The sequence below is a fragment of the Silene latifolia genome, chromosome 7 (genome assembly GCF_048544455.1).
Source record: "Silene latifolia isolate original U9 population chromosome 7, ASM4854445v1, whole genome shotgun sequence".
Classification (NCBI taxonomy): Eukaryota; Viridiplantae; Streptophyta; class Magnoliopsida; order Caryophyllales; family Caryophyllaceae; genus Silene; species Silene latifolia.
The window spans coordinates 6,312,598-6,383,327 of NC_133532.1; the positions used below are offsets into that span (position 1 = coordinate 6,312,598).

Below are 70,730 nucleotides of genomic sequence, written 5' to 3' on the forward strand. Positions count from 1 at the left end.
TCGATATCAGCTTGTTGCTGGTAAAGTCATGAGAACTTGAGTTTGATGTCAATTAGCTAAAAGTTGATAAAGTCATATAAAAGGTACTCCGTAATATTAATGACTTGAGTTCAACGTTAACTTGCTAATTTAGCTGATCGGAATTGTATATGACTCAAATGTAGTATAGCTTTTTATTCCCTTCCAAAATTGAATGGAATATAGTAATTAAATAGAATGTGGCATTGTAGAATGGAATATGATGAAGTTGCAAGGTAGAAGGGAATAAGAAAGCCATGTTTGAATGTGACACATTCTGTTATATTAGGTAGCTCGATGCATGTGAACTTCATGACAAGTTCATGTAAAGCTATAGAAAGACTAGAAACCGCACCGCGTAGATTCACTATCAAGATTCCACTTCCTCTATTACTACTCGGACTCACTCTTTTACTTTTATACCCCTAAATAGGCAAACCCTTTTGTGTAGCGAATTTTTTACATATTGTTTTATACATATAATGCTAATTAAGCTCTTATATTTAAGAATTTTAGGGTAGCAGAATCGATAATCTTAAACGGTTTTTGTGAATTCGGAGTAATGAGTGCTACCCTTTACTACTAGTTAGGTTCCCCTGAAAGTTTTTGCTTAAAAATTAAAAAATTGTTCATCATAACAATATAGGACGACCAAGTAATACAATTATTCAATTATTTGAATGGAACTTTGATTAAGTTTCTTGATTTTCTTTTTATATATATTTTTGCAATGCAAGTACTTTTAAAGAATCAAAGTCTCTTTTCGAGTCATTTTTTATCTACCATCTAGTTTATATACGTAATTTCCTTTTATATAAACATATTATACTAAACCTTTTATTTGTTCGAATTTCATAAATTTAGTATTCACGCCCGTCTTCATCTTTTTAATTAGTAAGTAGATTTAAGGGGTATATATTTTCTAGCTCCTTGAACATAAAATATGCAATTGATAAAAAGCAAGGATATAATTAAAGGAATAAAATGACTTGGAAAAAGGAGGAATAAATGTCATAGAAGTTTTTGACTAATTTTTAGAGGAAAAAAAAGTTGAGAAATTTCCAAGTAGTTTACTATATTGCGAAAAAATTATTTGCTTGCTTGTTAGGTTAGCAAATATCGCAATAATACAGAAATAGTACATTACTCTCCATGCACAATAATGCACATACATCACTTACCTTACTAGTAGTAGTTGAATGAATTTCCAAGAAATTAAACTATTCCTACTTTGTAAGTGCTCGATGCATGGTAAATAATTTGACAATTTGAACTTTTAACTCATTTATTCTTAAATGATCGAATACATTTCAAAATCATGCAAAATCGATTTAAATACGCTAAATTTATATTATAGAATGAGCTTATATACACATATTCGTGCCAAAGGGGAAAAAAATCAATTAAAATTTACACATGCATCTAAGTATAAGAACATATCAAGGGGATGATCATCACTCTAATATATACTTTGCTATTACTCGTTTTATGAGACTTGTATTGTGGACTCTTTTTTCTTTGTTCGGGTGCCGGTCAGGTCCGTTGTTGAATTTAACAACATATATAATATTAATAAAAAAAAACTTTTTTTGTAGTAGATGGTATTCGAATATATGGATATTTAACTACTCTCTCCGTCCCGATCATTTGTTGTCCTATCTCATTTTTGGATGTCTCAATCAATTGTTGTCCTTTTCATTTTAGAATTGTATTTGATGAGCAATTTGCCCATTTACACTCAATTTGGTCCACTTGTCATCTTATAATTGGCCACCTCCTCTTTTCTTGGACTTTGTGCCAAAATCAAAGAACAATAATTGACCGGAACGGAGGGAATACTAAATTAAGCTTCAAAAATTTGAAGTCTTGGTACTTATAATCTGATGAACTTGCTATTAGACAGCCCTGATGAGTGATGATCAACCCAAATCAAATAATTAGATTATATCATTAATTCCCTTAATCAAACATTCACATTTCACACCTTAAATAGTCTCACTATTCACTAATAGTGTAATAAGTACTTTAAATACTTAATAAAGAGATTAGCTTAAACGTGGGGCACAAACTTTGGCACGTAAGTTAAGCAATAAAAAGTGTAAGCATATGACGACACGAAATAGTTGAATTATTAGCAACGAAAAGACATTGGAAGCTAGTAGTAGAAACCGAGTAAAGAGATTGTTTCTGGAAATATTAGTCTTTAACCTAATTAAGACATGTAGCAAGGTGTAATAAAGACTCCACCCTTATTGACTTATTGTTGTTGATATTTTCGGTTTATAATAATACGATATTGTTTGTTTTAAGCTAAGCGCTCTTAGATTTATTTTTGGATTTCTAATTACCAACTTCACAATAGGGAGGGTTAATGTATATTGGAGGTCATGTTCCAAATATCAAAGAAATCGAATTATACTTTTTTTTTAAATCTAATTATAATTATTGTGTAAAATGGTCTGAATTTGTGGTCAATAAACATATAACTCATTTTGAGATGGCTTTTGTGAGAATAACGGCCTTGGAAAAATAAAACTTGTTTAATTTAAGTTTGCTCTTCGTGTCAGTAGGTCCCATTTTTTATCGAGAACCTAATCAAAAGCCTTACAAGTTGCCTATGTCTCACGGTATTAAAATTGGTGTATGCTATAAAAATATTGTTTCATTTATACACTACCGTGGGATATGGGTTTCAGAAAACGTTTGCCTTTAACCTAATTAAGCTAAGGTATATATGTAGCAAGGTGTAATTAAGACTATCCTCGTTTATAATTGGCTTACGCAATTGACTCGTTCACTTGGTTATTGGTCGTCTTACGCCATGTACGTACGGTTTGAATAATAATAACCTAATTCACATGACGTTTGAATGTATGATTTGTGTGTGTAAAGATATGGATGAAATTTGTGGAATTTTGTTTGCAATTAGCAATTTTTGTTGAACTTGCTAAGTACGAGTACATAGTGTAGATGTACAATTGCCGGATTATTTGTACTTTGTAGGTGTACCAACTACCAAGAGCATAACTATATATTTGTATTGTATAAGAGAAACTATGTACTCCCTACTGAATTTACACTTTCTTTATTTCCCCCTCATAAAATAAAATAAGTGTAAAGATATCATTGGAACAGAGGGAGTATATTTCATTATTTCGTGTATTTAATTTAATATTATTAATTTACGATATATTGGATTGCTAGTTCACGTATATATTACCCGGTATTAAATTATCAAAACTCGTACATAGAAGACGTTATAATGTGGGGGTAGTCGCATGAAATAATAGATACGAGGTCCAAATTTACAATTGTATAAACAATTGTTTACGATTATATTTTGCACGCACTATGATGACACCGGATAGAAGAGTAGTGTTTATTTATCTAGATATATTAATATTAATATTTTGAGCTACTTACGCGTAGAAAAGCTAAATGGAATCATCAATCAATTACATGTGTTGTTACTTGTTAGAAGAAAAATAGATGACTACAAATATGCTATCTAATGTAGAAAATACTTGCAAATAAAAAAAAATACTCGGTAGAAATTAGCAAAATTAAATAAGAATAAAGTTATTGATCGATTATATGTAATTAGTTAATATATATATTTCTTTGTAAAAAAAAATGGTCGGGTACATAAATTTTGTAAAAAAAAAGTTTTTAAATAATTTATATAGATCATAATTCATAATTTCCTTGTAAAAAAAATTGTTTAACATAATATTTATATAAAAATTCTTAGACAAACCCTAAACAAGCCCTCGTGGTTGCCGTTTAGTTTTTTGGTGTCCAATAAGACGCAAGGCAAGTATACTGTATAAATATAGGAAACTTTCTCGGACCTAATATTATAATATCTCCTACTAGGTTTAACACCTCTTCGATAATGCTAAACCGTTAGTAATTACTAGTAAAGTACTAATAGCGTGAATATATTCTAAATATTTTTTTCCTAAAAGGATAAGAATTAAAAAAAAAAAAAGTGAGATAAACACATAGAAGTGAATAGTACTCCGCTTACTATAACCGCGTAATGGATAATATCGTAATTATACTTACCAAAATACAACCTTCCTTACGGTTCTTGTTACCTTAGCGCCCAAGTCAATAAGGGCAAATCCGTAATTTCATACACTCCTCCAAGTCACAAAGTCGGTTTATATATTCACCTTCCTACTCTACTCCTCCTTCCTATATATATATAACCACCAAACTTAAACCTTCAATATTATTCATTCATTCACTTCTCTTTCACCAAAAAATAAACAATGAATTCGATAATTAATAATAGCGGAAATAATAAAAGTAACAATAATAACAACGATAGTAGTATGAAGATGAGTAGTAGTACTACTGCCCGTTCGATACAGTTACAAGGCGGAGCGGACGATCTTGAAACGTTCGTTATGGGGAATTGTTTAATGCTACAAGCCGCCGCTGCAGCAGCAGCCGCGTCTGCGGCGTCGGCTGCGGTGGGGCCGGGTGAGGGTGATGACGTGGGAAGGATGTACCCGTGTAAAACGTGTGGAAGGAAATTTAATTCTTTTCAAGCGCTTGGTGGTCACCGTGCGAGTCACCGGAAAGCGAAGCCAGACGGCGGAGTTGACGGCGGGGTTGACGGCGGAGTGTCGGCGGCGGCGAAGGTTAAGAGTCATGCGTGTTCGATTTGTGGCGTTGAGTTTCCAATTGGTCAGGCGTTAGGTGGTCATATGCGGCGTCACCGGCCGCCAGTTGTGGTACCGGCACGTGACGGTAATGGAAGTACGGTTACGTCTGAAGGAAGCGGTGAAAATAGCGAAAAGAAGCGAAAGAATGACGGCGAGGCGGTTTTGGAGGAGGAAGTGGAAAAGGTGGTTAAGAAGGTGAAGAAGGAGGAGGTTTGGTTGGAATTAGGGTTGAATTTTGATGCATGGGCTGAGAATATTAATAAAAATAATAATAATAATAATAATGAGGAAAAAGAAAAAGAAAAGGAAAAAGAAAAAGAAAAGGTAAAAGAAGAGGAAAAAAATGGGGGTGAAGAAATTGAAGAAGGTGAGATTGTTGAAGAAGAAGAAGAAGAAGAAGAAGAAATAAAAGAAGTAGAAGAAGAAGAGATTGAAGATTTTCTTAGGTTGGAATTAAGAACACCATCAATTAGGTTTTTATTAGGGTATAATAATTAAGGAGTAATTGCTATTGCAATTTTTTTGGGTTTAATTCATTTGTTTTGTTAATAGTTTGGATTGATTGGTAATTAGTAGGGTTTAAGATTTTTAGGGTTTTTCTTTTTCTTACATATATGAAGTATGAATTATGATGATATACATTGATACTAGATGAATATTACATAATTAGAGTGAATGATTTGTTAGAAAGTGGTTTCATTTTGTTGTTAATTAGTGATCTAATGTTGTGTGATTTAGATTTATTGATGGGTTCATTGTTTTGATCTTAATTGATTCAACTCTAATCTCACAGAAAGTGTTTTACTTGTTTTTGCTGGAGTATACAAGTTTGCGGGTAGCGTGTCGTTTCTCGATTGATTTTTAAGTGGGCTGTGTTTATTAACGCGTTCTGTATTTGACAGGTTACAAATAATAATAGTAATTATAAATTACAATAGTTGATTAGTATTTAGGTCAAGAGAGTATATGAATATATGATACTTTTGGGTTTTGAGTAGTGTTAGATTTGTTAGAGAGATGCTTGGTATGTAGCTAGTAGAATATTGAGTGAACTGCAATTGCTCATTATTTGATTTAATTGAGTCAACTCTAATCAAATAGAGAATGTTTTTCTTGCTTTAACAAGATAAATTTGCTTATTGCGTGCTGTTTCTGAGATGGTTGATCGTGTGACTTTAAAAATAACTGGATATTCACGTGATTGTGTTCAATTATGCGTGTTAGTGTGTTGCACTTGTGTGATGATATACATTAATTTTTGGGGGTTTGCGGTTCTGTGTTTGACAAGCTACAAATAATACATGTTATAGATTATGACACATGTGTAACTCTTGGCACAAATAGTAGTAGTCCTAAATTGTACCTTGTAGTTGTTTTATTGAATTTTTTGGTTTATTGGTGTTATTTAGCAAAATAATTAGGGAAGTAGTGTTCGTTTGATAGTATTTGGACTTATGGTGTCCACGTCATCACTTGTATTTTTTTTTTTCGTGTTTTAGGTAAAGCCGCTAAGAACCTTAGCGGCTTTACAAAATGTCATCGTCCAAATATTTGTATCTGTTAAAAAAAAAAAAAAAAAAAAAAAAAAAAAAAAAAAATCTAGGAAAGCCGCTAAGGTCCTTAGCGTTTTCCACAAATTTTCACAAATTTTCACAAATTTCCAACAATTTTACATGGGCACACTACAATATGACAGTAGGTAAGCCGCTAAGAATCTTAGCGGTTTTGCCTTTTATATAAAAAAAAAATCTTAAGTGAAACCGCTAAGATTCCTAGCGGTTTCATATAAAAATTGGAAAAAATTAAAAAGTGATGACGTGGACACCATAAACCCAAATACTTTCAAACGAACACTACTTCCCTAATTATTTTGCTAATCAACACCAATAAACCAAAAAATTCTGTTTTATTCGAACAAATATGATATTGTGATGATATTAATAGTGAAAAAATATCAAGAAAATTTATTTCAATTAAGAACATGGATTATTGACAATTTAACATGAATATATCACAAGCATACAATTGCCCGCAAGGGTGGAGTCTAGTGGTTAAAACTTGGGTGAAATTCCCAGCAGACCCAGATTCAAGCCTCCCCAAAAACAAAATCTTATGGAACATTCTTGGCCTGAGTCCATGCCTAATAGACTTCGAGCCTGTCACCCTCGGGTGGTTTACCTGGTAATCTGGTATACGTGGTTTGCAGGCTATCATGTACACCCGCGAGTTTACCCAGTGCGCACCGAAGGTAGCGGCTGCGGGTTCCCTCGTTACCAAAAAAAAAAAAAAAAAAAAAATAATAATAATAATAATAATGAAAATTATATAAATAATATTGTTAGTTACAAGTAATTAAGTTATTCACTAGACGATCATGGTAACTGTAAGTAGAGCTTGTCATAATCTCACAGCATCTCATTCAAGATTCCATGGCATTAACTTTGCACTTCGAAAAATCATGCACTTAAATAAACAATTGCAGATGTCATTTAGCTTAATTACTAAACTTATCAAAGGTTGTGCTCATGACCTCGGTTCAAATCTCGTCAGATATTAAAACCACCTTTTGTGGCTCCCTTTGCACCAAAAAAAATAAAAAATAAAGAGAACGATTTTGGTTTTTCGGCTATATATTTTAATAAAGGTTTTGGGCTTTGTTTTACAAAAAGAGAAAAGAGTTTTGGGCTTTGTAGAGCTTGTAGTCAAGGATTGCCGTGGGTATTGTTTGATCTAGCTTTTGTTTTCCTAAACCCAAGTGACCCTGATGCGAACACGATAGCACTATAGCAGGCAGATCAGAGTATAGCATTAAGTGGCGGACGCAGTGTGGAGCTAGAGGTACTAGCACGGATGAACGACACTTTAAACAATTCCGTCCTCGACAAATCATAGATCCACAATATGGAACCTAAATGCTATACGAAACTTCATCCAGTTTTGAAGGGAGTCGATTACATCATAATTTGGGAATTTTGGCCAAATAATTTGGGAACCCTTAACACTATGATTATGCTTTTTAGCAATCATGATCAAATAACGTCATTTTTTGGCACAAGGAAACACGAAAATAGTTTTGACGAGTCTAGGTTCTAAACCCCGTCACAACCCGTGTAGGCCACTCAACAATTTACGTAGCTGACATGCTCAACAAAGCACTAATAGGGTATTATCCAACCATAATCTTGATAATTCGTCAATCTGATCTGAAAGATGGAAAAAAAAAAAGTCCAGCCATCGGGAACAAATTTCAGTAGTTAACAAGAAACTATCTTTCGCACACTAAAACAAGTTTGAAGAAAAGAATGATGGGAGTCACAAATATTACAAGTAATCCATCAATATTGTCATCACAATCAGAACCTATTGTTCCCGCACACAATTCCATTAGTATTGCCTTCTCTGATGAACCGCACCATTTCCTTAAGAACAGCAAGCTGATTTAGAAGCTGCTGCATTACCGGACTGTTGGTCTATTGGTTTAATTGTTATTGGTCCTTGAGCCTGTAACCAAAATTAATTCTTAGCAAACGATAATAACACGACCTAAACTTGTATGTAACAGTCTTATACTCCAATGTAAGACCAATCCATCAACCCAGCAATTATAAAAGTACGGTGTGTCATTTTTTGCAGGTAAATGGGGCCACAAGGGGAGTTTGAATACAGAATACCACTTCCCGAAGACTTCATCGGCTAACTTGGCTAATATTGCATTAACCCTTCATTTCAATTGATAGTTTGATACGTATTCCAAGTACCCCTCAAATAAAAAGGCAAATGGAACTGATAAGACTTAAAAATCATACATCATACATGTAATGAGTAATGAGTGATTAATGGATAAATGGACCGGACTCCCTAAAAGTATTGTCTAAGACCGTCTTGTTTAAGATTTTAAGAAACTAATGAGCACTCTGAATTATATAGTATTTACACATGTGAGACAATCTCATACAGATCTTACTGTCAAAACAGAATCTGAAATTGATCACCTACCTCTTGCTTGGTATCAGAATCGGCAAGTCTTTGTTTGATGTCCCTGCCTATGGAAAAGAAAACCTCCTCGACATTTAGATTTGTCTTTGCACTCTGAGGAACAGAAGATCCTCTGATTAGAAACTTCGTAACATAAACCATTTAAATACTATAATAATAACATCTGAGGATATTTACTCACAGTCTCAAAAAATTTAATTCCATACTCATCAGCTAGTGCTTGTCCCTTGGCTGTTGGCACAGCCTGTAAAAATGTAAATCAAAGATCAGCAACACTATGTGCAAGGTTGGTAGGCAGAACAGTTACAATCACAATTCTACAGCAATTAAGTCGGAATATATTACCCTTTTACTCTCGTCCATATCAGCCTTGTTTCCTACCAATATCTTGTTGACGTTGTCAGAAGCATGCTGCTCAATGTTGCGAATCCAGTTTCGGATATCTGAACAGAGCAAAAACAAATAAGTCACATGGTATACAGCATCATCTATAACCCAACCAACCCCTAATTAATTGCAGAAATAACTCAGTCCCCGTCAACTGAGATAAAAACATATAAACGTGAAAAGTACAATGATATTAAGAGTTTGAAAAGGAACAATGTGGTATTGAGTTGCACTAACACTACTAAAAGCATTTAATAAGGAGAGGCTTACTGTTGAATGATGATTCATCAGTGACATCGTACACTAGAAGAATACCCATAGCTCCGCGGTAGTAAGCTGAAACGAAGATAATGAATGGTCAAATACAGAGGCTTAGCTCATCAACAAGTCTGGACCCTCGTTCACTGAGATCGATGGAACTATGTAAATGATAAAGAGTTATAAAGACAGAGAGGCTCAAAAGCAACCAGACTTCTACAAATCGTTTTTTTTTTGGGAAAACAATATTTCAATCATAGTATGATGATGAAAAGAATATACCACTTGGTGTAAAACACCTGCAACATAAAGATAGGTAACAAAAGAAAATCTACCACAAAATTCAAAATAATGATAGCATAGAATTCAGAAGAATTACCGGTTGTGATGGTCCTAAACCTTTCCTGACCAGCAGTGTCCCAGATTTGAAGCTTAATCCGCTTTCCATCAAGCTCAATGGTTCGGATCTTAAAGTCAATACTGCAAAAGGAGTGGATTATCACAAAATGAGGAAAATGACCATCTTCATAAATGGTATGAAAAGTAGTTCAAGCATGAAACTCGCCCTATGGTGGTGATAAAACTTGTTGTGAACGAACCATCAGAGAAACGCAGGAGGAGGCAACTCTTACCCACACCTGTAATTCCATATGACAAGTGCATATTGAGTCAAAGCTCGCATAAAAGATCAACAATCTTTGAGGAAACCGACAATACAGGCAAGGGGAAACAAAAGTACACAAAGGCAACTTCTCTGATACTGACTTATTATTCAGGCTCAAAAAATGAACACAATAGCTTCAGAAAGAAATATACTTCAGCTCGAATGTTTACCATGATGATAAAAAATTGAGTATGACGTCATGAATGACAATGAAGAAACCTGTTTGAGCTCCTCTTCCCTACTGAGTCAAGCCATAATGACCTTGATTACAGATAAGATCCCCCACGAGACAACCCCCACCATGATAGTGAGATAAGGGCGTGACATTAAAGAAATTCACAAGACTCTTTCATTGCTATGTTATTCATTTTATTTCATTATTAATTGACCTTTTGTGAGGAGGTGCGTTTTTTAATCTACTGAAGGTAAACCATAAAACTAGTGTGCATGGAAGAGTTGTAACAAAGCATGGGAGATCCCAACCCCAAAATGAAAAAGGCATCTCGCTATCTCATTAAAAGGGTCAATCATGTTACTGGATAAGAACCATATCTCCAATCTATGTCTTCATATTCTCATAATGTACCGCCTTACAAGTTACAACACTACATGCCAAAGGTCATATAAAAAAAAAAAAAAAAAAAAAAAAAAAAAAAAAAAAAAAAAAGTGGCCGATCTAAACAAGCAAATCTAACAAATAACCAACTAACCAACCAATATATATTCACTCCTTAAACACCAACGATAGTTAGAGCAATGATGGTCTCTAATCTCAAATTTTTCCAGCAGCAATAGTAACACCAATACAAACATTACAAATCCCCCTTTGTTCAGATTGTCTTTCACTGGTCGAGCAAAAAGACCAAAGCTGAATCAAAAGGTTGGTAACAGAAGATAGACTACAATATCCTTCAGCTAACACAACAAAAAAAATAGTTCAATTCTTCAGAATAGCCTCAAAAGGTTATTAACAAATACTCACGTGAGTCACATGCATGATTGCTAGTCCCACAGACCGCAATCCAACATGCATGTCTTCGACGCTCAAAAAAAGAAATAAAACACGACAAATTCAAAGTTAGACACTCACTACAAACCAATATGCTCCAACTCCCTCACTGAAGTCACTGTGATCAAACAAGTGTACCACTTCAATCCAGGGTTACCGGATTCGCAATTCGTTCAATTCGCCTTCTTAATTCTAATTCGCGAATCGCTCAATTTAACGAATTCAATTCGCTGACGAATTACATTATTTTAAAATTCGGTAATTCGTCGAATGCAATTCTCAAAAGGATTATCCTTTTATATCAACAAAGCTAAAAAAAATCATAATCTTGTCAAAAATCAAAATCAAATTAAATCTAAATCTACAAATCTACAATAGTGAATCAAATCATTGTGCTTGGCTTCAAAGTTCCAACTTCAAAATAACGAGGTAGCTTGTCTATACTTCAATTTTTCCTGATTTTTTTTGTTTTTAGCATAATCATATAATTCACTCATCTCAGCGAATAATTCGCGAATTGGGACGAATTAAGATGAAAATGAATTGCGAATTAATTCGTTCGAATTAATTCGCAATTCGGAGGGGGGACGAGCGAATTAGGTAACCCTGCTTCAATCAGTTCTCAGTTCACCGATTGGAGAGCTCTTTGAAACCACTCTAACCCAAAGACGCATGTTTATACAGAATAAAGAACTGCTCCATTATTCATCATCTCAACAGCATTCCCAAAATCCAAAATACCTACACCTTGTCAACAATCGACTCACAAATAACGCCCTACCAATCAAGTCCACATTCCATAGCATTCATTCTCGCAGACTTGTATATCTATTTCATAACCAACAAGATAAAGAGCGTGACATTAAAGCAATTCACCGGACTTCTTGATTGCTATGTTATTCATTTTATTTCATTATTACTTGCCTGTTTTTAGGGAGGATATGCATTCTTTTTAAACTAAGGTAAACAATAAAATGGGTATGCAGAGAGGATATGATCCAAACAAGAGGGAAATCCCAACCGCATAATCAAAAAGGCGTCTCGCTACCTCACTAAAAGAGTCATTTAAGTTACCTGATAAGAATCCTGACTCCTTTCCATCTCTTCAAATTCTCACAATGTACTGTCTTATAACACTACCACTACCAGCCCAAGGTCATATGCAAAAAAGATTGGCCGAACCAAATACGCAAATCTAAAAAGTGAAAGTAGAAACAAATAACCAAACTCAAAAAATATATTCTCTAGTCACCTAACCAAAATGTATTCACTCATTGAACCCAGAATAGTTAAAGCAGTGGCGTTCTCTAATCTCTATTTTTTCCAACAGCAATAATAAGATCAAAAATATTCCGAATCCCCCTTCTAGTTAGCTAGCATTCACTAGTCACGATGGAAAATTAAAGCAAACTCACTAAATAAGAGATGCAAAAGGAATTGAGAAATGTATTTAGGCGTTCGCGGTTTGAATGTAGAGTGGGGGCCAAAGCAGAATCCGTTGGCCAACAAAATAAAAACATCCTTTCATTCTTCATAATAGCCTCAAAAGTTCATTAACAAGTACTCAAGGTCTCAAGTGCATGGTCGCAACTCGCAAGTCCTGCATCCCGCAACCCAACATGCATGTCTTGGAGGCTAAAAAACCACCTGATAAATCCAAAGTTAGACGCTCACGTCGCTCACTATAAGTCAATAGGCTCCCACTCCCTCATACCGATCCAACAAGTGTTCCACTTCAATCAGTTCACACCTCAGCGATTGGAAAGCTCTTCGGAACCATTATATCACAAAATCGTGTGTCACGGAATCAAAAACTACTCAATCGCTTCTTGTCTCAACATCATTCGAAAAATCCAAAATAACCTACACCATGTCAACAACTGACTCACAAATATCACCCTACCAACGAAGTCCACATTCCATATCATTCAGCCTCGCAGACTTATATATCTACTTCACAACCAATTGACCATCCTACAGAGAGATCAATCAACATCACCACAATCAAATTGCTACTCTTCAAGGTGGCATTAACATAAATCTGCAAACCTCACATTATCACACGACATTATCACACAAAATTGATACAAAGCCGAAACCTCACATTATAACACAACATTATCACACAAGATCGTTAGAAAAGCGGAACCTCGCATTATCACATGACATTATCACACAAGATCGTTCGAAAAGCGGAACCTCACAATATCATACGAGATTGTTAGAAAATCACAACCTAATATTAATTACAGGAGATCGTTCGAAAGCGAGTAAGGCACTGAAATCATGAATGAATCAAAGATCTACAAAAAAAACAGACACAAAAACAAACACATTACCGCTATCGCCGATCAACAGAAGCTTGATTAGATAATCATAATCAGCTCTCGCCCTCGTCGGTTGAGCAGCCATTAATATAATCAATAAATCACCTCCGAATAACCCTAATTATTCAAATTACAACGTTTTCCTGAAAATTAACAACAAAATTACAATAAGTCAAACAAAAATCGAACAAAACAACGCAAAACCAAACCAGATCAACAATTTCGATTAACAAATCGAACAAAATTGCGAGATCATGCACAATATACGAAAATAATATATGTAAATGTATATGAATTTTTACCGAAATTTAGAAATATGAAGATTTGATAAAATTAAGAAATTTGCAAAGTAATTGTTTCGCACAAATCTCAAACAAATTGACGATCTCGCTTACGCTTTCGATTTCTCTCTCTCTTTTTTTTTCCGAATAAACAGTTAAAATTTGGCTGTTTTTTTGGATTTCGTCGATATTCTTCGGAGAGAGGAGAGAGGAGAGAGAACAAAAATTGAAAGGAAGACAACCTTCTAGTAGTAGAACCAGCCCCTTGTTATCAGGATTTTCTTTTTCTTTTCCCTTTTTTTATGGAAATTTTTTCTGTTTTTTTTAATGTTTATTTAATGCAGAAAATTAAGTCGTAAATGAAATATTTAATTTTTTTTTTTTTTTTGTCTAAACCATCCGGTAATCCGAATCATATTGAACCGATTACGGTATTTAAACCCCTCCCAATCGCAGTTGTGGGGGATCGATCCGCAGACCTCCCTACCAAGCGCAACCCCATGCTACCACTGCGTCAACCAACGATTGGTAAATGAAATATTTAATTTAAATGTTATGATATTCACGCTTGAAAGAAAGTGAAGGCGAACCGTCATCGTGGAGAATAGGGTCTTACCGTCTTTAAAAGCGAATTACGAGTATAAGGGATTAAAATGAGTTAAAACTCGTAATCGAGGGTTAAAAATGAAATATTTGATTTATGTTTTATATCTGTAATTGGTAATACTCGTAATAATCGAGGGTTAAAATAAGTTAAATGAGTTAGCAGTTGAGTTTGGTTTGGTTTCTAAGTTTGCGAATCATAAGGGAGTTGTTAAGAGGGCACGGACGGTCATAGTCAAGAGGCTGACAGAATAACTGGACGTGAGGGAATGAATGTGTGCGAGAATTGAGAAATTGGATCTATCGGCGTCGACCAACGATCGGTGATCGGAAGACAGCCTGACAAGTTATGTTGGTCAAAGTTCACGTGATTTGACCTCGGTATAGTGTTATAAATTGTGTTTAAGATTAAGTAAATCTTAATTTTTGTAAAACATAAGCTTCTCATTCCTATTATGCGTAATATTTTTGCCCTATAAAGCTAATCGTCGTTAGTTATTTAAATCTAATGGTGATTACATTGTGCACTAATGTAATTAGGGAGTAAGGGGGGATTTGGTTCGCGCGTAGGTATGAGTTTGGAATCAAAAATTATATCCCGGTGGTATGGGTTTAGAACTTGATTCCACATACCTTGTGTTTGTTTCAATTTTGGGTGGGATGAGGTTGAATTTCAGTTAAAAAAATTTATAATACAACATTTCAAATAATTATTTTTGATATTGAAAAATCATTAAAATAAAGATTTGATCAAATAAATGTAAAAAAATCATCTAAAATGTTTTATATAAGTTTTTTTCATAGTTTTTGGTTTTATTATTTGATACTCATGGATATAATCTCATATCCATAACCCACCTCCCTCTTGGGTATAAAAAATCCATACCTTATGGGTTTTGCCGTTTTGGGTATGAGTATCAAACCTCTATAACAAATACCTAATATTGGTTTGGCTCATTCCAAACTCATATCTCATACATTTGTGAGTTGAAACAAACACCCCCTAATTGAGATTAGTTAGGGTTTTTCTTACTAATCATTGTAGAATCGGTTTCGGGTAGGGTAGTTTTAATAATAAAGTTCGTCAGGCCTTGTAGTAATTATGCGGTTAATTGTTATTGTATATTTCGGATTGGTATAGTATCGATTAGCTATACTTGATGATTAAGATTATTGCTAGTCAAGTAAGGGTGGATATTTACAACTATGAAAACATTGATTGTTTTTATGAATTGCGTGGTTGTGCTGTTTGATCATAAAGTTAGTTTCGTTTCAAGTTAAATCAGTCTTGTTGAGTGATGAGTTGATTTTGAGTTTGGTTGTCTTAAGTTGAGTATGTATGTGGACTTGCTATAATTACGGTGGATATGATGATTGATTCCACAGGGAAAAACCTGATCGATTGATATCGTATTCTCCATATAGTTATCCTTTTAGGGGTTAGCCTTAAAAGAGGTTTGCACTCTCAAAACGGTAAGAAAGGTTGGGAAAAGTATGAGAATATGCAAGTGATTTGTAGTCGATACGACACGAGTCGACAGTCGACAAAGGCGGATCCAGCCTAAAGGTTATATGGGATAGAGCCCAACCTCTTTTATAAGGAAGAAACAAATATATAATTTGTAAACTTTGGTTGTTTGTATTGTACTCTCTTATTTTTACAAGTATTTCTTGTTGTAATAGTTGTATCCTTGTATTTCTTGCTACTTAGCCTAGAGACTATACAAATCTGTCTACCCCAAGACCCCATACTAATAGTCTTTCTATTACTATATAAAAAAATTATTTTGGAGTGCACATTTATACTTTTTGGTCTAAACCATCCGGTAATCCGAACCACATTGGGCCGACTAATCCAGATTTCGGGGCGTGTCCAAGGATTACGGTATTTAAACCACTCCCAATCGCAGTTGTGGGGGATCGATCCAGTGCACATTTATACTTTGTGGAGACCTTTTTACCTATAAAATATACTCCCTCCCAGTCGCTATAATGTTCCCTCTTTCCCAAAACGGATTATTCAAGTAATGTTCCCCTTTCTATTTTTAGAAACTTTTACTCTTATTTTATTCATTTCTCTCTCCTATCACCAAACCCCACACAACTCTTTTACTCCTATTTTATTACTTTCCTTTATGTTTTGGCCCCACAATTCCTTATTTAACTACTAATAATTCATTTCTCTCTCCTATCACCAACCCCACACAACTCTTTTACTCCTATTTTAATACTTTTCCTTAAGTATCGTGCCATTATCAAAGGGGACATTATGACGACTGGGAGGGAGTATGACTTTACTCAAATATCACAAAAAAGTGATACATAAAACATATGAGTATTTTTAGCCTTGTTTATCGCCTTTTGTCCTTGCCAATAGTATTACTCGTTGGTTCTTCACCCTCACTAGCGCTATTAATTTTGCAGCGATTATCTCTATCTCTGTCGTACAGGATATTATGAACGTAAACGCGCCTCTACTAAGACCATCTCCAACAATGATCACTTCTCTTCCTTATCTCACTCTCTCTTATCACTTCTTACTCATCCACCTCATTATTTCTCAACTTTTCAATTTTACTCCTCCAACAATAATTTACATTTATTCCTCATCACTCTCTTTCATCTTTTATCTCTACTTTAACATACCCCACTCATTTTTTACATTAAAATCTATTTTCGTAATTTGTTCGGGTTTTCAACTCGATAATTAATCGAAGTCAGTTTTATTATAGAAAAAAAGTTAAAACGTCTATTAAAAAAAAGAATATTTAAGAGAGAGAAGAAAATCAAAGAAAGAAGATAAGAAAAAGTGAGCGGATATATGTCATTACTAATTTACTACTACCTATTTGTAGAGAAAAAAAAATAGAAACTATAGTGTAATTAGTTTTTTTGAAAAATAATAATTACATATTAAATTTTGGTAAAAATAAAAAATAGGTTAAAACTAATTAGTTGGGTAAATGTGTATATAATAAATAATACATTGCACATCTATTTTCTGAGAATTATAAAATTGAAAAAGTAACAAAAGAGATGATATGGACAATGTTTCGCGTAGTGTTTCAATCCTTGAGTAACCGCGCAGTGTTTCAATCCTCATCCCAAATTTGACTCCACCTGACACTTTTTTGTACGGCATAGACAAACGCGGAGAGTGAAAAGCGTTGTTGGAGATGCTCTAAGTCATCTACAAAATCCGAGGAGGAGAGGAGCAACTCTCATGCTTGGTTCAACCGATTCAAGTTAAAGTAGAGCCTCTGTGACCCCAATCAAGTGGTTTTAGTTGTAATGAACCTACTCGGTTGTCAATTCTAAGACCATCCCCAAGCAAGGTCAGTTGGTAGCATAGTAGGTCATGACTCATGACCTTGCTTGGGTCAAGTTAATTACAAATTAAGAGGAGGATTAGGATGACCCAAGGTAGAGAAGGTCAATTTGTGACCAAAGGTATAGTAAATTGACCCTCTATGTGTCACAATTTTATTAGTTACAACATTTTTAAAAAAAAAAAAAAACTAAATAAAGTGGAAGTAAGAGAGAGGTTTTGGTGGGGTAGTGAATATGGTAAATGATTAAAAATGTTGGAAAGTGGAAAAATGATTGGATTGGTGACCTAGGTCGTGACCTTCTGCTTGGGAGGATGAAAGTGGGTCGAGATGAATAAGGTGTGACTAAAAGAAAAAATTCCAATTGATCCAATTAAGTTGACCTTTTACTTCGGAATGGTCTAAGTCGTAATATTGTCTATGTAATTCGGTGCTTGTTTGTTTTGGTTGGTGAAAGATTGTTAATTATGCTCTTTCGATGACTTATAGGACGATTGACCAAATGTTGAGCGCGAATGCAACCCGTCACTTTGGTCATATCTTGACCCAATTAATAGACCGTCTTGCTTGTAGGTCACAATTTTGTGATATCTTATAGTCTCCTTCGCACTTGTTTGTCCACTTTATCTCCCACTTGCTCCTTTTGTCAAGTCACATGCTTGTGACGGAATAATGTTGTCACAAATGAGAATCTGTGCCCAATTAGTTATAGTTGTGTTATGTCACTTCGTTATTTTAAGTCGTTTGTCATCCTCGTTTGCTTGTAGTTGTGTTGTGTCGAAGACTTGGAGTTACTTGGTTATTGGTCAACCTGTCCGTGGTGCTTTGGTTAAGCTTGATTGGGACAGAGGAAGTATTAATCGGGTTAAATATTCTATTTTAGCAATTAATGCACGTGGTAAATAGGACAAAAGTGTTGACACATGCTTTACTAATCATAAATGAGATGAAATTTTAATATCATAAAGTTAATGATTAATAATCATAAATTATTGTTGTTTCGATCAATTTCGATCAATTTCAATTTATCAAATTTCCATTTTAGCAATTTACGGGATTGCTGTATTGTTGTTTTGTTTGATTTTTTTTTAAAATATTACGTAAATGGTTGTTCTTTTCTAATAATAATAATTTAGTTTTCTTGTTTTTTTATTAATTATCATAATTTATTTATTTTATTTGTTCGAAGTTTGCCGGCGATTCATCGAAGGTGGTGATGGGAGATATGGAAAGAGAGGAAAAAATTAATTGGGTGAAGGAATGAAAATCTGACCAGAGTAATATTGTAAAAGTCGTATGTGAAAAAACACGTTCTAAAAGTAAACTAGATCGAAAAACACCAACCAAAATTCGAAAAACACCAACCAAAGTTGAAAAAACTATTAAAAATTTAGGAAAAATTACAAATTACCACCCCGTATTTGCGTCTTTTTACAAATTACCACCACGTATTTGCATTTTTACAAATAACCCCCGAACTTCAACGTATACTCCCCAATCACCACCGTATTTTAACTCCGAGCATTGTTTTTCTTTTTTTCCGACTTGTTAAATAACGATTTATGCAAAATACCAATATTACCCTTATTGACTTACTCAAACTAATTCATTAACTAAATCACTTGTGGGTTAGTTCAATTACACCGTACCTCTAAATCCCAAATCCCCAATTCATTCATTTGATTTCCATATTCATTCGATTACACTCTCCATTTTCATCCTCCAACCGTCATTAATAGATTCACACCGAACGAGTTTGGGAACTATGGCATCTCATAGTTTACCACCGTTTTACATCACCTGATGTAGAACCCAACAAAATAAATTCCGTTGACCCGAAACTGAGCACATGAATCATTAATTGAGAGCAAGAACTGAAGTGACGAAGTGAAGAAGAGACTGGGTTGAATCTAAACAGGTAATATGCGGCAATGCTAGCGAAAACGACGGATGTTGCATTTCCTAAAGGGAGTAAGTCACCCCAGCAATAGTAGGGGACATTTTGAGAAGGGTTGATAAGTTCTCCAATGAACAACAGAAGTAATCGATATAACCTTTGTAATCAAATAATTCATCACATATTTGTAAATCCTTCAATTTAATAGTAGGGGACATTTTGTGAAGCTTGTATTAATGGTGGTTGGAGGATGAAAAATGGAAGGTGAGAATAGATAAGCTTGTGAGGAAGAATCTGGAAATGGAATGAATGAATTGGGGAATTTTGGGATTTAGGATTAGGGTGTGTAATTGAATGAATTTACAAGTGATTTGGTTAATGAATTAGGTAGTGTAAAATAATCGGGGTAATCTTGGTATTTCGCGTGAATCGTCACTTAATAAGTCGAAAAATAAGAAAAATAATGCTCGGAGTTAAAATACGGTGGTGATTGGGGAGTATACGTTGAAGTTCGGGGGTTATTTGTAAAAATGCAAATACGTGGTGGTAATTTGTAAAAAGACGCAAATACGGGGTGGTTATTTGTAATTTTATTTATTAATTGGTACTATCCATCAACATTCCTAAAATTTCAATTTGCAACCCAAAAGGCACAACTCCAAAATTCGAAAAACACCAACCAAAGTTGAAAAAACTCTTAAATCCCAAACTTTCACATCCCGCCAACTATTCCCGCCTTCATCCACCAATCTTAACCATCCTTCACTACAAAAATTAAATCAACCGTCTAAGACCCAAACACGTCAGCAATCCGTGTAAAACCCCATCAACCAATCACAACTCACCAACCTCATCTATATAAACAAACCCCCCTCTCATTTGGAAACACACAATTCCAACTCAACTTCCCTGAACAAAAAATCTCAAACTTTCAAAAACAAAAAATGGCGCCCAAAGGAGAGAAGAAACCCGCCGAGAAGAAGCCGGCCGAGGCAGAGAAGGCACCAGCGGAGAAAAAGCCGAAAGCCGGAAAGAAACTCCCGAAAGAAGCCGGAACCGCAGCAACCGGAGATAAGAAGAAGAAGAGAAACAAGAAGAGTGTTGAAACCTACAAGATCTACATCTTCAAGGTTCTGAAGCAAGTTCATCCCGATATCGGAATCTCAAGCAAGGCGATGAGTATTATGAACAGTTTCATCAATGACATCTTCGAGAAGCTTGCTCAGGAATCTTCTAAGCTTGCGAGGTACAACAAGAAGCCGACGATTACTTCCAGGGAGATTCAGACTGCTGTGAGATTGGTGTTGCCTGGTGAATTGGCTAAGCATGCTGTTTCTGAAGGGACTAAGGCTGTTACTAAGTTTACTAGCTCTTAATTTGTTTGTTTCGGTTTTGAATTTGAAATGTTAGGGTTTGGTTGGTTATGTAAAGGTGAAATTCATAGGCCTTTTATGGTGTTTTGATGCTCGGTAATTAGTTTCGGTATTCGGTAATGTTTTGGTTGTAATGATTCGAATTCGCTAATTAAGTAATGAAAGTGTTTAGTTCTGGAAAATTGTCTCAAATAATTAATCTTGTTTTATGCTTAATTTGTGTTTAATTTTGAATTATGGGTTGTGTTGTACTGTGAAACTGCATCACTTGCTTTACCGCCTATGCATTACTCAAAATTGTTAGCTTCGACAAGTCGATATATTTGCACTGGTGTGTATGTACTGCGGTAGTGATAGGGCCGGAAAGGTACAGTTTATATATTGTTGTAAAGTGAGCTACACAGACGCGGTGTCCCTATCTAATGATTTTATCGTCTAGAGTCTAGTTGAAGAACAAATCTCATTGAAGACGGACCATATCAGTGCCTTTGCTAGTTGAATGTGGTTCCTGTTTGATAAAACTCTGCTGATAATGCCTATTGTTGCAGATTCAGTTTGTTGCAGATTCAGTGCCTTTGATGCGAACAGCGGATTCTGTGTGTTTAACTTCAATAAAAGAGTTGGTCATCAATCTATGCTTCATTCTCTCAAGATGACTGCTCACATGTATGGTGATCATACTTGTATTGAATCTTATTTCTACACCTAAACTGACGGAGCTTCGGTCATCAAACAATGTATGAATTCAGAACGTAATTCATGTGGTTTGAGTAATGAAGGCTCCAGTGGCGGAGCCAGGATCGTTTAGTTGTGGGGTTCATTGTAATGTAATTGTATTCATTTCTTTTATTACAGGGTTTTAAAGACGTAAAAGTTTCAAATCAAACAAGTTTTTATGATAAAAAACGTCAATTGTCGAAAAGTTGAGCCTATGTGGTTGTTAAAAAATGAGGTATTTAAGAATACCTCTTTTTGTTAGTATTGCTGTTGCTGCTCCTATTAGCGACCACTACACTAGCACTCGAACCCCTGACCTGTAGCACTTGTAAAGCTGTTGAGCCTTCAAGTTTTAACCACCAGGCTACAGGGAGTGCCAGTGAACCTTTGTTATCGTTTCTTTCCTATAAACGTCATGTTCCTTATAAATTGTGGGCCAGTCACTTCCCTAGATTTCTTTAACTAAGTTAGTCTTGTTAATGTGGGATATGTGGTCTTACATTTAAAATTGGTGAAATTATACGTAGTAGGTTATTTAGATAGACAATATAGAGAGTTTTTTTTTATTAGTCTCTAATTATTCATTTTTGTTTAGAATACTCTCTCAATTAACATGCTTTATGTTTAAAACGAATATATCTATTCTAAATTAGAATTTATGTTCTTTGATTGGAATTTTTAAGGATGCAATTGATTTTTATATTTAAAAGTAAAACAATAGTATCTCACAAGCCTTGTGTTTCTGAAATGGAGGTAGATGTTACTTCTTCTAACCCTAACTCGCTAGATTCGACCATGTTAGGATATACTCAAGTCACGGTTGAGTTTGTATCTTTGAAAATTTCTCCATGTCTAAAACACAATACAAAAGAGTATTCAACTAATAGTAGATGATAATCTTTAATCGAGTATTTATAGGCACTTGACTAGGGCAATAAAAGACGGTATTCTTTAGAGTATAATGTTTGTTGATGCTATTGTGTTGATAGATGTAAGGAAGAAATAGATTTAAGGAAGTTGGAATTGTGGAAGGCATATTTGAGAGGAAGGTTTAAGTTGTGTAGAACTAAGATGACTTACCTATTTAGGTTATATTTGGCAAGGTATTTCAGGTTTCATGTACCTTTTTAGTCAGTTTTACCAAACAAAGCTTTAGAATATAGTTTAGTGAAGTGGGAACAAGAGATGCGGGAGTATCACCTTTGATATTTTCCAATATTTACGATCTATTACTCGAAAGACTATGAGTTAAATTAACTTTGTTTTTTTATAACAAAGGAATTCAAGCCCGTTATGTTGGACATTGCCGTTTTCAGTTACATCGTGTTTGTTGGTATCATGACAAAAATAAACTTTTTAGATATCTATATATAATAATTAAAACATAAACTTAACACTTATGCACTTGCCACATCAGCATTTCTAGCCTAGCAAGCCGTGCCATTACCATTTATTATTTAAAAAGAAAAGGAGAGAGTTAATTATATTTGGATTTTAATTTTAAAGTAGTGAAATAAAAATAAACTTAAATTTTTAGTGTTTTATTGCCAAAATTAGTTATACGACAAATAAAAATCATATTATATCACTCTATATTTTACGTTGTTGTAAACGCTAACCTCTTTTATTGTATACCTCCTTAATTATAATAAATTAGATGGATATGGAGAACTTAAAAATTAATGTCTTAACATAATTTTTCATATAACGTCCTAAAATATTATAATAGCGTAATAAAATCAATACTACTATAAGGACAATATAAAATATGTCATGTTACTCTTCTAAATTCGTCTTATGCAACAATTTAAATAAAATGCATTGCGATGAGCAAAACGAATTAAAACTAAAAAAACACGTACTACAACATGCGAGGAAAAAAAAACAGAAACAAATCATCGAACAAAAAAAAAACAATATTGTGGGAAAATAAAAATATATAAAAAAATAGAGAGAATCAAACAAATTGTGCATTGTATAGAGATTTTTTGTTTTTTTTTTTGAAAAATAAACAAAAATGCATTACTCCATTACCAACTCGCTCTTCCCCTCCTCGAAACATGTCAAGTATCAGCTCTCTCACACATTGACTAATTGTTCAACATCACCGTACCCTTTTCATCGACGCGCCTTTTACATCTAACTTCCCAATACAATCACCGTCAATCAAAGAAAACCTTAACAACCTCAATCCCTAAATAAAACGGAAATGAATACTAGAAAACGGAGAAGAAAAACACTAATACAATCAATAGTTTCTAATTAACAAATCAAATACATTTTCTACAATCAAATTAGGTTTTTGGGGATTGAGTTTATTGATGTTTTAAAGGCTAGAATGTGAAAATAAAAAGTGTACTAAATACATAAACATATACATTATGTTAGTTAATAGAAATATTAATCGTAATATTATCAAATTTATGTAATGATAATCCTAAAAGGTGACTCTATAATTGCTTATACAACCACACACTTTTACATTATATTACGGAGTATATAGAAAAACATTTGCTGAATAAGAAAAATAAGTTACACAAGTATCTGACATGGTTAATTTTATATCACAATTCTTAACGTTAAAGCAAGTAGTTCTAGCTAGGTTACATTGTTAGTTATTACATCTACTTGCCCGTTTAATGTTATAATACTGTAAAATTGAAAATAAATATGTTGTTTTACTTATCGCCTAAATACGTGAACAACCATTTATGTGCAATATTTTTGCTTTTCTGTTGAGGCAATAAATATGTTTATATGTAGCAAACAAACCAGGTTACATTATGTGTGTGCTTACACAGTTAATCTCAAACACACCCGTGATTTTCACGGGTACAAAAACTAGTTGATTAGTTCATTGATCGAGCTGTAAGGATGATATTTATGACATGTGTTTAAACTCGGTTAGCACACTTGCTCTTATGACTCCTTTTACACACAAAAAAAAGATAGTTTTTATGATACCCTTTAACTGTGCACTTTTCCCCCAAATGCCCTACTCTTCTCAAATATATTACTTAACTGCTCGTATCGCCTAGTCACGACTTCATAAGCCGCGATTTTTTTGAAAAAAAAAACTTCATTTCTGCATGTGTGATCGAAAATTATAGCCATTCAAAGTTTTTTGAACGAATAAACTTTGACATGTCCCAACTCCCGTCTAAGATATCAGAAAAATGCGATGATGCTTTTGAAACTGAAGATATCATAAAGACGATCAACTTAGGAAAACAATTCACACCTTTTAGATCCCGTGACTAAGATAAATAACCCGTCAAGCTTTTTTTTTTTTTTTTTTTTTTTCTTTCATTACAAAAAGGATGGCGATAGGGCGCCACCGGGTGGTACCGAATTTGAGTGCCACCCTAATTAAAATAATTGTTAAAATTAAAAATATAAATTCCTTATTTTGTTAGAGCCAAAATTAAAAAGGTTAAAGATGTAATTCGACATTGAATTCTCTATGAATATTGAAGATAAATTGTATCAATGACAAGGAACGAATGCATCAACATCGTTTGAAAAATTTGTTCTACGATCTCTACATCTTCTCCTCCATATGCATCTGATTTTAATGAACTTTGGTAAATTATTCGCCTTAAATCTAATTAGAATATGTGTTCTTCGTTTGCCAATTATCATCTGTGTTGCGCCTTGCTCTGGATTGTTATTTGAGTTGAATGATTTTCAAGTAATCTCCGTCTTTAATGATTGATGAATGAAAATAGGTCATTGAATTGAAATCTCACTTCTATCCCATAGTTCTTGGCTATTATGCCATTTATGCGCAAAAGAAAATCATTGTAGGAATTTATATCAAATTGAATTAATATCATAATCATTCAATTCAATTTACGATTCAAGAAAGAATTAATGATTTCTATTATCATATACGGAGTATACTTCAGTAATTAATTAGAAGGCACAATTTCCTATAATACCCTTTATTAAGTTATCATTTTGAGATTCAAAAACATAATAAAATAAATGAAAAAAATTAAGAAAATTACATTTATAACCCCGGTGGCTAGGGCTGAGCATCGGTCCAAGACCGGACCGGACCGGACCAAACCGGACCGGACCGAAGACCAAAAATAAAATTTTTGTGGACCAAAGACCGGACCTAAAACTTTCGGTCTTGGACCGGACCAAACCCGAAATATTCGGTCCGGTCCGGTCTTAGACCGAAATGGACCTAGAACTAATTTTTTTACTATTTCGTGTATGATAATTACATTTAAGTTTCACTAAATTAAATGTCGATGAATAATTAGAAGATTGTTTTTGAGAAAAAAATACTCAATATTAATTTATAATGTCTTGTGAAGATAAAATGGTAATTTAGTTTATAATATTCTAATGATAGTCTTTAGAAACATAAAATTCGGTCCATTTGGTCCGGACCTAAAATATCCGGGTTTGGTCCGGACCGACCAAAGACCGAAAAACTCAAAAAATGAGGACCGAGGACCGGACCTAAAAATTCGGTTCGGGTTTGGTCCAGACATAAATGGTCCGGCCCGGCCCATTTTTCCTGTCCGGACCTAAACTTGCTTCACCCTCACCGTGGCAGACTGAATTTCGATCTTGCCACCGCCATAGCGCTATCTCATTTTCCTTACAAAAATAGGGTATTTGGCGAAAAAGTGCAAATCTTGGAGTTCAAAGTATTATCCATGGGCCATCGCTATTCCTTCATATCCTCATCCAGTCATCCACAACTTTAGGCCCAAATCCAAAACACAATAGTCTATCCACTCCCAAACAACAGGCGCGAAAAAGACGAAACAAAACAGTTTCAAACCACCCAAAAATTACAAATATTGCCATTCATTTACCACGTCACCGATCCGTGTAAAACCCCAACAACCAATCACAACCTTCCTCAACTTCCTATATAAACAAACCTATTCCTTCACTCCAAACATCACCACCAACAACAATTCGAATTCCCCTTCTTCATCACCCAAAAAAAATGGCACCCAAAGGAGAGAAAAAACCCGCAGAGAAAGCCCCAGCAGCCGAAAATGCGCCAGCCGACAAAAAGCCGAAAGCCGGAAAGAAACTCCCGAAGGAAGCCGGATCTGCTGCAGCCGGAGACAAGAAAAAGAAGAGAACGAAGAAAAGCGTCGAAACCTATAAGATATACATCTTCAAGGTTCTTAAGCAAGTTCATCCCGATATCGGAATCTCGAGCAAGGCGATGAGTATTATGAACAGTTTCATCAATGATATCTTCGAGAAGCTTGCTCAGGAATCTTCTAAGTTGGCGAGGTATAACAAGAAGCCGACGATTACTTCAAGGGAGATTCAGACTGCTGTGAGATTGGTGTTGCCTGGTGAATTGGCGAAGCATGCTGTTTCTGAAGGGACTAAGGCTGTTACTAAGTTTACTAGCTCTTAATTTTGTTTAATTAGGGTTTGTGGTTATGTATTGTCGTGTTTAATAAAGTTAGGGTTAGGGTTAGGGTTTGTGTTTTAATTTTGTGTGTCGAGATTGGAATCAGTGTTGTTTGATGCGGAGATATTAAGATATTAATATTATGATCTAGTTTGTTCTTCAGATTGTTGTGTTTCGATTAATTCTGGTTTTCATTTTGATGATTGACAGTTCAATTAATTTTATTCGATTCTGTATGTTTGATTAAAATTAAAACCGATTATTCAACGATTGATTGTTTCTGGTAGATGTTAATTTGTAAAAATTTAACATAATACTCTAGCATATGAACTGTTAATTAGCTTTATTGATTTGTTTAGTTGATTAATTTCATGTCGTGTTTGTTTTTGTGTTCATGTTGATAATGATATTGGCAACTGTTCTGCTATCTTGTTATTTGAAGTAGTAACTCATTAGAATTAGAATTATATAAACTTTGCTGGTGTATATAATGTCGGAGACACCGTCTTGAACTCTTGATGCATTAACAGAATGCTCGAAATGATATATGGTGATGAGCATGTTAGCTGAAAGTTCTGTTTCAGGGGGGTTTGATTGAAATTGGATATTGGATGTGATGCATAAAAAGATTAACTCTCTGGTGAATCTGGAATACTGGCAGAGCCGTAGTTTTCAGGGTGGGTCATATTTTCATGTGTTGTCATTTGTAGAAAGATTAGTTCCTAACCCTCTGATTCAAAGAGCTAATGCTTCGACAAAATCGCTGTAAAAATGTAGAACAAGAGCTATATTTGATGGCATGATTCATTCAAAGAGATGTCGGAATGAGGTTGAAAATGGTTGCTTCCTCTTGTTTCTTAAGTTGAACCTCATAAAGTGTGTACGCCACAAAAAGATTCATTTGTTTTTGTTGTGTGTTTTGAAGTTATAGTTTTCTGAAACCAAGTGAATTTAGCAATTTTAAATCTCATTTGTCCAATATATGTACGTTTACCAAGTGATCTTAAGACCTCATGCACCTCAATTTGCCCACTGCAGCCATCCCAATGTCGTCGTCGTATGTAGATTTGTCTGTGGACCATATGCTGTATTCAGTTTGAATCGAAAGTATACATGAATTCGTTGCTTTGTATCTTTTATCTCATCTGTAATTTTTGCCAGATATTGATGTTGCAGTTTTATACTTTTATCTGAAATCCCAGTTGTAGACATCAACTATATACTATGCAGCAAATTACTGATTGTACAATCAGAAATTCTGAGTCGAATATTTTACATCCTTATGAACATTTGCAAACAAGATTAAAGATGTTGGGAATACTCGTTAAACAAGACACCCATATCCCTTGCCGGAATACTACTGTTCAATGTTCCACTGAGCTTGCCTAGCCTTTCAGCATATTATTTGGTGAGAATATTACTGATATCCTATTTTTTCTTTCCGATTGTCATCTTTTGTTTTCCACTTCATGACCAATTGAGCATTCATATGCATTGCAGGTCTATTTGCTGGTGTATTCTTTACCAGGGCCAAGATGTCTTGAAGCATGGTTTGCACCCAAACATTCTGCATGATCGCAAAAACATCAGTTGGGTTAAAAAGGCATGTTTGACCTCTCTAGATTTTTTAATTTAGGGTTTGTGGTTTTGTATTTTTGAGGTTAATAAAGTTAGGGTTAAGGTTTCAGTTTTTGTGCTTTGAATTCGGAAGCAGAGATATTAAATTAATACCTAGTTTGTTCTTCAGATTGCTGTGTTTTAATTTGTCTTACTTACACTATGATTAATTTGTTTCAACTAATGCTGGTTTTCAATTTGATACGTTCTCTACAATCCGATTCTTTATGTTTGATTGAAAAATGATAACAACTCTGAGCAAGTAGTAGTTTTGAACAGAACTGTTTTATTTTGGAGGTAATTTTTCCGGTAGATGTTGATTTGTAACAATTGAACATAAAACTTTCTGTAGAATAGAAATGGTTGATTTGAGATTTTACTTACACATGGTTTTTTAAGCAACAATTAGTGCGACTGATATGTTGTTCACGTGATTGTGTTTTACAGTTGATTGTTTGGTTGATTGAATTATTGTGCTTCATGATTATGATATGTGTTGTATTTTATTCATGTTGATGATCATATTGATGGTTGTTCTGTTATCTTGCCTTCAGAATGGTTTGTTGGTGTGTTATATTTCACGTGTATATTCAATGTTATACTTTGTATGTAATGTTGGAGCCACTGTCTTGGCGCATGAACAGAATGCTTGAAATTGATAGATGAGCATGTTAGCTGAAAGTTTTGCTTCTGAGGGTTTTGTTGAGATTATTGAAATTGGATATGATGCATTAAAAAGATTAGCTCTTTGCTGGTTCGGGACTAGTGATGGAGCCATAACTTTTTTGAGTGGTTCGATTTTTCACCCCTGCTGTCATTTGCAGAAATATTATGAAGTACCCTTAATTCCTACTCCTCTGAGTCTCTGACTCTCTTAGTCAAGAGCTAATACATCGACATTATTGCTAAGTATTGCTGTAAAAAGGCAAAAGAAGGGCAAGGTGTGCTGTTACGTAAGATTCATTTGATTTGATGTCTGAATAAGGGAGGTTGAATATGTTTGCTTCCTTTTCTTCTTAAGCTGAACCTTAAAATGTACTCTGTAGCCGACACAAGATTTGTTTGTTTTGTTACATGGTTAAATTACAATCCTAGTTTTCCAAAATTAAGTGGATTGAGCAATAAAATTGCTCGTTAGTCCAATATTGTAATATTTAGTATCTCGAGACTTCGTACACCTCAATTTGGCCATTGTGTGTGTACCAGAGTCCTCGTATGTAGACTTCGTACACCTCAATCTTCTTGCTGCATTAAGGAATGCTTGAAACAGCATATGTTGATATGAGCATGTTAGCTGAAAGTTATGTTTCTGGGGGTTTGATTGAAATTATGGAAATTGGATATGATGCATAAAAAGATTACTCCCTGCTGAATCGGGACCAAAGGCAGTGCCATAATCTTCATATTGAGTCATTTTTTACATCTGTTATCATTTGTAGAAAGATTAGTTCCTACACCTCATATTCTAGAGCAAATATTTCGAGTTTCGACATTATGGCAAATTATTGTTGTAAAAAGGTAAAGCAAGGGCTATGTGCCTACGTTTGATGCTATGATCATTAGAAGAGATGTCAGAATGAGTTTGGATACATTTGCTTTCTCTTTTCCTTAAGTTGAACCTCAAAGAGTATGTGTACGCGACACAGGATTCATTTGTTTTGTTATGCGTGGTTAAATTATGGTTTCTGAAACTAAGTGATGTCAGCAATACAAATTCTCATTTGTCCAATAATATGTAGGGTCTTAGACATCATACACCTTAATTTGGCCACTGCCTGCGTCCCAGCATCCTTGACTGTAGATATGTCAGTGGACCATATGCTGTATTCAGTTTAATCTCAAGTATTCATGTAATCTTGCGGTTTGGACAACCTGTTTTGGATATACATCTATATACACCATTTGTCTTTGGTGTGGCTGACATGGGCCATTAGTACAGATGCATACACTGCAATATGTGCGAGCTATATGAGGCACTGGGGTAATATTGTTGTTGTTGTCTTTGTTGTGGCTTTAAGTTGGTGAAGTGCCATAGTGTTTTTGCTGTCAACTTTTGGTGCAGTTTGTCTACAGACATTACTATATCATTCAGGCAGTTTCACAATTGCAAGACTCAATCTTCCCTTGTTATTCATAATCAATATCTGTGAAGTGCTGGATATCTGGGTTTGCGTGGGATTCCACTGGATAACATGAAGTGGTTCCTCGCAGAATGAGTGCTTCTGTTAATTTTACTGGTTTTGGCCTGGCTGATTTTTACTCCCGAATTTTTTTCTCATATGTTTATTTTTGCCAGTTATTGATGTTTCAGCTTTGTATGAAATTGTTTCAGCTTTGTATGAAATCCAAATCATAAACATGAACAATATATTATGCTGCATATTGCTGGTAAATATGTAATTCAGAAATTCTGTGAGTTGAATATTTTACATCCTTGTGAACACATGGCTAATGGCATATTACCGAGCCTTCTGACTCTCTTAGTCAAGAGCTAATACTTCGACATTATGGCCAAGTATTGCTGAAAAAAGGCAAAAGTAGGGCAAGGTGTGCTGGTACATAAGATTCATTAGATGAGATGTCTGAATATGGGAGGTTGAATTTGTTTGCTTCCTTTTCTTCTTTAGTTGAACCTTAAAATGTAAGGTGTAGCGCCAACACAAGAGTTTGTTTGTTTTGTTACATGGTTAAGTTATAATCCTAGTTTCCGATGTGAAATGAGCAATTTAATTTCTCATTAGTCCAATACTGTAATATGTAGGATCTCAAGACTTCATCATACGTCTCAATTTGGCCATTGTGTGTGTCCAGTCCTCGTATGACGTATGTAGATTTGTCAATTGTTGGTGGAGGGATATGCTGCGTTGAGTTTAATCGTAGTACATTTGTCTTAGTTTCAGGTTGTCATATGCTGGTGCATTTTGTCACTATGACATTCAGTCAGTTTCACAATTGGAAGACTCAGTCTTGCCTTCTTACTCAGAAACAATATCTGTGGAGTGTTGACATCTAGATTTGCGAGCAGAGAAGCTCCTCTCAGGTGAATTCCGCTCGAATATCCTGCAAGTTACTAATCAGAAAAGTGAGCACCCTTCTGATATTTGACTTATTTTTGCCTAATTGATTTTGCATTTTTTTTCATTTGTTTATTTCCACCAGTCAATGATGTGGCAGATTTTGGTACATCCCAATCATTGACCGGAGCTATGCTCCATGATGGCATGATATATATTACTGGTAAACAAGTCAGATCAGAAGCTCTGTGAGCTGAATATTTGTCATCCTTATGATCCCTGTGAGATCCTGGCTGCCCGAGACGCTGTAATATTTGTGATTTCCTTCTTCCAATTAAACCTAAATTTGAATCAATTACTTCCTATGAAACAATCGTGCTGAAATGACTGTTTACTGCATACTTGAATTTTATGTGTTGTGCAAGTTGAATTGGTACTCTGTATTGGGTTTCATGATACATATGGAGTATGTAAGTTTTATGGTTTCCGTTCTTCTACCGTGTTGGCTTTAGTTACTAGCAATCTCATCTTCGCGCGTCTGTGGACAGCTTGCATTGGTGGTTGGTAGTGTCTTTTGCATAGGCTCCAAGGGCTACTGGAGCTGAATATTAGGACATTGGGAGCTGGATAACTATTGTCAACATGGGGTCTGATAATTAATGGCATTTGATTTTTCATGCTGGCGTTGCCACGTCAATTCAGTAGTCACGACTGTCACGAGGCCTTGTGATTACGCATGGATTCCGAAAGGTCCCAAAATGTTGAATTGAGTAAAGCAAACCCAGCTTTAGAGACCCAAGAACCAAATTCTTTCTCAGTTAATAGAGTTGAGGGTAACACTCTATGCATGTATTCACCTAGAATTTGGTCTCTGAATCTTTCATTCTACTGCTATTTCCTGACTAGTGGCGGAGCCATAATTTTCAGAGTATTTACTTCTGTTGTCATATGTAGAAAATTTACTGCCCAACCTTCTGAGGCAAGAGCTAATACTTTGAATTATTCAGAGTTAGGTTTGATGTTACATTGGATTCTTCGGTGAGATGTCTGAACTAGGGAGGATGGATATGTAGAATCTTAAGATCCATACACCTCAATTTGGTCACTGCCGGTGTCCCAGTCTCCTTGTATGTAGATTTGTCAGTGGACCATATGCTGTATTCAGTTTAATCTCAAGTACTCATGCAATCATGCGGTTTGGACAATCTGTTTTGGCTCATTTTTTACTCCTGGTCTTTTTTCTCATCTATTTATTTTTGCCTGTTATTGATGTTGCATATTTGTAAGCAATCACAATCATAGACATGAACTATATCCTATGTTGCATATTACTGGTAAATATGTAAGATCTGAAGTTCTGTGAGTTGAATATTTTACATCCTTATGACCACTTACGAACAAAATTAAAGAAGTTGGGAGTACTCGTTAAACAAGATACCCATATCCCTTGCCGGAATAATACTTTCAATGTTCCATTTAGCTTACCCAGCCTTTCAGCATATCATTTGGTGAGAATACTACTGATTCCTATTTTTTCTCTCCGATTGTCATCTATTTGTCTTAGTTTATTGCTCTCGGATGTTGGTGCAGTATGTCTTAAGCAACCACCTTGGCATTTAGCCAGTTTCACAATTGAAAGACTTGGTTTTGCCTGGTTACTCAAAAACAATATAGGTGGAGTGCTGACATTTAGGAGTGCGAGCAGAGAGGTTCCTATTTTGATAATTTTACTTATTATTTTGGCCTAACTGATTTTTGCCCTTTTCTTCATTTGCTTATTTCCGCTAGTCATTGAAGTGGCAGATTTTGTTAAATTCCAATCGTTGACAGGAACTATACACCGTGCTTTATAATTTATATTACTTGTAAATATGTTAGATCAGCAATTCTGTGAGCTAAATATTTGTCATCCATACATCTAGATTGTCCCTGTGAGAGCCTGACTACCCGAGACACTGTAATATTTGTGACTTCCTTCTTCCCATTAAACTTGAATTTGAATCACTTACTTCCTATGAAACAATCATGCTGAGATGACTGTTTACTGCATACCCGAATCTTATGTGTTGTGCAAGTTGAATTGGTACTCTGTATTGGGTTTCATGATACATATGTAGTATGTAAGTTTTATGGTTTCCGTTCTTCTACCCTGTTGCTTTAGTTACTAGCAATCTCATCTTCGCGCGTCTACGGACAGCTTGCATCGGTGGTTGGTAGTGTCCTTTGCGTAGCTCCAAGGGCTAGTGGAGCCGCAATCTTAGGACATTGGGAGCTGGATAACTGTTGTCAACATGGGGTCTGATAAATTAATGGTATTTGATTCTTCATGCTGGTGTTGCCACTTCATTTTCAGTAGTCACGAGGCCTTGCGATTACACATGGATTCCGAAAGGTTCCTAAATGTTGACTTGAGTAGAAGCATACCCAGCTTCAGGGACCCAAGAACCAACTTCCTTCTCAGTTAATAGAGTCCAGGGTAAAACTCCATGCATGTATTATCCTAGAATTTCGGTCCCTGAATCTTTCATTCTACTGCTGATTCCGGAATAGTGAGGGAGCCATAATTTTCAGAGTGGGTCATATTTACTTCTGTTGTCAGTTGTAGAAATTTTTACTGCCCAACCTTCTGAGTCAAGAGCTAATACTGTGACATTATTGCCAAGTATTGCTGTAAATAGGCAAAACCAGAGCTAGGTTTGATGTTACATGGGATTTTTTATGAGATGTCAGAATAAGGAAGGTTGAATATGCTTCCTGTTTTTCTTAAGTTGATCCTCAGTGTATGTGTAAGCCATAATAGATTTGTTTATTTTAGTTATATGGAATTTTAAGTTATAATTCTCTGAAACTAAGTGAACTTAGCAATTTAAAATGTCATTTGTCCAATAATACGTAGAATCTTAAGATCCATACACCTCAATTTGGTCACTGCTGGTGTCCCAGTCTCCTTGTATGTAGATTTGTCAGTGGACCATATGTTGTATTCAGTTTAATCTCAAGTACTCATGCAATCGTGCGGTTTGGACAATCTGTTTTGGATATATACTCCATTTGTCTTTGGTTTGACTAACACGGGTAAATATCAGTACATTCAACCCCCTTTCCCCGCAATTTGCAGATGCTATTTGAGGCATTTGGGTAATGATGGTTGATTTTGATTTTGATGTTGTTGTTGTTGTTGTCGTCATCACCGTCTTCTTCTTAGTCATGGCTTTAAGTTGGTAATAGTTATTCCACCTGGATAGCATGCAAGTTATTCGTCTCAAATTGAATGCTGCTGTTAATTTTACTTGCTTTGGCCTGGCTCATTTTTTATTCCTGATTTTTTTTATCATCTATTTATTTTTACAGTTATTGATGTTGCAGATTTGTATGCAATCACAATCCTATGTTGCATATTACTGGTAACTATGTAAAGATCTGAAGTTCTGTGAGTTGAACATTTTACGTCCTTATGACCACTTACGAACAAAATTAAAGAAGTTGGGAGTACTCGTTAAACAAGATTCCCACATCCGTTGCCGGAATAATACTTTCAATGTTCTACTTAGCTTACCCAGCCTTGCAGCATATCATTTGGTGATAATACTACTGATTCCTATTTTTTCTCCCCGATTGTCATCTATTGTTTACCACTTCATGACCGAATTCATATGCATTGCAGGTCTATTTGCTGGAGTATTCATTGCCAGGCCAAGATGTCTTGAAGCATGGTTTGCACCCAAACATTCTGCAGTATCACAAACACATTAGGAGGGTCCTCTTGTACCATTTACATCAGCTGGATAAACAAAGATGAACAAGCAGACCTACACAACTCCAGCTTTCGGTAATCCTTCCTTTAAATGGTTATCCTTGCTGTATTCTGTTCTGCTGAAAAAGTCGAGTTGATATGCTTCAGTAACGATTCAAAGCTCAAAATTTTTCTAAGATTGTATTCTGATTATTTGCTTATTTTTTATTTTTAATTGTCAAAAATTGTGGTTCTGGCTGTTATTAAGAGGTTTTAGACTTTTAGTTACACTTTGTATTGTATAGAGCTTGAGTTTTTTCTGTCTGAACTCTGAACAAATTGACCTAGTTCGTCTCCTTTTAACATTCGTTTTCACTTCACCAAAGAAAAAATGTATGCAATAGACATAATAAGTCTTTTATCAAATCTCAGATGCTCAATGATGAATGATATCAGATATGCGTAACTGGAATGTATACTTCATAAAAGAATAATAACAAATACGGAGTAATATTTATTGATATAAATAAAAAATAATGGAACTGTAGACTGTGCTACTTCTCCATATGACTAACTTGTATAGCATAATGATATAATTCTAGGTTGTAAACAGTAAAACTATGGACTGCTAATTCTAAGTTGATGAATACTATCAACTATATTTATTCTGAACTATGACATAATATTAACTTGGAAGGGGATGGAGCGCTGCAAGAAGCTTCGACGTTTTGAGGAGCTGAACAGCATTTGGAACTGATTGAAATCTTCCTGAGTCATCAAGAAGGAATGGAAATCATTGGTTGTCGGAAGGGGTAGAAGGGGAAGATGGAGGCTGGCTTGGGAATGGGAACGGGTGTGGAAACAGATGCGGAAAGTGTGGATGTACGGGAAAGTGAGGTGGGAACAGGGGATGATGGTGTTCATGGAACGGGAATCGGTGGAATGGGAATCGGAATTTCTGGTCATTGATATCGGTGTTGATTTGGTCGTCGTCGTTGTTTTCTTGATTGTCGGAAGGGGTAGCAGGGGAAGATGGAGGCTGGCTTGAGAATGGGAATGGGTGTGGGTGTGGAAATCGATGGGGAAAGTGTGGATGTGGTAGGAAATAATGATGTGGGATGAATGGGTGATGATGGTATCCATGGAACGGGATTCCGTGGAATGGGAAGTGGATTTTCTCGTCATTCATATCGGTATTGGTTTGATAATACTCGTCATAGTTGTTTTCTTGGCTGTCGGAAGGGGTAGAAGGGGAAGTTGGAGGCTGGCTTGGAATTGGGAATGGGTGTGGAAATAGATGGGGAAAGTGTGGATGTAGGGGAAAGTGTGGATGCGGGAGGAAGTGATGATGAGGATGGGGAAGGAATGGGTGATGAGGCGGTCCGAAGAACCATCCTGGGTGAATACCAACTTCGGATTGATCTTGGGCGAAAGCAATGGCAAAGAGCACAGGTAAAAAGACGAGAATTCCCTTCATTATTTTGTGATTTGTGAAAGCTAATTCTCAATAAATTGATCCGATGGTTTGAGTTATGAGATATTCAAGGAGGGTTACGAGGTATTTATACTTATGTATCGGAGTTATCTCAGACAACATCAAACTCTTAATAATATAATCTAAGATTTATCTTCTTAAACTAGAGTTCTAACATAATACAATAAGTTTAGAGGGAAAAAGAAGCAGTTTGTGTCCTGATTAAAAACTGTAACTTTGCGGATTTTGCAGGTAGAATTTTGATACCACCCTGATATCAGTAACCTAGTTCTGATGCAGTTGTAATTCATAAAATCAATATTTAATTTTGTCCGATTTATGTCAGGAGAGAGATTAGGTAGGACTGAAGTCCTGTACGGACAAGGACTGGTACTAAGCTAGAATCCTAATCCAATATAAATTATGGTTAAACTAAAGACTCAAGGACTCATGATCTGAGTTCGAAGTTCAGTAGCAATAGAACTGTCCTTGTAACATATTTTACGAGAAAGAAGAACGTAGGGTTTGTCTCGAATAGTAAAAATATCCAAGATTACTGTTTCAGTAGACTCTCGTCTGAGACGGGATAATGATGCATGGAAATGTTTCACTAGGAAAGCAGGAATAGATTCCTTCGCTTTCAGTAAAGTAGCATGTTCAATGGATTTAAACAAAAATTATCTTGCTGTCATGCCTGTCAATGTGTGTTTATGACCCTTCAATCGTCCGTGAACATTATGCTATCAGTGAGACAATCACACATGTGAGACCAAGTAAATACTCGAGTACTGCTCACTTGATAATAAGGTTTGTTGGCTGGTGTCATATATGAGACCATCTCATTTGATAAAATTCCTGTATACCAGGAAAAAGCTTCAAAATTTCGTTTGACTACTGTTTTTATTTTCTCCTGAATTGTTCTTCGTATCTTTGTCTCAGTTATACATCTCCTTGATGGTGTTGTGTACTGGCTTGCAAGTTGGGCTTTCGGTCTACCCAGATGCGCAGTAAGTATCTCAAAATGCTGTGAGATTCGTTTCCTTGGCTTTGGAATATGATGGGATATAGCAAAATGATTTACTAGATTGTCCGTGCTTCTCATAAGACGAAGCATCAATCAGGTAATGCAATTATGCAATTTACAATGCAGTTTTCATTATTTGAATCACCTTGAAACAAATTCTCGAAAACACAGGCCCAAGACTGCGTAAATCTGATCCACCTGTAAGTTGTAACCATAATAATGGTATAAAACTTAAGTTTAAGTTCTAGGTCATGAAATGTTAGTCTAGTTTTCTTTCCGGAGTCCGTATGAAAATATTAAAGCTACTTTCACGTATTTGCCTAAATTTTGGACAAAATACACAAATTGGACCCCGATGCTTACATTTGCATCCGCCATTGCTTGGGCTATCTCAGCTGTGCTCCATTATGGTTGGTACCCCTCAAAATGCTTTCATAGCAACCTGTAAAACTTTTATACAGAGGCCACAATAAAGTGTTCTGCTGCCGAGATATAGTACCATGATTCTAATCCTGTATATGTGACCGTTAATTACTATTCAGACGTGAATTTTATTTTAGTCTGTTCTTTTGGTGAGATGTGAATTTGATTTGACGCCATTGAACTTTTGTTGATTTTAAATTTGATCTTTAGATCCCTTACTCTGCAACCAGTGCCAGAGAGTTGTGGTAGTTGAATTCTTGTGTCTCCCCTTTCTGCAAAAACTCTTTTATTTTTACAAGCCACAAAAACTTGAGTGGCAGATTTCGTGAAATCCCAAACAGACAGTAATTATATTCTTCGAGTTACATTTTGCATGCTTTTTCCTTAAAGCTTGATGGTCATAGTGTCGTCGGAGAATGAGTAATTTTTTTTTGGGACATTCATTCCCAATCAACTTAAATTTCAATCATTGGTTCTCTATTAAGTTTCACTGTCTAAACGAGTGGAATTACCGCAGTTCATAGACTATAATCAACTACGTTTGATCCTTCGCTGCCACTTCATTTTCACCGGTCGTGAGGCTTTAATAAAATGCCTGGGTTCCTAAAGGATAAAAAATGCTGAACTGAGGAGACATAGTGTCGTTGACCCGCAAACCAAATTCTTAAGTTTTGGGAATAATTCATAAGGTTGGTGTGGTCTGATAATTGCATGGTATATTTTGACTCAGACGATTACATAATTGAGAGTCTCAGGATTCTGCTTCATGATCTTATTGACTTTTGCCAATGGTTGGTGCGAACTTGCATCACCTCTGTCTTGCGTCTACAGCTCTTGGCTGTAGAGTACAAAATCCAGGCATTGCACTCAATTCTCGAACGTAGATAGTAACTAATTGTACTGGAGTACATTATTTAGCTAAATCGTGAGTTTAATCCTTCCGTCTCATTCGTTTGTTTGCTTTTTCGTATTTTAATCAAAGATAAACAAATGATTGGGACGGGGGAGTACAACCTTTTCAGACAGAAGTTCAATTAGTACTTTCATTTACCATACGATTAGCTATTAATTGCAGCAGTGCAGGACCGGTCCCATTCCAAGTTAAAGATCCATGAACATTTTTTTTATAAATTTCTGAATTCAGAATTTCAGTACTGTCACTGATCCATTACATGGTGAATTTCGCCTTTTCGAGACAAGTTTCCTGTTGAATTCGCCAGCAATGTGTCGGAAGTTTCAATTTTTTAGCCAATATTGAAGAGAAAGCAACACAATCATAATCCTGTTCCTGTTCCATTGACTGTTTTAGCTGCATATACTGATGATCATGAGATTCATGACCTTAATGATGGGTTAATCGAAAATTTTACTAGTTCTTTAAGTATTAATAATTCAAGTACTTGTAAGTTTAGTGGGTTGTGCTAATAATCTTGTTTTGGTTGCAGAAAAGTTGCTCCATCTAAGAACTTTTCGGAGAGGATTCCTGCTTTGGTTACCGGATTTTTCTTCACGTGGTTTGTTCTTGGTTCACTGAATCCCTTAAAAAGGTAGCATGATAATGTCCTTGGTAGTGTTTTTATGTTATACCTTTGTTTAGAAAAGCTCTTTAATTCATTCTGTCATGCCTGTTAATGTGTGTTTTTTACCCTTCAATTGTCCGTGAACATCATTTGATAATAAGGTTTGTTGGTTGGTGTCATATATGAGACAGTCTCATATGACCCTGGAAAGACCATGATTTGTTTTTGAATAAATCAGCAGTTTAATGTGCAGATTTTACTATCTTTACCTCATAAATTTCTAATATGGTACTTTCTGAATGTCATCTTCAATGTACTTAATAAGTTCCCATATCGAAAGTAAGTTCTTGCCGTGTTTTAAGACATTATTTTCAAAAAAAAAAAAAATCCTGTAGGAGAAGCTTCAAAATTTCATTTTACTGTTTTTTCTTTTCTCATGGCATATTATTCTTTGTAGCTTCGTCTCAGTTATACATCCCCTTGTTGGGGTTGTGTACTGTCTTGCAAGTTGGGCTTTCGGTCTACCCAAATGCGCAGTAAGTATCTCAAAATGCTGTGAGATTCTATTCTTTGACTTTGGAATAGACGGGATATAGCAAAATGACTTGCTAGATTGTCCCTGCTTCTGATAAGTTGAAGCATCAGTCAGTTAATGCAATTTACAATGCAGTTTTCGTTATTTGAATCACCTTGAAACAAATTCTAAAAAACACAGGCGTAAGACTGCGTAAATCTGATGCTGATGCTGGTTACTCCAGTTGCTTTCTGCCTTGCTCTTGGTCATGCCATGTCCAATGTCTCGTTTGCAGCAGTTGCCAACTTGCTTATCTCTTACTCACGCCATAAATGGTAAAATTATAATGAGAGAATATGATCAATGTCGTAAATTCTACTTACTCTTAGTATTATGGTTATGTTATTCTTCTGCATAACTAATTTGCAAAGTTGTGATCTATTTTATCATGCAGCCTTGGAGCCATTATTCAATGCAGCTGCTTTGCAGGTTGTTCTCAGCCATCATATACCCTTACCACTGCGGCTGTCATTAGCGCCTGTTGTTACCGGTACTAAGTTCACGGTGTCTTCTTTTCAGAATAGTTTTTATATAGTTCTGCTATTTTCTAAAGCCATAGTCCTTTCAAAATTGATTGAATTGGTGCAACAATGGCTTCTCTGACTGAAATGTTAGTCTTAGATTCAGCAGTGAATCCAGAAACAAAATTCTTTCCGGAGTCCGTATGAAAATATTAAAGCTACTTTTACGTATTTGCCTAAATTTTGGACAAATTACACAAATTTTGAGTCTTCCTGTGCCTGGAGCCCTGGAACCCCTGGTGCTTACTGCTTACACTTGCATCCGCCAATGTTTGGGCTATCAGCTATGCTCCATTATGGTTGGTACCCCTCAAAATGCTTTCATATCAACCTGTAGAACATATACACAGTGGCCACAGTTTGGTGTTCTGCTGCCGAGATTTAATACCATGATTCTAATCCTGTATATGTGATAAAAACAGACAATGCTAGATTTCGATGATAAATACTTTTGTTTTCTATAATTTTGTTCGATATATGTGGAATGACAGACAGGAATGGATAGCACAAACGTTTACGCTTACAGTTAAAATCCTGTATACAGGTAAGTTTGCAGACCTTAATCGGATTATCTCTCTAACATTAATTTCAAGCACCTCCTGAATTTAAGTTGAGAATTCTAAACTTTTCAGATTGAGGGACCTCAGTTAATGAAATATCGGTGTAAGGATGCAATGCTACAGTTGGTTGACAGAAATGTTTATCCGATTTTTTTTGGATCAGCATGGTTTACCACTTGTACAATCAGGTAATAGTCGAAGGTTCAGTGTATGTTCACATTTACAGTTTTACACCCTTCTCCAACCCGACTCTGAGGAAAAAATAGACTAATCTGTACTACTATCCTGGTTTCTTATCATATGTCTTACTCATTTTTTGCACATTGAACACCTCCTTAAACCGTCGAGGTCTCTTAAAATATACCAGTATAATGTTGTAGTTTCTACAGTTTTTATCAAAAAATAATGTCAGATGTCAATGGTTTCTCTCATATTGTGAAAGTGGAGTGCAATAAAAATCGGATGGAGTAGTTCAGATTGACGAGACTTTCTTAACCCCAAAACATAAGAGAAACGAGTTCTTAATAAGTTTGCATCAAAATTTCTAGCAACACTTCTACAAATACTCCGGAGCGAGTTGCGCCCCTTGCACATTCTGTTGGAAATGTGCAGAAGGGAGTATTCATCACTGGGTTCTCTCCATAGTCTTAATTGCACATGATTTCGGCTAAAGGTGGGATGATTGAGTAGATAAATTGAGGTTAGAGTAACACCAATGAGGTATTAAGGGGTCGGCTGTACTTCTCATATCAATTGATTGAACTTTCTTTTTGGAAATACGTGTGCTACGAACAATGGAGTATGGAAGGAGTAACAACAGGTTGTACTTCTCATATCAACACAGTCTGGTTATACTCTGGACTGGTAACTGATAGAACGGTCAACGATAAACATACTGAGAGTTCACATCTAAAGATGTAATCATCTTGATAAAAAAAAAGGGAAGAATTGAGACGGAAGGAGTACAGGATAAACCAAACAATCAGAAGCAAATGACCATAGTTTTGGCATAGAGCAAACGTCAAATAAGACTTGAATTGGTTAAACACAAATACCAGTCTGAGAAAACAACAAACTAATCGCAGAAACGGAGTTGAAAATTCCGAAATAACTCATGAATCATGATTCCATAACAAAAACCTTCTGTAAGGCAAGCACTGTTCAGCATTACGCTACAATCCTGATGAAACCATAAATTGCCAAGGTATCGATAAAAAGATGAAACAATGAAATTGAGACGGAAGGCGTATCGAATAAATGCAATTTAACAACAATTCCACACAGAAATTACGAAGAAGCATCGGAGAAACTGAAATTCATATATCATCTAACTTGCAATCGAAACACTTGAGCAAATACAGAAGTCGAGAATCGATCAGAAATCGACTCCAAAACCATACACCACTAAACAACCAACGATGCTAACTAATCCCAAACCCTAATTAGCTTACATACACAAATCATAGGAAATCACACTTAAGCAGCAGCTTTCTTTGGCGATTTCGCGGCCTTGGAGGGTGATTTAGGCTCCTTTGGTGACTTCTCAGCAGTCTTCTTAGGCAACAGAATCGGGTTAATGTTCGGCAACACTCCTCCATGTGCAATTGTCACTCCAGCTAACAGCTTTCCGAGCTCTTCATCGTTCCTTATTGCCAGTAGCACGTGCCTTGGGATTATCCTGTTCTTCTTGTTGTCACGTGCCGCATTTCCCGCCAATTCCAACACCTGATTCAAACAATCGTAAATTAATTAATAATTGAGACGGAAAAATCAAAATCAAAGGTAAAGAAATGATTGAGACCGACAAATCAAAATCAAAGTTCAATTGTGTTTATACATTGTGAGCGGAATTTAATTTAATCAAAGTAAACAAATGATTGAGACGGAAAAATCAAAATTAAAGTTGAATTGTATATACCTCAGCAGCAAGGTACTCAAGAACAGCAGCCAAGTAAACCGGAGCACCAGATCCGACCCGCTGAGCATACCGACCTTTCTTCAAGTACCTTCCAATACGACCGACCGGGAACTGAAGACCGGCTTTGATGGACCGGGTAACTGACTTCTTCTTTGGACCGCCGGCTTTCCTTCCAGCTGCTCCCTTCTTCTTTCCTCCGGTTGAATCCATTTTCTTCGGTTGGGTTAGTGTTTTTGGTTTGTTTGGTTTAATTTGTGAGTAGTGAGAGAAATGGGTGTGTTGTGATTTGGAAGGAAATGAGTGTGGGTATATATAGTGGGTTTATTTGGGGTGGTGAGATTTTGGATGGCACGGATCGGTGACGTGGAATGTGAGATTAGATTAATCGACGGTGAGTATTTGTTTTGGGTGGTGAGATGTTGGAAGGCACGGATCGGTGACATGGAATGTGAGATTAAACTAATCGACGGTGAGGATTTGTTAGCAAAAATAAATAAAAAACATTTTACGGTGTACTTTTGAGTGTTTTGGTTTTTATATTGTACCTCTAAATTTTCGAAATTCTATGGTGTAACTCTGAATTTTACACATTAGTCTATATCATGATCTTAATTATTGTCTTTGCTAACTTAGTTTCTTAATTGACCTATTAAATCATCTATTTATCATTTTAATTACTCGATAACCTACTCATTTACTTATTATTTCGCCGAGTTATCCATTAACCTACCAATACAATATGAATCTAACTAAACATTTATCACATCTCCATTATCGTATCATGAATCATAACGGATGTTTTTAATAGTAGCTTGTGTTTATCAAAAGTGATTTGTGATGTTTCTCATATAGGATGGTGCACAACATTAATGAGTCTGAATAAAGGTCAAAGTACGGTTGTTCGATAGTGATAAAGTTAACGGAGAGTTCAACGAGGTCATGATAGAGAGATAAGTAAAAAGTTTAGGGGTATAACATAGAAAGCCAAAAAACTCAGGATACACCGTATAATATCCAAAAAAAACTCTCGTACCCCCAAACCTTTCGCCTGCAAAGCCGACTCAACTCTAACACTTTTCCTTGCAGAAAAAGTTCTTTCCCCAAACCCTAATAAGACGACCCACCCAATACCTGCATTATCCATAGATTTCCAACCTGCATCGACCCGTTAACTGTCTGTTGACTAGACTTAACAATTCCATGTTAAGGCAATCATAGATGGGAAGGAGGTTGAATAGACTTAACCTCAGCAAAACCTTCATTGTTGCTAGCAGAAGAGGAATCAGTGGAGACCTCGATATCCATATCAGTCACTGACACACGAAAGCTCCCAGCTCCAACTGCTTCTTGGCCACCACATATACCCCCACCTGAGCACCTCTTCTTGGCCAACTGACTAAGATAATATCTCGCCTTTTCAATAGAAGTAACAACATCTCCAGGCACAAGACACTCAAAAACTTGAGAACAACACTTCCTCTTCCTAGCAGCAGCAGTAACTTTCTTATTCTTTTCAGCAAAGTTTGACTTGTAATAACAATCAGCCTGTCCCATAAAACCGTCAGAGATGCTTGCTACTTGCCTTCCTTCATCCATCACCGCAACCAATTTAGAAGAAGGAGTCCCAAAAGATGGGAAATCAAAAAAAACTTAAAATTCCCTGCAGCAGGCTCAGCCCCATCAATGCCAGCACCCATAGAAGGTTTCTGCCCATCATCCCCCATCACCATACCAGACCCACCCACCCACCACAGCCTAATTCAGAGGTTTGATTAAGGAAGACCGAGCCTCCAACTCCATTTATTTACGAATGATGGCAACTGGAGTTAGACTCTTCAACAACCACAGACCCCACTGCATTCTGATTAGTGCCACCCACATTCAGGCGGAGTTCAGTATTAACATCAGTACTTCGGTAGCATTAACGTCAGAAGTATCCTCGGAGCTTGAAATCAAATTAATAGCAGAGCTATAGTGAAAAACAGAAGATTCATCAGATTCATTATTACCCACAGCATCTTGATATATCATCCAACTACTTGGGTAGGAGTGAGTATCCCCGGCTCCCTCAGCAATCAGCATGCCCAGATTCAATATCAGAGCTTATAACCGCCACTTTATCAGGGTTATTGTCATCCATTACAGCATCATTCTCCCCTCCTAAACCCACCTCCCCATGACTGTTTAATAACAATGATAGATACTTTGTGTTCCTATTACTGTTTAATACTACAACAATATGTGGAATTAGAGACAGGAATGGATAGCACAAACGTTTACTCTTACATATCAGTCATTGCCCTGCTAGTTTGCCTCCCTCCTGCAACGCCGGTAAGTTCGCAAACCTTAATCAGATAATCTCTCAGACATTAATTTCAAGCACCTCGTGAATTTAAGACGAGTATTCTAAATTTTCCGATTGAGGAACCTCAATTAATAATGCAGCATCGGTGTAAAGATGCAATTGCTACAGTTGGTTTATAGAAATTTTTATCTGATCTTTTTTTTAATCGGCATGTTTTACCACTTGTACAATCAGGTAATAGTCGAAGGTTCAGTGTAAGTTAACACTAACGGCCTTCTCCAGCTCGACATTGAGGAAAAAATAGGCTAATCTGTACTAGTGTACTACAATCCTGGTTTCTTATCACATGTCAGTCAATTTTCGCACATTGAAACTGCCCCTCAGACTGTCGAGGTCTCTTAATATATACCAGTATAATGTTGCAGTTTCTACAGTTTTTGTCAGAAAAATGGCATATAATAAAAAATCGGATGTGGTATTAGAGTATCGCAATGGTGCCTTGATTTACGAAGCCCCCAATGTTCTTCTAAGAGTTGCTCAGATTGACGATGCTTTCTGAACATAAGAGAAACTGATTTCTTAGTAAGTTTTCGTCAAAATTTGTAGCTAATGTCTAAATGCCTCATGCAGGTAGCTAGCTACAAAAACTGAGGAGCTATTTGCCCCGATTACACATGCGGAAGGGAGTAGTCGTCATTGGGTTACTGCACATGATTTTGGCCAAAGGTGGGATGATTGAGAAGATAGATTGAGGTTATAATAGCTCCATTGAGGAGGTCGGTTGTTCTTCTCATATGAATAGAGTGAACTTTCTGTTCTGAAACATGTGTGCTATGAACAATACGCCTGTGAAAGGTTTCCGGAGTGATAACAAAGCATGCATATACTGTGGAACTGATACTGAGAGTTCACATCTAACGATGAAATCGTCTTGATAGAAAAAGGGTAGAAAAAAATTGAGACGGAAGGAGTACAGGATAAACCAAACAGTAGCAAATGACCATAGTTTTGGTATAGAGCAAACGTCAAATAAGTCTTGAATTAGTTAAACACAAATATCAGTCTGAGTAAATAACAAACTACTCGTAATTGCACAAGCGGAGTTGAAATTCCGAATCTCATGAATCATGATTCCATAACAAAAGCCTTCTGTAAGGCATGCACTGTTCAGCGTTATGCTGCAGTTCTCGACTTACAGAATACTTCAACTTCGTAACTTACCAATTTTATCGGATCAGTTTTCAGTTGATAAATCAATGCCAAAGACGACAATTCGACAAAGAAATTAAGATGAAACATTGGAGAACACCTCAGCAAATACAAAAGTCGAGAATCAATTAGATATCGACTCCAGGACCAAATTACCAACGATAATAACTATTCTGAAACCCTAATTTGATCACAGAAAACAGTAACTGTAGAGAAATGACTCGATAAAACCTCCTGTAAGACGAGCATTATGCTACAATCCTCGACTTACAGAATGCCTCACATCCGCAACTTGTTACTGCTAGAACGATATACATTCAATGTAACGAAAGAGAAATGACTCGATAAAACCTTCTGTAATGCGTCTAACCAGTTACTTATAACTGATGAAACAGTAAATAGCCAATGTATTAAAAGAGAAATGAATCGATGAAATTGAGACGGAAGGAGTATCGAATAAATCAGATAAACCAATGCAATTGACAACAATTCAACAAAGAAATTACGATGAAACATTGGAGAAACTGAAATTCATATATCATTAAGTTGCAATTGAAACACTTGAGCAAATACAGAAGTCGACAATCGATCAGAAATCGACTCCAAAACCATACACCACTAAACAACCAACGATACTAACTAATCCCAAACCCTAATTAGCTTACATACACAAATCATAGGAAATCACTCTTTAAGCAGCAGCTTTCTTTGGCGATTTAGCGGCCTTGGAAGGCGATTTAGGCTCCTTGGGTGACTTCTCAGCAGTCTTCTTAGGCAACAGAATCGGGTTTATGTTCGGCAACACTCCTCCATGTGCAATTGTCACTCCTGCCAACAGCTTTCCGAGCTCTTCATCGTTCCTTATTGCCAGTAGCACGTGCCTTGGGATTATCCTGTTCTTCTTGTTGTCACGTGCTGCATTTCCCGCCAATTCCAATACCTAATCAACATTATTCATCTCAATTAACCAGTAATTACAATAAATATCATCAAAAAAATTAAAACTAATTAAGGAGTTTTCGAGCGAAATGAGCTAGGAAAACTTATTAATTCATTAAATTCAGTGGCGGAATTAGAATTTGTAACAAGGAAGATCGAATAATACAAATTAATTAAATTGACATACTTTAATCAAAGATAAATAAATTATCGGGAAAATCAAGTATATTCGTTTTAAGAGAGACGGAAAATTAAAATTAAAGTTGAAGTTGTATATACCTCAGCAGCAAGGTACTCAAGAACAGCAGCCAAGTAAACCGGAGCACCAGATCCGACCCGCCGAGCATACCGACCTTTCTTCAAGTACCTTCCAATACGACCAACCGGGAACTGAAGACCGGCTTTGATGGACCGGGTAACTGACTTCTTCTTTGGACCGCCGGCTTTCCTTCCAGCAGCTCCCTTCTTCTTTCCTCCGGTTGAATCCATTTTCTTCGGTTGAGTTAGTGTTTTTGGTTTGTTCGGTTTATTTTGTGAGTGGTGAGAGCAATGGTTTGTGTGTTGTGATTTGGAAGGAAATGAGTGTGGGTATATATAGTGGGTTTATTTGGGGTGGTGAGATTTTGGAAGGCACGGATCGGTGACGTGGAATGTGAGATTAGATTAATCAACGGTGAGTATTTGTTTTGGGTGGAGATTTGGAGCCCATTTTCTCTCCATCCTCAAAAGAAATGGAGAGTCAATTAATTATTAATGGTCTGGATTACATATTAACAAAATTTAACGATTTTAAATTTACGTATAAAAATAAAGGAAAATGAGGATGTAAGAGAAAATTATTATTTAAAGAGATTGTGAGAGGAAATGGAGATGATCAATTCCCGGAGATTTGGTACTCGTCAAAATGCTTTTATAGCAACCCGTAAAACATTTAGAGATATTCTACGGTGTATCTATGAGTTTTTCGGTTTTTTTTGTAGTGCTCTTTTTTTTTTAATTCTACATTATACCCTAAACTTCTTACTTATTTCTCCATTATAACCTCGTTTAACTCTCCAATAACTATCATTATCAAACGGCCGTACTTTGACCTTTATCTTGACTTATTAATGTTGTATCATCATTCAATATGAGAAACGTTACAAATCACTTTTAATAAGCATCAACTGACAACTACGATTAAAAACATCTGTTATGATTCATGACATGATAATAGAGATTTTTTAAACTTTTAGTTAGTTTCGTATTCTATTTCGTGAGCTAATGAGTAATTCGGCGAACTAATAAGTAATGAGTAGGTTATCGAATAATTGAAATGATAAATAGACGATTTAATAGGTCATTTAAGAAACTAAGTTAGTAAAGACAATAAATAAGGTTATGATATAGACTAATGTATAGAATTTTGGGGTATACATAGAATGTAAAAAAAGGAGGGGTACAACGTAGAAAACTAAAAACCATAAGGGTACACCGTAGAAATATCCCAAACATTTACACAGTGGCCACACTATGATGTTCTGCTGTCGAGATTTAGTACCTGATTCTAATCTTGTATGTGGGACAGTTAATTACTCTTCAAACGGGGTTGTTCAGACTGAAAATCAAAATTGTTCCGGTTGTAATTCCAGAGCAGATATTTGTTACCACTCGTAGCTTGTAGAATGACGTCCTTGCTTGAATCCTCCTTGCGGTCTCCTGAAACGATGAACAAACTGAGGGCTCGGCTTTGGCCGAGCGTACTCACTCCGACGCTCAAGTCAGTAAATTTAGAGAGGTAAGTTGTTGTTACTTGGCTAAATGCGTATTGTAGAGAGATAAGGAAGATATTACCAGATGAATAGTGGTTATTAGGTCAATTTGTGGATCCTTTCCTCAATGAAGGTTGAGGAGTATTAATAGACTTTCACCTTTTGTCACGTAGTGGCCAAGTGGCCAAGTGGCTAGCAGGTGGAAAGACCGTTCTACCCTCGGCCGATGGACCTATGGCAGGCCGGCCGAGGGTCTTGGATATGAGTACGCGGATATGTGCCCCATTGGCCGGGTTGCAGCCGAGACCAGTGACAGGCCGATGGGATGCATCGGCTAGGGGCCGTCTAAGTCGTTGACTTTCTTTGTGGGTATCTTTGACCTTGCTCGATATGTTGACTTGGTCAGCGGTGCAGAATATGCCCCATCAATTTGCCCCCAGCGTAGTCTATGTCGTGGTATGGGCTCCGATGTATGTTGAGCGTATATTCTGCGCAAGTATTTTGCAAAAATTTTCTGTATCGGCTTCTTCTACTTCGGCCTGGTTCTTATTAGGCCGTACCATATCCCCCCTCCACATGGATGCGTAAAGGGCATCTGATGTGGAAAAGAAAGTGACGCTGGCCGAGACCAGGGTTGGGAGTGCCGGTTGTTTTTGATTGCCCCCGGCCGGTGCTTCCTAGCTTGGTTGATCATGAGGCCGGCGGAGAGCAAATACCTAGGAATTTGTTGAGGAAGATGAATAGGCGAAGAGATATGAAGGGGCGTGTTGAAGACGCTTGTTCACTGTTGCATTGATTGACGTTCAACTGTTGCAACGATTGACGTTCAACTGTTGCAACGATTGACATTCCGTGGTCGCATGTCTGACACGTGTCTGTTCGCTGATTGGCTGACGTTTCATGGGCTGTGCCCTGATTGGTCCCTCTTCATGGGCTTTTCCCTATAAATAGGGCATATTTCCGTGATTTTGGCCACCAATTTCATTTTCTCAAATTTTTCTCCAAAATCTTCATCTTTCTAAACTTTCAAGGGCTTCCTTTTCTTCTAATCTTCAGAGTATTCGATCCGGCGAGTGTTTTTTTTTAAGGTAAACAAACAAATTTTCTCACTTCTAATTTTGTTACGTAATCATTGCTATCATGTCTTCTGCTGACGCCGGGACTAGTACTTCTGCGCCGGGGGGTTCCCCGTCGCGTTTTGATGAGGAGGAGATACTAGAGGCCATCCCGATAAGGTTTGGGGGCCCTAGGTCTCCCTCTCCCGTAGTTGATCAACCAATTTTGGAGGAAAGGGAGGATGAGGACGATGATGCCGATGATGATGATGATGATGAGAGGACTCTTGATGGTGAGAGGCAGACTATCCCGGATCATGGCGAGGCCTGCACGACTGGTCTTGACCGTGTCTGGACCAATAAATTCGCCAGCTGCTCCGGTGGGACTCTTTTCGGAGGCCATTTCTCCTTCGGTGAGGGGTATAAAATTGTTATCCCTGAGGGGGGTCAGGCGGTCTGTTGCCCTCCCCCGGGTCATATTGGCGTATATATCAGGCACCTGGAGTATGGGTTCCGGTTTCCTTTGAATGAACACGTCGTGGCCATTATCAAAGCTATGAACGTTGTCGTGGCTCAACTGCATCCGTTGGCCATGAGGACGATAGTCGTCTTTGTGTGGCTCTGTCTCTTTAAGGGGGAGACTCCTTCAGTTAACTTATTCCGCCGACTTCATAGTCTTCGGCCGTCAATCGCCGGTAAAGTGGGGTGGTACAGCGTGCAGACGGAGCCAGGCTATGTCTCCGTGAACAAGCTTACTTCTTGCAAAGACTGGCAACGGCGATGGGTGTACGTCCAAGTGCCGGAGGACTACCCATTGCCTCGGTCTTTCCAGAGCCCTATTTACTTACGGTGTGAGAACCGGGAAGAATACGAGAAATGTATCTCCCGGGGTAAGGTTAAGATGGACGCTTTGATGGTCCCTCTTCATCATGGATGAGAAGCGGGCGATGCAAAATGCTTGATGCTTTGAGAAGGGATGGCTCCCCCCGACTCAGATTATTCTTCAAGATGAGCTGCTTTGCCGCGTCGGCCTCATACCGGCCCTCAACCAGGGTGAGTGGGGTCGGTGTGAGGCCCATCTTTGCTTGCTATGTTTTAGAGCTTTGTTTTACTTCTTTTATGTAACTCTTGCTTGATTTCTTGCAGATCGGTTTGGCCAGGATCTGTCTGAGAGTACCTTGAAGAGGTTAGGGCTTGACCAGGACGGGAAGGTCGTTCAGCGGCGTCCTACGTCTGACTTTCGTGATCGTAGACTGGCTCCCAACGAACTCATGGACAAGCAGATGAGGGCGTTGGATCCGGAGGCGGCCCAAGCACGGGTTTTCGGAGGCGTGCCGAAGAGATCAAAGAAGGCAGCGTCCAAGTCGGCGGCGGCGTCAGTGTCTACTCCCTCTTCGACCCCAGTGGTGCAGAAGGATTATGTGGAGGTCATCGACGTCACTGAGAGGGAGGTGACCGTTGCTAAGGGTCCTTCTTCTCCAAAGAAGAGAAAGGAGCCACCATCTGCTTCCACCGTTGCGGGGGAGAAACCTGCCTCAGACGGCCCTCCAACTAAGAGGGTCCAGACTGGTACGGATTTAACTTGTGGTTCGGATTTAGCTGGTTCGTTGGACATTCCTGATGACAGGCTTTCTGACGTGTCAATGCATGGTGACATGGATGCTCTGTGTGAATTTTTTGTAGATCCACCGTCGGCAGCCGCCGTTCTCACTGAACGGCAAATAGGGAAGCAGCCTGAGAAGGTTATTGAGAAGGCGGGTGATAGAAATGTCACCGTTGACTCCTCAGCTCAGAAGATTCCTCCCACCGAGCTTGTGGCAGAGGGTGTGAAAATATATAAGAGGCTGGCGAAGTGGACCCAACAAGCCGGCTCCCACATTATGGAGCAAGAGAAAGCCATGGCCCAAGCTGGGCCACTGATCGCAAAGCTTAAGCTTGATCTCTCTGCTGCAAAGGGGGAAGCCGGGAAGGCTAAGCGGGATCTCCTTGCTGCCGAGAAGCGTGTGGAGGAAGCTGAGAAGCTGTTGTTGGCCGAGAGGGCCAAAGTTGAGGATGCTGATGCCGCCACTGCCAAGATGATGGAGGAGCGGGACAGGTATAAGGGCGCTTACGACGGCGTGGTTGCCAAGAGGGAAGAGTGGAAGGATCTGTTCCAGAACCAGGCGGAGGCGCTCAGGGACACACAGGCTATCCTTGCTCAAAGGGAGAAGGATATTGAAATGCTTCAAGATGATCTCCTCCCTAAAATGTGCGTCCAATTCCGGGACCAGGCCGAGGAGGCGGCCAGGGAGGCAATCAAGAAGCTCATCCCCGACGGCTCCTTCCCGTGGGATAAATTTGACCAGCTTCTGGATGAGATGGCGATCTTTGCGAAACAAATAATGGCTGCGGAGAAGGCGGAGGCGGCGAAGGCGGCTCAGATAGCTGAGGCCAAGGCGGCCTATGATGCAAAGGTGAAGGAGGCTGAGAGGCTAAAGGCGCTTGAAAATGTCGAGCCTTCTTCTGAGCCGGCCACCGAAGATGCTGTTGCCATCGATGGAGGGCGAAGAACGAGCATAGGGAGACGGGCGGTCGTCACCAGACTCACCCGGCATCTCGGATAGCTTTAGCTGTTCGGGGGCCAACTATTGAGCCTTTCCTCCCTGCCATCTTTTGGCGCTTCAAATGATATGCTTGTAATCTTTTGCTTTCCTTTTCCTTGTTTTGTTGTAAAAACTCTTGGTAGGTTGTGTTCAGGCTTATCCCTATGGGGACGGCCGTCGTCTGTATTCTCCTTTCAATTATTTTTAACGAAGTTTGTCTTATCGGCCTTTAGCTTGGCCGGGACTTTGATCACAATCCTTCACTTGTCTTCTTGCGTTATTAATTGAGTGCCTTCGTTTTTACCTTCGGTATGACCGAGGCAGTTTGAATGCATATCTCAACTGTGTTTAACGTCTTTAGCGTATACGTAACTGTAGGCATAATGATTGCTAGATTTGCGTCTCAACTGCACTGAGTATACGTTTCTTCTAGCGTATCGGTCATTGTGTCCCAGTCGCTCTCGGCTTTAGCCGAGGTAATCGGGGTTACGGCTCGATAGCGTCTCTTCTAGCGTATCGGTCATTGTGTCCCCGTCGCTCTCGGCATTTAGCCGAGGTAATCGGGGTTATGGCTCGATAGCATTTCTTCTAGCGTATCGGTCATTGTGTCCCCGTTGCTCTCGGCATTTAGCCGAGGTAATCGGGGTTATGGCTCGATAGCATTTCTTCTAGCATATCGGTCATTGTGTCCCCGTCGCTCTCGGCATTTAGCCGAGGTAATCGGGGTTATGGCTCGATAGCATTTCTTCTAGCGTATCGGTCATTGTGTCCCCGTCGCTCTCGGCATTTAGCCGAGGTAATCGGGGTTATGGCTCGATAGCATTTCTTCTAGCGTATCGGTCATTGTGTCCCCGTCGCTCTCGGCATTTAGCCGAGGTAATCGGGGTTATGGCTCGATAGCATTTCTTCTAGCGTATCGGTCATTGTGTCCCCGTCGCTCTCGGCATTTAGCCGAGGTAATCGGGGTTATGGCTCGATAGCATTTCTTCTTTTTGGGTGGCAGTTATGGAGGGGACAAGCACTTTGATGGAAAACTTGGGTGATTCTTCATTTATGATCACGCGTTGGGGTGTCCACATTGGGTTTGGACACCTCCGCTGCTATATAAAGTACTTTCTTAAGTTGTCGGTGTTCCAATGGCTCATCAAAGGCACACCCTCCATGTCTGTCAGCCGGTATGTACCCGGCCTCATTTCTTCGACCACTTTGTAGGGACCCTCCCAGTTGGCCGTTAGTTTACCGTGAATATTTCCTTTGTTGGTGGCGGCCGACTTTCTTAGGACTAGATCTCCTACTTTTAAGTCCCTTTTGTGGACTCTTCGGTTGTAGGCTCTTCTCATCCGGTTTTGGTATACTGCCAAGTTGAGGCGTGCTGTATCTCGGCTTTCTTCGACCAGGTCTAGGAGGCTTTCGTGCCTTCCTCATTTTCGATCGGGTTAAAGGTAGCCGTTCAAATGTTGGCACCGTCGCTTCAATTGGTAGGACTGCTTCGGATCCGTAGACTAAGTGGAAAGGAGTGTACCCCGTTGCTTCTTTCTCCGTGGTCCGAAGGGACCACAGGACGCCGGGTAGTTCATCGGCCCATCTTCCCTTAAGGTCTTCCACTGTCTTCTTCAAACCGTTGAGGATTGTTTTATTGGCTGCCTCCGCCTGCCCGTTGCTCTGTGGGTGGCAGACGGAGGAGTATGCAAACTTGATGCCAAGTTCTTCTAACCAGTTCATTATCAGGTCACTCCAAAACTCTCGGCCGTGGTCAAATACCATGACTTGGGGTAATCCAAAACGAGTTATAACATTTTCCCAGATTACCTTTCTGACGGCCGCCGTGGTCTTCGCTGGTACTGCTACAGCTTCAACCCATTTGGTGAAGTAATCAACGGCGACGATCAAGAACTTCCTTCCTCCGGAGGCCGTTGGAAATGGGCCTAGCATATCCATCCCCCACTGAGCGAAAGGAAGGGGACTAAGCACCGGTTGTAGGTCTCGGGAAGGAGCATGTATCACCGGGGCATGCATCTGACAGTTCGTGCACTTCTTGGTCTTTGTTCTGGAATCTTGAAGCATGGTGGGCCAGAAGTAGCCGGCTCGGAGAGCTTTGTGGGCTAGTGTTCTTGCCCCCATGTGGTGTCCACATATGCCTTCGTGAATCTCTGTTAGTATCAGCTCTGCGTCGGCTGGACCGACACATTTTAAGAGTGGTCTTATTACGGACCTTCTGTACAGTTCCCCTTCGAATACCAAGTACCTGGCGGCGATCCTTTTTATCTTAGCCGAGAGATTGCGGTTATCCGGCAACTCACTTGTAAGTTTGTATTTCATTATCGGAGTCATCCACGTCGTCTCGGCTTCCACGTCGCCCACCATGCCGATGGTCTCAGTGATGCTCTTCGCATTCCGATGTCTACCAAAGACGGTTCGGTGGACGTTCTTGACGGTTGAGCTGGCAAGTTTTGAGAGAGCGTCGGCTCGGTTGTTCTCGGACCTGGGGACACATTGGATTTGGAAAGATTTCAATTTTGCTATGTCAGCTTTGACCCTTTCCAGGTATCTTACCATCCCGTCGTCCCGAGCCTCAAACTCTCATCTGATTTGGTTAGTAACCAACAGTGAGTCTGTCTTCAACATAATGTGTTCTGCTCCGGCAGCCCTAGCTAGCTCGACTCCGGTTATCACCGCCTCGTATTCGGACTCGTTGTTCGAGGCCGAGAAGGTAAATTTCAAGGCATACTCAAACTCGTCCCCGTTTGGGCTGATGATAAGGATGCCGGCTCCCGAGCTTTTCGTCGTGGAGGAGCCGTCGGTGTATACTTCCCATATACCTGGGTTTGGTTCTTCTTGATATGTGCATTCGGCCAGGAAATCTGCAAGTGCTTGTCCCTTTATCGAAGGCCTTGGTTTGTACTGAATGCCGAAGCCAGAGAGTTCCACTGCCCATTTGATAAGCCTACCGGATTGTTCGAATTTCTCCAAGGCTTTCTCCAATGGCTGGTCGGTTAGGACCGTCACGGGATGTGCGTCGAAGTAGGGTTTTAACTTCCTTGCGGCAACGACGACGGCGAAGGCTGCTTTTTCAATTAGTGGGTAATTTCTCTCGGCGGGCAACAAAGCGCGTATGGTCGACAAAGTAGATTGGGTGTTGCTGTTTGTCTTCTTCCCTGATGATCACGGCACTGACCGTGGCCGAGGTAACTGCTATGTACAGGTATAGCGTCTCCCCCAGTATCGGCCTGGACAGAGTTGGGAGAGTCTGAAGATGAGATTTTAGTTGCTTGAAAGCCGTGCTCTGTTCCTCCCCCCAGCTGAAGTCTTTATTACCCTTCAACACTTTGAAGAATGGGGTGCTCTTGTCGGCTGACCGAGAGATGAAACGGGCGAGAGCCGCCATTCTCCCGGTCAGCATCATAACCTCTTTTCGATTCCTTGGTTCCGACAGGTCTAGGATTGCTTGGACTTTGTCTGGATTGGCGTCGATGCCTCTGGCACTGACAAGTACACCGAGGAATTTACCTGCCCGGACGCCGAAGTTGCATTTCGTTGGGTTGAGCTTCATCTTGTATTTCCTTAGTGAACAGAATGTCTCGTGTAAGTCGACCAGGTGCTCGCTGTCGGACTTGCTTTTCACAATAGCGTCGTCGACGTAAGCCTCAATGTTTCGACCTTTTTGACTTTGGAACACTTTGTCCACCAGTCTTGTATACGTTGCACCGGCGTTCTTCAAACCAAACGGCATCATTTTGTACATGTACGTGCCGTTAGCGGTGATGAATGCGCATTTAGGCATGTCCTCCTCAGCCATGAATACCTGGTGATACCCCGAGAAGGCGTCCAAAGAGTCTCAAGATGGTGTAGCTGCTCGCCGTGCGTCGATTAAGCTATCTATCCGAGGCAAAGGGTAACAATCTTTGGGGCATGCTTTATTGAGATTGGTAAAATCTACGCACATTCTCCATGCCCCCGATGATTTCCTCACCATCACAACATTGGCTAACCACTCAGGATAAGTACAAGGCATGATAAAGCCCGCCGTAAGTAACTTATCTACCTCGGCTTTGATGGCCTCATCTTTCTCGGCTGAGGAGTTTCTCATCCTTTGCTTGACAGGGCGAGCGGTGGGGAGTACGTTTAGCTTGTGAATAATTACCTCCCGGCTCACGCCTGGCATCTCCGCCGCTGAGTAGGCGAAGACGTCTTTGTTCTTTCTCAGCAGGTCCAGAAGAGCGGCCCTGAATCCTGGTTCCAGGTTGACACCGATAGTTACGGTGCGACCTGGGTCAATTTCCACCTCTTCAGTCTCGGCTCCCTCGACCATGCCGACGGAGTTATCCATGCGTTCGCCCCCCTGTTGCAAGGATGGGCTCTTCCCCTTCTCTGACTCCTTCGCTACTTTGAAGGATTGCATGTTGCACCCTCTGGCAGATATTTGGACATTAACTACCTCACCCCTCTCGTTCTTTGAGACGAGTTTATGCGCTTCCCCCCGGTCCGAGACATACATCAATGTTAGGACCCGGATGGACATCACCGCGTCGGCCTCACTCAGAGTGACTCGGCCTATGAGGACGTTGTAGGCAGACGAGCCGTCAATGACCACGAACTCGGACATAACGCTCTTGGCCGCACTTCCCTCGCCGAACATTACCGGCAACCTGATTGACCCCAGGGGTACCAGGCCGGCCCCAGAAAAGCTGTACAACGGGCTGGTGCAGGGGGTCAAGTCTTCGACCTTCAGACCGAGGCTAAGAAGGCATTCTCCGTGCATAATGTTTGTGTAGGCGCCTGTGTCAATTAGGCACCTCTTCACCAAGTGGTTGGCTATGTCCAGGTGGACTGTAAGCGGGTCGCTGTGAGGATCGACGACTCCATCGTAGTCTTTCTTCCCAATGGTCATATCGGGGATGTTGGAAGCGGGGGTTGCTGTGTTGGGCACAAAGTTGATGGCCTGATATAGCTCATTCAGGTGCCGTTTGTGCCTATGAGCGGACCCACCGTTCTCGTTGCCCCCGATGACAACATTGATTACTCCTACCCGTTCTAAGACGGATTTCTTATTTGACCCGCCGGCATCTGTTTTTTGGCCTCCGGCAACGTATTTGCCTAGGCTCCCCTTCCGGATTAGTTCCTCAATAGCATTTTTCAGATGCCGGCAGTCGTTTGTTAAGTGGCCGGTGTGGCCGTGGTACCCGCAGTACTGGCTCGTGTCACCGTCACCCCTCGGCTTAGGGGGCCTTTCCCACTTCTGACCCTCGTTTTTGCTCAGGGCGAAGACCTCTGCGGAGGATACGACCAGGGGGGTGTGATCATTGTACTGCTTTCGGTAGTATGGTGCCGAACTCCCTCCGGCGCCCGCCGAGTTCTGTTTTCTGGCGGACTTGTCGGACCGTGACCTATTACCGTCACGACGTCTTTCATCCGGGTTGTCCTCCCGGTGGCTCCTCTTCTCTGAGTGCCCAGTCTCGCTGTGGCCTACCCAGGTTTTGTGGTAATCTTCCACCTTGATGGCCTGGTCGGCCATTTTCCTAGCGGCGTCTAGGCCCAGGCCTCCGTACTTGATGAGCTCGTCTTTTAAGTCTCCCCTTGGGAGGCCTTTCATCAGTGCGAAAGCCGCCAGCTCGGGATTAATCTCCCGAATCTGCTGAACCTTGCCGTCGAACCTCTTCACATAGCTCCGTAGAGACTCGCCCTCCTCCTGTTTGATAGTTAGGAGGTCCGACGTCTCCACGGCCCTCCTCTTATTGCAAGAGTACTGGGCTAAAAAGGCGTCCCTTAGATCGGCGTAATAGTATACCGAGCCGTCGGGGAGCCCCTTGTACCAATTTTGAGCCATCCCATGCAAAGTTGTTTGGAAGACTCGGCACCAGACCTCGTCGGGCTGCTCCCATACCGACATGTAAGACTCGAAAGCCTCGGCGTGGTCGGTTGGATCACTATCTCCTTTGTATGTGAACGCCGCAACTTCACTTAGTTGGCACGACGGTGTCTAGGACATAAGCACCGAGGGGTCGACCACGTGTCGAATGACACGCGGCGATCGGCTCCTCGCATTCCTGGTCCGGCTCCTCTCCTCGTAGCGGGAAGGACTCCTTCTCCGACTCGGGCTTCTTCTCCGACTCTGCTGAGTCGGACTTCTCTGGCTTCTTTGAGGTACGCCTTGTTCGTGCCGCGGCGACGCTGTCCTCCCATGAGTGCGGGAAGGATTTAGGTTTATCACGTCCACTTTGGGCTCCTCCGGTGTCTTGGCATGGTCGGCTTCTCCCAGTGCTCCGTTCAAGTTTCTCGGAGTCACGTTCTTGGCCCTGGTCTCCTGGACGGTTTCCGCCGCTCTTGTCGGCGTGACCGTGTGAGCTGGCGTATTCCCAATTAGGTCCAGGAGCATCTTCAATTTTGCTACGTCAACCACATGTCCCATGATGGTGACCTGGTTGGCGGGCAGCGGTGTGTCTGGTGTATTCGGCATCCCGAATTCCGGTTGGATTACTCCGCCGGTGGAGGGCTGCACAACTCCAGAATGGTGGAAGATATCATCTTGGTGTAGTTCGGTTTCGTCATTTACGAATACCTCTTGTTGTTTTGACATCTTCTTAGCTTTTGGGGTGGGTTTTTTGTGTTTATTTATTTTTGTTTGGGAATGAATGTGACTAGCTTCTAGTGTCTTCTTCCCACAGACGGCGCCAATTGTTCCGGTTGTAATTCCAGAGCAGATATTTGTTACCACTCGTAGCTTGTAGAATGACGTCCTTGCTTGAATCCTCCTTGCGGTCTCCTGAAACGATGAACAAACTGAGGGCTCGGCTTTGGCCGAGCGTACTCACTCCGACGCTCAAGTCAGTAAATTTAGAGAGGTAAGTTGTTGTTACTTGGCTAAATGCGTATTGTAGAGAGATAAGGAAGATATTACCAGATGAATAGTGGTTATTAGGTCAATTTGTGGATCCTTTCCTCAATGAAGGTTGAGGAGTATTTATAGACTTTCACCTTTTGTCACGTAGTGGTCAAGTGGCCAAGTGGCTAGCAGGTGGAAAGACCGTTCTACCCTCGGCCGATGGACCTATGGCAGGCCGGCCGAGGGTCTTGGATATGAGTACGCGGATATGTGCCCCGGTGGTGGTTGCCGTGCCGAGACCAGTGTGACAGCCGATGGGATGCATCGGCTAGGCTGTCTAAGTCGTTGACTTTGCTGTGGGTATCTTTGACCTTGCTCGATATGTTGACTTGGTCAGCGGTGCAGAATATGCCCCATCAAAAATGTTCCTGGTTTTTCCCCTGAAATACTTTTTTTTTGGACAACCGTAAAGAAAGGTACATCTAAGTATCTAACTAGTCATAACCTTACAAGCAAGACTATGAGCCACATTATTAAAGGCCGTAGGAATATAACTAAAAGCTAAACAGTAAAATGATGAGTAAAGAGAGTGAATGTCGTAGAGGATAGTTGTAACGAGATTATGTGGTCGCTCAATCCCGACAAGATGGCAAACAAGATAAAGGCAGTCAGAGGAAACCTCCAAGTGGCGAAGCCCTTATTCCCTAGCCCATAGAAGAACCTCTCGTACCCCCAACAACTTCCGCCTGCAAAGCCTACTGAGCTCTAACACCTTTCCCTGCAGAAAAAATTCGTTCCCCGTACCCTGAAAAGACGACCTACCTAATACCTGCATTATCCATAGATTTTCAACCTGCATCGACCATCATTCTTGACAATCACATGAATTAAGGATCTCAACCACACATATAGGTTTACTTTCTCTAATCCAAAAAAGCCGCTCATCTTCTAACACAAAATCAACCAAGAGGTGACTTCTTAACCTTTTTTAACCATATCCAAAAGCTTGATCAGCCGTTCCTATCACTTGCGACCATAGCTTGAAAAACCATAATCGGGTGAAAGGTCATCCCCTGAAAGATAATACGATTTTGGACACTCCATAAACACCAAATCGTTGTCAGAAAAAGGACCAATCGAACATCCGCTTTCTCAAGTTTCCCCAAATAAGTAATCCAATCAATGAGCCACATTTCCCAATACTCAAGTTTAACCCAGGTCGGCACGAATACCAACCTCTGAACAAGCCCACACCCTCTGTGACACGTGACAGTCCCAAAGTAAATGCTCCACCGTTTCCATAACCATACCTTCCTTCCCACAAAATTTACACCCCGGATCAATCCCAATATTTCTCCGTGCAAAATTGATCCCCTCTCAGAGAGAATTAGTAATGATCTGCCAAATAAGAACTTTTCAAGTTTGCGGTCCTGTAAGGCGCCACACTTTCCGTTTACAAAAGTTACGGCCATCATCATTAAGCCTTAACTTATCCTTGTTCGAACCTTTCCGGTCCATAAACTCAACAAAGAGAACCCCATAATTACTCTTCACACTATACTCACCAACACTATTATGCACCCAGTACAGATCATCCCTCGTATGTTAACTACAAATGGGGATGGCAAGAATATGTTTGACACTCTCATCTGAAAAAAGAAGTTGAATGAGCGATTCATTCCAAGAATCACCAGACCCATTGCTACCATCTCTCTTTAATCCCTTACCTAAATTCCTAAAATCCACATACTATAAAGCTAAGATGTCTTCACGAGGCTCAGAACACTCACCACTAACCCATTTAGTTGTCCAAACATTCAAAGCTAATTCCATACCTGGCTTCCAGCCCACGTATTGACGAACAAAGTCCAACCCATTCAAGACACCCCCCCCCCATGATAAGTTATTCCCATAACTAAGAGTCATATCTTCCAAAAAATACCCATCACCTAGTAGTTTTTTCCTAAAAACACGAGTGAAGAAAGAGTCATGACCACATAGTATCCTCCACGCATGCTTAGCCAACATAGCCTGATTCAGGCACTCAATATTCCGAATACTAAGCCCTCAACGTTTCGGTAGGCTAACAAATTTTGGGCTACACCATTGAATAGTTCGCCCCAACTTACAACTGGTCCACCAAAAATGTGACAAAAGTGAATTCACCTTACTTGTCACACTTACCGGTATTTTGAAATTAGAAATGTTCGATAGGACGAAGGAAATTAGGATGAGCCTTCCAGCTGGTGAGAGAAAAATTCCATTCTATGAAGAAATATGTTTCATCACAAGATTAATAAGACCCTTAAAAAGCTCCTTTTTCGAGCCTTGGAATTCTGTAGGGAGAGCAAGATATTTTCTTAGGCCCTTGTTTCCTTTAATATTTTGGTTTTTTAAGCCTCGAAGAGCCCTCAAAATTGTAGTACTAGGACTGAAAAGAATCCCTGATTTATCTTCATTCATAATTTGTCCTGACGCTTGACAGTACTTCTGTAGTAAGTCTCGCAATTTCCTTGATGAATTCTCTTGATCTTGAAGAAACAAAACCGCATCATCCGTAAAGAACAAGTGCGTTAGTGGTCTATCACTACGACACAAGCTAATTCCCTTCAAAGAACCATTAATCTGAGCGCGGACCATATTACAAAAAAGGGCCTCTATACAAAGAACAAAAAGGTAAGGCGAGATTGAGTCTCCGTGCCGTAAAATACATTACGATCGAAATAATTGTAGAAGCGCCCCATTGAAAAGAACCTGATACAAGACTGTCATGATACAATTCATAATCAGTTTGACCATTCTATCCGGCAACCTCACCTTGATTAAAACTACCGATAAGAATTCCCACCTGACCCGGTCATAAGCCTTACTCATGTCCGCCTTAAAGGCTTAACGACCATGCTTCCCTTTCTTATGAGAGTTGATTTTATGGAGAGCTTCATGCGCTGATTCGTGATGCACTTAGTTACGATTCGCATAAAGACATTACACAAGCTAATAGGATGGTAGTCACCAACCCCTTCTGAATACACACTTCGGGAGCAATGTTATGAAAGTCAAATTGAGTTCTTTGAGAACCATACCCGAATTAAGCAAAGATAAAATTGCACTAGTGACAACCTTTATAATAAAGAACCAGCACTTTTGATAAAAAATACTCGGGATTCCATCTGGACCCGGTGATTTTAGTTATCCCATTTGAAAAACCGCTCTTCAAACCTCCTTAGCCGTGAACGGACGGTTCAGAATATCACCATCATCACTAGTGACGGTCTTTGTGAAACCACCCAGGAGTTTAGTTCCTTTGTGACACAAAACTTAGTACATTTATCTGGAGACTGGATTATACAAGGCGAGCGAAGAACGAGTCATGGAACATATTCCCAACCAGTCCACGATCATAGATCCACTTTCCATCATTATCCTTAATACCTAAAATGAAATTTCTGTCAGCCATACCTTTAACCCAATTGAAGAAGTATTTGTATATGTATCACCCTCTACCATCCACTTCAATTTCGCCCTTTGACGACAAAAGACGGCCGCTGCTTTAGAAAATTCTCTTACCTCAACATTTGTCTTTGTATAATAATCATCATTCCCTTCTTTTATTGCAAAATCCAACCCCGCTCCAAAACAACATCAAAATCGTCCCGTTTTTGCTTTCATTCAAGTCGCTTGTCAGGAGCCCATTTCTTAACATAGTGTCGAACTCTTGAAAGTTTCCTTGCAATTTGAAAAGACAAAGTACCCCCAAATACGATAGTGCCACACATCTTTAATAAGAGAAATACACTCCTCATATTGACAACATCATCATCCCCCACCACACCCCCACAGGGGAAAACCCGAAGGTTTTACTGCATTCACGATAAATCAAAAGAAACAGCATTGTTTACGATCGGTGGTAAGTCATCCGACCATTCGACTCTACCAACGTCCCTAGGGTACAAATGAGCAAGCGCATTGGCTACACTATTGTTAACACGACAAGTATAAGACCATAAAATAGAAATAAAAGAGCTACAAGGAGCGAAAATATCATCTATGACTAATGACATTGAGGTAAAATCAGGTAAAATAGTCGAACGCTCAGTGTAAGTTAACATTAACACCCTTCTCCAACTCGACAGTGAGGAAAATAGGCTAATCTGTACTACTATCCTGGTTTCTTATCACATTGAAACAACCCATCAGACCGTCGAGGTCTCTTAATATATACCAGTATAATGTCGTAGTTTCTACAGTTTTTGTCAAAATAATGACAGTGGTATTAGAGTATCGCAATGGTGCCTTGATTTACGAAGCCCCCAATGTTCTTCTAAGAGTTGCTCAGATTGACGATATTTTCTGAACATAAGAGAAACTGATTTCTTAGTAAGTTTTCGTCAAAATTTCTAGCTAATATCTAAATGCCTCAAGCAAGTAGTCGTCATTGGGTTCTCCATCGTCTTAACTGTACATGATTTTGGCCAAAGGTGGGATGATTGAGAAGATAGATTGACGTTATAATAGCTCCATTGAGGTAATGGAGGTATTAAGGGGTCGGTTACTCGGCGTCTCATATGAATAGAGTGAACTTTCTTCTCGGAAACACGTGTGTTACAAACAATACGTCTGTGAAAGATTTCCGGAGTATCAACAGGTTGTACTTCTCATATCAACACACTGAACACAGTATGCTTATGCCCTGGAACTGATAACTGATAAATGGTCAGCGATAAACATAGTCAGAGTTCACATCTAAGAATGAAATCATCTCGATAGAAACGAGTAGAAAAAATTGAGACGGGAGGGGTACAGGATAAACCAAACAAACAGAAGCAAATGACAAATAAGGCTTGAATTGGTTAAACACAAATACCAGGAGAAAATAACAAACTAATCGCAGAAACGGAGTTGAAAATTGTGAACAACTAATGAATCGGGATTTCAAAACAAAAACCTTCTGTAAGGCAAGCACTGTTCAGCATTACGCTACAATCCTCGACTTACAGAATGCTTCTACTTCATAACTTATTTTAACTCGTGAGTCGTGAATCACGATTCCATAACAAAAACCTTCAGCAAGCCAAGCATTGTTCAGCATTATGCTACAAACCTCAACTTACTGAACGCAATTGAAAGAGAGAGAGGGCAAATGTATTGAAAGACAAATGAAACGATGAATTTGAGACGGAACGAGTATCGAATAAATCAGATAAACTGATGCTTATTGAGAACAATTCAACACAGAAACTACGATAAAACATTGAAGAAACTGAAATTCATATATAATCTAACTTGCAATCGAAGCACCTGAGCAAATACAAAAGTCGAGAATCGACTCCAAAACCATACCATACCACTACAACCAACGACACTAACTAATCCCAAACCCCCTAATTAGCTTGATTACATACACAAGTCACTTAAAATCAGTCCTTAAGCAGCAGCTTTCTTTGGCGATTTGGCAGCTTTGGAAGGCGATTTAGGCTCCTTGGGTGACTTCTCAGCAGTCTTCTTAGGCAACAGAATCGGGTTTATATTTGGCAAAACTCCTCCATGAGCAATTGTCACTCCGGCTAGCAGCTTTCCAAGCTCTTCATCGTTCCTTATTGCCAGTAGCACGTGCCTTGGGATTATTCTGTTCTTCTTGTTGTCACGTGCCGCATTTCCCGCCAATTCCAACACCTGATTCAAACAATCGTAAAATAATTAATAATTGAGACGGAAAAATCAAAATCAAAGGTAAAGAAATGATTGAGACCGACAAATCAAAATCAAAGTTCAATTGTGTGTATACATTGTGAGCGGAATTTAATTTAATCAAAGTAAACAAATGATTGAGATTGAAAAATCAAAATTAAAGTTGAATTGTATATATACCTCAGCAGCAAGGTACTCAAGAACAGCAGCCAAGTAAACCGGAGCACCAGATCCGACCCGCTGAGCATACCGACCTTTCTTCAAGTACCTTCCAATACGACCAACCGGGAACTGAAGACCGGCTTTGATGGACCGGGTAACTGACTTCTTCTTTGGACCGCCGGCTTTCCTTCCAGCTGCTCCCTTCTTCTTTCCTCCGGTTGAATCCATTTTCTTCGGTTGGGTTAGTGTTTTTGGTTTGTTCGGTTTATTTTGTGAGTAGTGATAGAAGTGGGTGTGTTGTGATTTGGAAGGAAATGAGTGTGGGTATATATAGTGGGTTTGTTTGAGGTGGTGAGATGTTTGAAGGCACGGATCGGTGACGTGGAATGTGAGATTAGATTAATCAACGGTGAGGATTTATTTTAGGTGGAGCGATCCGTGTTTATTTGGATTGACCAATGAGAGAGTAGTTAGTGTTATTTGAGGATTTGTTTATGGGTTGTTTTGGACTTTGGGCTAGGTCGTAACTTTTTTTTTATTCTTTGGGCTAAAATAAGGCATTTTCCCTCCATTCAACTCCACTTTGCAACTTTCTATTTTGCGCACTATTCACAAGCGGACATTCAACTTCAATTTTCTCTCGACACATAAGTGAAAATATATTCATGTGGGATCTTATTTGATTAAATGCTTTAAGAAAGACATTAAAAATATCTAACTTTTATAATTTTTGCAAATACACAGCTAATGATATTTATCGTGTAAAAGCTGTGTTGGCAAACGTGATAAAAGAAACTTGTAAAGTGGAGTTGAATGGAGGGAGTAGTTTTTAACTAGACGGTTTATACAAATTTATTGTAAATCGCTTATATTATTCACCTAAGTAATTTTAAAAAAAATGTATTAAACGCCTTTTATAAAGGATGCTCTTTTGATAATTATAATAGTAAGTGATTTAATACAAAGTATTATTCAACTTTGTGTAAAATCATTTTACCCAGTTATTTAAATGAGATACCGTTATGGCAGTGACAAAAACATTGTCCAAAGTTATTTAAAGTTGTGTTTTATACCTCATTACGGGGATAGTTACACCTAACGAGGGTGTTTGATTACTCCTTCAAAAGCAAATGAATTGTAGTTCGTGGATTTTGTAAAACAAATGAGATTTTTGTCTACCTTTATTAAAGTGCAAACTCATGTTTCACATCGATAGTATAAAGATGAAAGACCATCTTTAGAAGTACCACAAAATATAAATAGTACGAGGCCTTCTAGGAAGAAGACCAGGAATAAATCGATGAGGCTTGGCCGAAAACGAACAATATCGTAATAATATGAACCATGGACACCGGTGTAGCAAAAATCCGACATACAAAAGTATTGACGCTTCCCTCGTAGCAAATGGTATCAGAGCCCAAGGTTGACTTGGGTTAGACACAAGGAAGAAGCATCAAGTCCAAGACTTGAAGGGAGTGTAAAGATGAAATATCATATTTATAAGTAACACAATATAAATAGTACGAGAACTTCCCGACTAAATTACTCGCGTCCTTTACTCAAAAATCAAGGAAAGGAGAATGGTTTAATTATTAATTGAGTGTGAATGAGCTCATTGCCATCAAAGACATTATTATAATATAAAGGAAAATAAATGACTTAGTCACCCGAAATAGAATAAACAAACAAATGACCGGAACAGATGAAGTAATAATTATTCCATTTTTGGATGTCTCGGTTAATTGCTGTCATTTCTATTTTAAGGATGTAATTGTTTAGCAATTTGATTATTCACACATAATTTAATCCATTGTCATTTAACAATTGATCTCCTCCTAAGATTGTAGCAAACTAAAGAATAATAATTAATCAAGAGGGTGAGAGTATTATTATTACAATAGGTCTTGGTATAGACGGGTGGGGCGAACAGACGAGTAAAGACCTCTAATAAAATGGGTAGGGGGACAAGGTGGGGCACCCCCCATGTGCTTCCCACTTTATGCAAATGAGTATTTTGTGAGGGGAAATGGTATCCGTCTATACGTATAGACGGATAGTGTCCGTCTATAATGAGAATTTGTGTTATTATTATTAACTCATTATTATAGAGAAAATGAAATTGATATATATGGGTGGATATTAAATTGGGATAAAGTAGCGCAATAAGACACTGGACACACACTTGCGCAAACACCGTTTAATTGCCTTGAACTTGGTTTATACGCAGTCTTCACACTCTTCATTTCCCCCTCAAATATCTCTCCCGCTATATTATCTAAATCTATCTCCTCCATTTTCACCGCATTCTCCTATCACTTCACTATCTTTTTCACCATGGTAATTCTTCACCGATCTCTATCTCTCCGTACTTTTTACTGTTGAATATTTTACTGTGACTAATTGATGCGTATTCTTGTGTAATTTAGTCTACACTCTTTCCGTCCCAGTCATTTGTTTACGTTTTATATTCATTTTGAGAGGTATTGTATTCTAAGTTAAACAAATGATTGAGACAGGGTGAGTATTATTTTATTGATACTTTGATTATCGGATTGCTGATTAGTTTATAATTAGATGATTTTACATGTAAATTGCTGATTAGTTTATAATTAGATGATTGTCGAGTTAGAATTATCAGTAAATTCATGTAATTATCGTATTTAGTTTAATGATTGATTAGCTGATTTGAAAATGATTATATTAGGATTGAGCATTTTAATAATTAATTAGTTTCAATTAGATAATTTTACCTGTAAATGATTCAGTAGTTCATATAATTATACCGCGTACGTGTTAGAATTGTATGTGGATTCATGTAGTTCTTGTATTTAATTGGTGATTGATTAGCTGATTGAAAAATGATCATCTAACGTTGAGCAGCATTTTAATAATTTAGGTTTTAAGCTGAGTGTTGGTCTAGGGTTTGCACTTCAGGTAGTTGTTAAGCTTCGTAATTTGGTAATTGATTGATAATCTTGCATCGTAGTAATGTCTGATTGTTGTGGACATTTGGCAAATTTTGGGCTGTATCAGCTGAGTAGCTGATTCTTGATAGGCTAGTAATATAAAGCTAATCTTCATTGATCGGTTGGAATTGACTCGGATTAAGCTATGTAATTCACGGAATAGGAAAGGAATGTAAGTGATACTCCCTCCGTCTTGGTCATTTGTTGTCTTTTTCCATTTTTTGGGCGTGTCAATCAATTGTTGTCCTTTCTATTTTTGGATTGTATTTGATGAGTTATTTGATACTACACACTCAATTTGGTACACTTGTCATTTAATAATTGGCCCTCTCCTCTTTCTTTCGTCTTTGTGCCAAAACCAAAGGACAACAAATGACCGGAACAGAGGGAGTACAAAGAAATGATTCATTTATTCAAAAGAGAATTTTAAAAAGTAGCTTAGCATTAGCCCCATTAGGCTTTATATAGCTCTACGGAAAAGGATAAACAAAATAGGAGGTAGAATTACTAAATAGCCATTCCTCTGTTCTTCGTGTGTTCGGTGCGTTAGTGCGTATCAGATATAATGTATTATGGAGTTGATAGCATATGAGATTCGGTGGTCCGAAAATTCTGATTCCAAAATCATGCTATGCTCGATCATGAGGCAAGTAAGAATGTCCATTTAGATATTATTTGATGAAGAGATGAGATTTTTGTCGATCTTTTAGGGTGTGGATTGAGAGATTTCAAGAGAAAAGAAAGGGAGGGGGAGTAGGGGATTTAAAATCCCTTGTTTGGATAGAAAATAAGGGTGGAGGGAAATGGAGGGAGAAGGATTTGGAGGGATTCATTTTCCCTCCTCCAAGGCAAATCAAAATCTCTCCACAATAGGCAAGATTTGGAGGGAAATTGTATCCAAACACCCACACTCCATTCCCCCCCCCCCCACCCCCCTTTCTCTCCACTTTTGCTATCCAAACACACTCTAATGAGAATGTATGTACCTTTTAGTATTTGTAGATAATGTAAATGGCAGTTTGTTTAAGTTTTACGTGAGCGAATCGGTTCTTCTTTGCTAGAGATATAGTGGAATTCAGAATTTCAACATGGGATCTGGGATGTAATAGACAGTGGCTTTTCGCCTTAGTATGAAATGGCGGTGTTGGCGAAGAGGGTGTAACAGACGTAACTCAATTTAAATAGGTTCTGAGCTGCACTGTCTTACTCACTCTAAAATGCTGTCAGTGTATTTGTTTTAACTTGTTTATGGTCTTATGGATATACTGGTGTCATGTTGTGCCCTCGCTGTCGTGCGTAAGTTCTTTTGCTATCCAATTAGATCTTTTTCTCCCTTTTCTGCACAATAAACAGGCTAACGCAGCTTCTGGGATGGCTGTGCATGATGATTGCAAGCTGAATTTTCTGGATTTGAAAGCTAAGCGCACATACCGCTTCATTGTATTCAAGATTGAGATGGAGCAAAAGCAGGTAATTGTTGAGAAGTTGGGGATGCCAGCTGACACTTATGAAGATTTCACTAAAGCACTTCCAGCTGATGAATGCCGCTATGCTGTTTTCGACTTCGATTTTGTGACGGAGGAGAATTGCCAAAAAAGCAAGATTTTTTTCATTGCATGGTAAATGTTTGACTTGCATCTTAGTTAGTTCAATCCCTTTCATAGCTACCAGAAGGTAAGTGATTTTGTTAGAGATAACTCTTTCCAATTAATCTTCCGTAACACAGTCTCATGATGAAATAATGTGAGGCTTGCGTGGTCGCGCCTTTATCTAATAAGACGGAATAATGCGAGGCTTGCGTGGTCCCGAAATAATTAGAGTTATCTTATGCGGATGCGTCTAAGTGTCTTACTCGACCATTTATGAACTTTCGGATGTTAATATGTTATGGACTTTTACAGTTTTACTAGTGTCTGAAGTGTCCAGTGTCTGTCAAGGC

General features: G+C 38.5%; 7 protein-coding genes across 9 annotated transcripts in view; 3 read left to right on the plus strand and 4 right to left on the minus strand.

The window, feature by feature from the left end:
• Positions 1–7,827: 7,827 nt before the first annotated feature.
• On the minus strand, positions 7,828–13,887 carry LOC141591509 (ras-related protein RAB1BV). Of its 2 annotated transcripts, none has more exons than XM_074411867.1 (9): positions 13,638–13,887; positions 13,348–13,478; positions 9,901–9,973; positions 9,715–9,815; positions 9,348–9,413; positions 9,036–9,133; positions 8,872–8,934; positions 8,691–8,783; positions 7,828–8,195 (listed from the first exon to the last, which is right to left on the minus strand). In XM_074411867.1, exons 2-9 carry the CDS (start codon positions 13,418–13,420, stop codon positions 8,115–8,117), a joined length of 648 nt encoding a protein of 215 aa, XP_074267968.1. In that variant the 5' UTR covers positions 13,421–13,478; positions 13,638–13,887; the 3' UTR covers positions 7,828–8,114. The 2 variants fall into 2 exon arrangements, with proteins under 2 accessions (XP_074267968.1, XP_074267969.1); XM_074411868.1 differs by having other exon boundaries at positions 13,731–13,855.
• A 6,431-nt stretch (positions 13,888–20,318) lies between these two features.
• On the plus strand, positions 20,319–27,098 carry LOC141591518 (putative histone H2B.1). The gene is made up of 2 exons (XM_074411878.1): positions 20,319–20,813; positions 26,524–27,098. The coding sequence occupies exons 1-2, from the start codon at positions 20,390–20,392 to the stop codon at positions 26,937–26,939; spliced, it is 840 nt and encodes a 279-aa protein (XP_074267979.1). The 5' UTR covers positions 20,319–20,389; the 3' UTR covers positions 26,940–27,098.
• Positions 27,099–36,581: 9,483 nt separating this feature from the next.
• On the plus strand, positions 36,582–42,041 carry LOC141593179 (triose phosphate/phosphate translocator TPT, chloroplastic-like). Its single transcript, XM_074414131.1, has 11 exons — positions 36,582–36,752; positions 37,714–37,781; positions 39,366–39,396; positions 39,482–39,573; positions 39,667–39,768; positions 40,199–40,277; positions 40,500–40,590; positions 40,710–40,897; positions 41,363–41,380; positions 41,469–41,584; positions 41,945–42,041. Exons 1-11 carry the CDS (start codon positions 36,582–36,584, stop codon positions 42,039–42,041), a joined length of 1,053 nt encoding a protein of 350 aa, XP_074270232.1.
• Positions 42,042–42,696: 655 nt separating this feature from the next.
• On the minus strand, positions 42,697–43,613 carry LOC141591511 (histone H2A-like). The gene is made up of 2 exons (XM_074411869.1): positions 43,315–43,613; positions 42,697–43,121 (listed from the first exon to the last, which is right to left on the minus strand). The coding sequence occupies exons 1-2, from the start codon at positions 43,522–43,524 to the stop codon at positions 42,873–42,875; spliced, it is 459 nt and encodes a 152-aa protein (XP_074267970.1). The 5' UTR covers positions 43,525–43,613; the 3' UTR covers positions 42,697–42,872.
• Positions 43,614–47,343: 3,730 nt separating this feature from the next.
• LOC141591515 (histone H2A-like) lies at positions 47,344–48,359 on the minus strand. The gene is made up of 2 exons (XM_074411874.1): positions 48,047–48,359; positions 47,344–47,768 (listed from the first exon to the last, which is right to left on the minus strand). The coding sequence occupies exons 1-2, from the start codon at positions 48,254–48,256 to the stop codon at positions 47,520–47,522; spliced, it is 459 nt and encodes a 152-aa protein (XP_074267975.1). The 5' UTR covers positions 48,257–48,359; the 3' UTR covers positions 47,344–47,519.
• Positions 48,360–65,226: 16,867 nt separating this feature from the next.
• LOC141591514 (histone H2A-like) lies at positions 65,227–66,134 on the minus strand. Its single transcript, XM_074411873.1, has 2 exons — positions 65,844–66,134; positions 65,227–65,648 (listed from the first exon to the last, which is right to left on the minus strand). Exons 1-2 carry the CDS (start codon positions 66,051–66,053, stop codon positions 65,400–65,402), a joined length of 459 nt encoding a protein of 152 aa, XP_074267974.1. The 5' UTR covers positions 66,054–66,134; the 3' UTR covers positions 65,227–65,399.
• Positions 66,135–67,953: 1,819 nt separating this feature from the next.
• Positions 67,954–70,730, plus strand: part of LOC141591516 (actin-depolymerizing factor 2-like) — a 3,258-nt gene continuing 481 nt past the window's right edge. The window contains exons 1-3 of one of the 2 annotated variants that reach the window (XM_074411876.1): positions 67,984–68,162; positions 68,812–68,963; positions 70,145–70,410. In XM_074411876.1, the coding sequence (XP_074267977.1) occupies positions 70,163–70,410 (248 nt within the window). In that variant the 5' untranslated portion in view covers positions 67,984–68,162; positions 68,812–68,963; positions 70,145–70,162. Of the gene's footprint in view, positions 68,163–68,811; positions 68,964–70,144; positions 70,411–70,730 lie in introns of both variants that reach the window. The other variant, XM_074411875.1, reaches the window with a different exon arrangement.

Bases quoted from the DNA above. Each gene is read 5' to 3' on its own strand.
- LOC141591509 (XM_074411867.1), bottom strand. From the start codon at position 13,420: ATGGCTGCTCAACCGACGAGGGCGAGAGCTGATTATGATTATCTAATC. The intron at 9,974-13,347 runs GTAATGTGTTTG...ATGGAATTACAG, and splicing joins TCTGTTGATCGGCGATAGCG to GTGTGGGTAAGAGTTGCCTC. The intron at 9,134-9,347 runs GTAAGCCTCTCC...TGCTCTGTTCAG, and splicing joins TGATGAATCATCATTCAACA to ATATCCGAAACTGGATTCGC.
- LOC141591518 (XM_074411878.1), top strand. From the start codon at position 20,390: ATGGCGCCCAAAGGAGAGAAGAAACCCGCCGAGAAGAAGCCGGCCGAG. The intron at 20,814-26,523 runs GCTCTTAATTTG...TGGCACCCAAAG, and splicing joins GGCTGTTACTAAGTTTACTA to GAGAGAAAAAACCCGCAGAG.
- LOC141593179 (XM_074414131.1), top strand. From the start codon at position 36,582: ATGGGTGTGGAAATAGATGGGGAAAGTGTGGATGTAGGGGAAAGTGTG. The intron at 39,574-39,666 runs GTTAATCGAAAA...TTTTGGTTGCAG, and splicing joins ATTCATGACCTTAATGATGG to AAAAGTTGCTCCATCTAAGA. The intron at 40,591-40,709 runs GTAAAATTATAA...TTTATCATGCAG, and splicing joins TCTTACTCACGCCATAAATG to CCTTGGAGCCATTATTCAAT.
- LOC141591511 (XM_074411869.1), bottom strand. From the start codon at position 43,524: ATGGATTCAACCGGAGGAAAGAAGAAGGGAGCAGCTGGAAGGAAAGCC. The intron at 43,122-43,314 runs GTATATACAATT...TGTTTGAATCAG, and splicing joins TTGAGTACCTTGCTGCTGAG to GTGTTGGAATTGGCGGGAAA.
- LOC141591515 (XM_074411874.1), bottom strand. From the start codon at position 48,256: ATGGATTCAACCGGAGGAAAGAAGAAGGGAGCTGCTGGAAGGAAAGCC. The intron at 47,769-48,046 runs GTATATACAACT...AATGTTGATTAG, and splicing joins TTGAGTACCTTGCTGCTGAG to GTATTGGAATTGGCGGGAAA.
- LOC141591514 (XM_074411873.1), bottom strand. From the start codon at position 66,053: ATGGATTCAACCGGAGGAAAGAAGAAGGGAGCAGCTGGAAGGAAAGCC. The intron at 65,649-65,843 runs GTATATATACAA...TGTTTGAATCAG, and splicing joins TTGAGTACCTTGCTGCTGAG to GTGTTGGAATTGGCGGGAAA.